Genomic DNA, 72089 nt, shown 5'->3' with positions numbered 1-72089 from the left:
AACTATAGAGGGTTAAAAGTATAGCAGAGGACAGAGATTGGAAGACAGCCAGCAAATAATTGATGACGTAGGCTGTGTGTGCTACTGCGAGATGAAGAGGTTGGACAGGAGAGAAATTTGTGGCGGGCCGCATCAAACCAGTCAGAAGACTGATGACTGAAAAGAAGAGGGAAAAAAAACTTACTGTTTAAGACTCTGTATTCCTATGTCTCTCTTACACCCTGACCGTCTTCGATGCCTCCAGTCACGACACGTTTAAGGCTGCGCGTCTTTCTGTCTCTTTTCCATCTGGGTTGGGTTGGGTTGTTTTTGCGGAAGGAGACCAGTCAACGAGGTCATTGGTCTCATCGGATTAGGGAAGGACGGGAAAGTAAGTCGGCCGGGCCCTTTCAAAGGAACCATCCCGGCATTTACCTGGAGATATTTGGGGAAATCACGGAAAACCTAAATCAGGATGGCCGGACGCGGGATTGAAACGTCGTCCTCCTGAATGCGAGTCCAGTGTCTAACCACTGCCCCACCTCGTTCGGTTTTTCCATCTGGCACTTCCCTCTTATTTCCAAAATTTAAGTTTAAAGAAGCCAATGATAGGTTAGGCATTTTATCACCTCCCTCATGCAAGCACTTCTCTGTCCCATTTGAAATAACATGAGTGGAAAGAAGTTTTCGTTAAAGTTTAAACACGCCGATAATTCCCTCGTTACAGGTTCTGTGTTCTGCCGTCTTCCACACTTAAGGCATGTCTTTGTGAGGCTTGAAGTAACATTCTTTGTCGGCGTGGAGAAGATTCCGTTAACATTTGAAAAAACCAAGCCGATGTTACTGTCCATGGTGGATCTTTCCTTCTCCCCCACCATTATGCCTTAATTCTCAACTACTCATACAATCACTCAACAGCAGACGCACATGGAATAAAGGAAGTTAAAGAAAATAAAACACTTAACTCGACCCATCTCCCTTCTGCCAAGCTTTAATGCGGTTCGCCGAGGTAATATTTAGAACCGCAAACTCTATACGGCGCCACCGGCGTGAAACGGACCGATGGTCACGTTTCAGGCTTACAAAGGGTAAATTATCGTATAACAGACTCCAATAAAATAAAACGAATACAAAGATTCAGGAATGAGAATAAAAATTTATTAGAAAATTAATGTAGAATAAGAGGCAGAAACTTTACGTTCTGAGGCAAGGTTACATCATTTATCAGAAGCAAGAAAAGCGTAAAAATGGATAGTTGGACAGAAGATTTCGAAAATACTTCTCAGTCATTGGACTTCATGTGACTAACAGATCCATCAGATACAACCCAACCTCTCTAAAGCTTCTCAAGGCGACTGTTGGTGATGTGACTGAGAAGTCGAAACGCAAAGGAATGTTGTTGTTGTTGTTGTGGTCTTGAGTCCAGAGACTGGTTTGGTGCAGCTCTCCATGCTACTCTATCCCGTGCAAGCTTCTTCATCTCCAAGTACCTACTGCAACCTACATCCTTCTGAATCTGCTTAATGTATTCATCTCTTGGTCTCCCTCTACGATTTTTACCCTCCACGCTGCCCTCCAATACTAAATTGGTGATCCCTTGATCTCTCAGAACATGTCCTACTAACCTGTCTCTTCTTCTAGTCAAGTTGTACCACAAATTCCTCTTATACCCAGTTGTGTTCAGAACCTCCTCATTAGTTACGTGAACTACCCATCTAATCTTCAGCATTCATCTGTAGCACCACATTTCGAAAACTTCTATTCTCTTCTTGTCTAAAGTATTTATCGTCCATGTTTCACTTCCATACATACGTACATTCCATACAAATACTTTCAGAAAAGACTTCCTGACACTTAAATCTATACTCGATGTTAACAAACTTCTTCAGAAACGCTTTCCTTGCCAATGACAGTCTAAATTTTATATCCTCCCTGCTTCGACGGTCATTAGTTATTTTGCTCCCCAAATAGCAAAACTCCTTTACTACTTTAAGTGTCTCATTTCCTAACCTAATTCCCTGAGCATCACCCGATTTAATTCGACTACATTCCATTATCCTCGTTTAGCTTTTGTTGATGTTCATCTTATATCCTTCTTTCAAGACACTGTCATTCCATTCAACTGCTCTTACAGGTCCTTTGCTGTCTCTGATAGAATTACAATGTCATCGGTAAACCTCAAAGTTTTTATTTCTTTTCCATGGATTTTAATTCCTACGCGAAATTTTTCTTTTGTTTCGTATATTGCTTTGTCAATATACAGATTCCATAACATCGGGGATAGGCTACTATCCTGTCTCACTCCCTTCCCAACCACTGCTTCCCTTTCATGCCCCTTGACTCTTATAACTGCCATCTAGATTCTCTGCAAATTGTAAATAGCCTTTCGCTCCCTGTATTTTACCCCTGCCACCATCAGAATTTGAAAGAGAGTATTCCAGTCAACTTTGTCAAAAGCTTTCTCTGAGTCTACAAATGCTAGAAACGTAGGTTTGCCTTTCCTTGATCTGTCTTGTAAGATAAATCGTAGGGTAAGTATTGCCTCGCGTGTCCCATCATTTCTACGGAATCCAAACTGATCTTCCCCGAGGTCGGCTCCTACCAGTTTTTCCTTTCGTCTGTAAAGAATTCGCGTTAGTATTTTGCAGCTGTGACTTATTAAACTGACAGTTCGGTAATCTCCACACCTGCTCCCTTTGGGTTTGGAATAATTATATTCTTCCTGAAGTCTGAGGGTACTTCACCTGTTTTATACATCTGGTGAGCAAGATGGTAGAGTTTCGTCATGGCTGGCTCTCCCAAGGCTATTAGTAGTTCTAATGGAATGTTTTCGAGCCCCCGGGGCCTTGTTTCTGCTTAGGTCTTTCAGTGGTCTGTCAAACTCTTCCCACAGTATCATTTCTCCCATTTCGTCTTCATCTACGTCCTCTTTCATCTCCATAATATTGCCCTAAAGTTCATCGCCTTGGGTAGACTCTCTATGTACTCCTATCCCTCTGCTTTCCCTTCTTTGCTTAGTACTGGTTTTCCATCGAAGCTCTTGATATTCATACAGGTGATTCTCTTTTCTCCAATGGTCTCTTTAATTTTCCTGTAGGCAGTATCTATTTTACCCCTAGTGATATATGCCTCTACATGCTTACAGTTGTCCTCTAGCCATCCCCGCTTATCCATTTTGCACTTCCTGTCGATCTCATTGTTGAGACGTTTGTATTCCTTTGTGCCTGTTTCATTTACTTCATTTTTGTATTTCATCAATTAAATTCAATATATCTTTTGTTACCCAAGGATTTCTACGTGGAGGATTAACCACAGCTAAATCACCACCAGGCAGACCTCATGTAACAACGGAGAGTGGTTCTAAAAAACCACATGAAATCAGGAAAAGGAATCGCTCGTTAGTTCGTAAGTTCTTCTTGCAGACGAGCTGGCCCAATAACTGCAGGCAGGGAGTTAAGAAGAATGGGGTACAACGGTACTCATGTTACGAGGGTCATGCCAAAAGAAATGCTCACTATTTTTGTAAAAATACAGTTTTCATTCTCCATGTGGGAAGGTTTTACAGTGTGTAGATACATCCTTCCCGCTTGTTTTCAAACATGCTTCAACCCGTTCCCGTGAGTGGCGCCGTCATAGCATGTCTTCAAGGTGGCTGCTCAAGATGGCTGCTACACTTGACGTTCGTCAGAAACAACATGCTGTCATGGAATTCCTGTGCTGTGAAAAGGAGACAGTGGGAAACATCCACAAGGGGATGAAAATGGTGTATGGAGATGCTGCTGTCGATCGCAGTGCAGTTAGTCGGTGGCCAAGCAGGTTACGTGATAAAAGCGGGGACGGCAATATTGAGGATTGTCCTCGCAGCGGCAGGCCTCGTACTGCACGCACTCCAGACAATGTTAAGAGAGTTAACGAATTGGTGACTGCTGACAGACGCATTACAGTGAACGAATCGTCACGCTACATTGGGATAGGGGAAGGAAGTGGTTGCAGAATACTGAAAGTGTTGGCGTTAAAAAAGGTTTGTGCCAGGTGGGTTCCCAGGATGTTGACAGTGGCTCACAAAGAAACAAGAAAAACGGTATGCAGCGAACTTTTGGAACAGTACGAGAATGGTGGATATGTATTTGTTGGAAGAATTGTAACAGGTGATGAAACATGGCTCCATCATTTTTCATCAGAGACGAAGAGGCAATCAATGGGGTGGCATCATGCAAATTCACCCAAGAAAAAAAATTCAAAACCACACCTTTTGCTGGAAAAATTATAGCTACGGTGTTTTTCGATTCGGAAGGACTCTTGCTTGTGGACATCATGCCAAGTGGAACCACCATAAATTCTGATGCATATGTGACGACAATGAAGAAACCTCAAGCTCGACCGAGTCGTGTTCGACTACATCGGCAAAGCAGGATGTTTTGCTGTTGCACGAAAATGCACGGCCACATGTCAGTCAAAAAACCATGGAAGCGATCACAAAACTCGGATGGACAATACTGAAACACCTGCCTTACAGTCCTGACCTGGCTCCATGTGACTATCATCTCTTTGGGAAACTGAAAGACTCTCTTCGTGGAACAAGATTTGAAGATGATGACTCCCTTGTGCACGCTGCCAAACAGTGGCTCCAACAGGTTGGTCCAGAATTTTACCGTGCGGGTATACAAGCGCAGGTGCGAAGATGGCGTAAGGCAATTGAGAGGCATGGAAATTATGTGGGGAAATGAAAATATTGTTCCTAAAGATTTATCTACACACTGTAGAACTTTGAAACATCTAGAATAAAAGATTGATTTTTTTTAAAAAAAAGTGTGCATTTCTTTTGGAGTGACCCTCGTACATATTTCTGTAGTCAGTGTTAAACAATACTTTAGGTGGAGTAAAGAATAACGCCAGTAGACAGCGGTTGACTAGAAACGAGTGATTTGGAGTGAAGAATCACGTTATACCCTGCTATTCTCCGATGGAAGCGTTTAGGTTTGGCAAGTGGCTGCAGAACGTCATCTGCCATGATGTTCAGTGGCAACAACAAAGTACGGAAGAGATGATGTTGCAGTAAGGGTGGTGTTTTTAGTGGTTAGGATGCCGTCCTCTTATTCTGCATAAGAAAACGCTAATTGCTGAAGGATACGAACACATTGTACAGAATTGTGCATTATGCACAGAAGAGGAACAGCTCGGAGACGATGACTCTATCAAGATGACAGTGTGCCTTGACATAAAGCAGCACATTTGTGGCAATGGTTTGTGGACAGTAACATTCCTGAATTGGGCTGGACCGCCCAGAGTTCCGACCTGAAATCAGCGGAACGCCTTTTGGGGTGAGTTAGAATATCGACTTCGCTCCAAGGCCCAGTATCCAACGTCACTACCTACTCTGGGTTCGGCTCTGCAAGAGGTCACTTGCTTTAATCATAAATGTATGTCGAATGGATCCTAAATGTTATTACCTTTACAAAAACAAAAGTATTATGTTCTCAACAATCTTCAAATCGTAGGCTACACCATTAATTTTTGTACATGAAATTAGTCAATTTACTCATGCCACTTTTGTTGCCTATGTCTGCATTTACTATCAGAACACAAATGTATCATCGCATTAACTAATTTAGTACGATTACATTCTGAATTGCTGGTGTATCCACTGCAGTTCCTTCTCTAGATTGTAGCACAGATGACAAAATGGTAGATATCGAAATAGGTGACAAAGGGATAGAAAAACAATTAAAATCGCTCAAAAGAGGAAAGGCCGCTGGACCTAATGGGATACCAGTTCGATTTTACACAGAGTACGGGAAGGAACTTGCCCCGCTTCTTGCAGCGGTGTACCGTAGGTCTTTAGAAGAGCGTAGCGTTCCAAAAGATTGGAAAAGGGCACAGGTCATCCTTGTTTTCAAGAAGGGACGTCGAACAGATGTGCAGAACTATAGACATATATCTCTTACGTCGATCAGTTGTAGAATTTTGGAACACGTATTGTGTTCGAGTCTAATGACTTTTCTGAAGACTAGAAATCTACTCTGTAGGAATCAGCATGGGTTTCGAAAAAGACGATCGTATGAAACCCAGCTCGTGCTATTCGTCCACGAGACTCAGAGGGCCATAGACACGGGGTCCAAGGTAGATGTCGTCTTTCTTGACTTTGATACTGTTCCCCACAGTCGTTTAATGAACAAAGTAAGAGCATATGGACATTCAGACCAATTGTGTGATTGGATTAAAGAGCTCCTAGATAACAGAACGCAGCATGTCATTCTCAATCGAAGGAAGTCTTCCGAAGTGAGAGTGATTTCAGGTGTGCCGCAGGGGTGTCGTAAGACCGTTGCTATTGACAGTATATATAAATGACCTTGTGGATAACATTGGAAAATTGTGCTGAAATGCAGGAGGATCTGCAACGAATTGAATCATGGTGCAGGGAATGGCAATTGAATCTCAATGTAGACAAGTGTAATGTGCTGTGAATACATAGAAAGATAGATCCCTTATCATTTAGCTACAGTATAGCAGGCCAGCAACTGGAAGCAGTTAATTCCATAAATTATCTGGGAGTACGCATTAGGAGTGATTTAAAATGGAATGACCATATAAAATTAATCGTCGGTAAAGCAGATGTCAGACTGAGATTCACTGGAAGAATCCTAAGGAAATGCAGTCCGAAAACAAAGGAAGTAGGTTACAGTACACTTGTTCGCCCACTGCTTAAATACTGCTCACCGGTGTGGGATCCGTACCAGATAGGGTTGATAGAAGAGATAGAGAAGATCCAATGGAGAGCAGCGCGCTTCGTTACAGGATCATTTAGTAATCGCGAAAGCGTTACGGAGATGATAGATAAACTCCAAAGGAAGACTCTGCAAAAGAGACACTCAGTAGCTCGGTACGTACTTCTGTTGAAGTTTAGAGAACATACCTTCACCGAGAAGTCAAGCAGTATATTGCTCCCTCCTACGTATATCTAGCGAAGAGACCATGAGGATAAAATCAGAGAGATTAGAGCCCACACAAAGGCACGCCGACAATCTTTGTTTCCACGAACAATACGAGACTGGACTAGAAGGGAGAACCGATATAGGTACTCAAGGTACCCTCCGCCATACACCGTCAGGTGGCTTGCCGAATATGGATGTAGATGTAGATGTAGATTTTACCCCAATAAATTAAAAACAGTGAATCGTTGGAGAAGTATGAATGAGAACAGGGGCATATTTAAGTTTACAAAAGTAATGACAGGTTTTTATTCGTCCTTTTATAACTACAATCGAGCTGATAAATCTTACAAAAAAAAATACAAACATAAATCAGAAAAGGGATGGTGCTTGATTGGTTAAGCATTCATTGTGAGGAAAACTATACACGTTCTTCCCTGAATTAATCCCTTTGACAACGCAATCAGACTTTGTTTACATGAATCGGCTGTGAGACCAAATACTATTCAAATGGAATCAACTACGACCAAGTAAATCACAAACTATGGTTCAGGGAGAATCATGAAACAACCCTACGCTGGTGCAGCAATACTTCAGCCTTTCACATTGATTCAGGCGGCAGCAGAAAACTGCATGCTGTGGGCGAGGAGCGCAGTGCGACAGCAGAGCTGTTATGTTCTGTAGCATCCATGAAAACTTGCAAACTACAGAACACGGATTGGCGTTCTGATTATTTGAACTCACAGGCACGAGGGCACATACTGGAATTGCCACACGACTGACCCAGAACGAATAAGTTCACCTTTGTGACATCGATACGTCTGAGATGATATGCAATGCCACTGTCATCACAGTTGGAGACTGCCACTGGCTCTTAGTCCACCCCAAGTTGCAGACCACACAAGTCTCATCCACTGGGTAAAGACCTGAAATTCTCCCCCAGTGGACGGGGGAAGGGGGGGGGGGGGGCGTCCGGAAGACGAAGGAGGAGAAGAATCGCAATCCACCAAGCCTCTGTACGTGAGCTAAATCAGCAGAAAATAACCTGCTCCACGTTGTACAAACCAATCAAACTGTCCTCCACTCATTGTATCCCCCCTGTTGACTGTTCTGTTGGCCTGGTAGCCAATCCAGACACAGCACTGGTGTTGCCACACTGGAGGAGTGAGCCGAAACTTCGGATATCGTGAGTGGAGCTAATCAGTAACTCAATACCTCTTCTGTCTGAAAAAAGAGGATTTTAAACTAGGGAGGCATCGTTCTGACTATAAGCATGGTCATGTTTCAGCAAAAAACGTGTACCTAAACAGGTGTTCAGTCCCTCATTCACGGAGAGATCTCATCTTTCCAGGCCAACCATTTCCAATTTCTGAAAGAAGGCCGTTAAGCTTCCCAGTGAGTAGAGCCCATGAAATATACGTTTTTGCCGCTCGCTAAAGGTACCTGGCGTCAGGTGAGTTACAGTCTTCCCTCCACTAAACACGTGCACCAGCCATTCTGTTCATTTGGTCCCAACTTCTAACATGAGATTGCTTGTAGTTTTATGACCGTCTCGCCATTTGCACAAAAACTCAGATTACAGTAAGTCTCTCTTGAAGCACTTCCTCCACCCGCTTTTGCCAACTGTCCACCTCTGCAAAGGACTATTACCTGACCAGGGCGAAATGTTTTGCGAGCTGGCGCCCCCCTGCTCCGACCTCAGGTTGGAAGTTTTTCTAAATTCAATAAACTTTACCAACAGCCGTATACTTAGGGTTATTTTATTTTATTTTGAACGCTACCAGTTTCGGCAATTCATTTTGCCATCTTCAGGCCCCATACGCTTTTTTCGAATCAACAAGCTTTTCGTATAGCGCGAAGGGGTGACACTCACACGCAACAGACAGTACTGGGCATAGAAAATCCCTGACCCAGCCAGGAATTGAACGCAGGGCCTTGTGTTTTATAGTTAGTTCGCTAAGCACAAGATCACGAACTGAAAACAAACTGCTTAATGTCTGCTTGAGTTTTGCAACGCAAGTAACTCATTCTCAATACATGTGAGTTCTACAGCGTCTAGCTCCGAGATGTTAACTATGAAGGCCAAGTAGACTGACACCTGGACATAAATATTATGCAATATTTTCGGGCTAAAGTCTACCTCAGGGCCAGCGACAGTCACGGCAGTGCTTATCTACTACTCTTACGTTGGCAATGCGTAAGTTTTGCGTAGTCAGTGGGATGATTCTTCGACATAACAAATGATAGGCGAGAAGAGAAGCTTTGTATTTCTAGCGCCGAAATTGAAACCACTGTCTTGTCTGCTGTTTCAAGAGAGATATTTTATGGTAATGGCAGCGAATGCTATAAACTGAACCGATTTAAGTGATTTAGTTCTGCACGGTGAAGTTGTCTGTTGATGCATGTCTCATGGGTTAATTGCAAACACACGAAAATGCATCTACTGTGGTCGTGAAATGAATATGTAAGCGATCTGCGCGGGTACACTGTGTAGGTGGATCAATGTTTTTTTTATAGTACATAAATCATGGGAGAAGGTAGGTGGGTCAATGTTTATTAATAATAGAGTCACCTGTTCGATATATTAATACTCATTGATCCATCTACCGTCTCTCAAGATTTAATCAAAAAACGTTGACTCAGTCACCTACCGTTCTCGGGCAGATCGATTGCGTAGCAATAAAGGAGAAAATATTCCATGCTTTTTCGAATATATCACGGTCTTCGACGCTGACCTTCGTTTGCAGATACTAGCACCAGTGGTCTAGGGGTAGCGTCTTTGATTCATGATCAAAACGTCTTCGGTACCGGTTTCGATCCCCGCCAGTGCCTAAATTTTGATAAATAATCAGCATTGGCGGCCGATGACTTCCGGCATAAGAAGTCAGCCTCATTCTGCCAACGGCATTGTCAAAGAGGGCGGAGGAGCGGATAGAGGTTCAGGGCACTCTCTTGTCCTAGGGGTGCGAAATTGCCCCTAAAGGCGGAAGAATCAGCAATGATCAACGACATGAGGATGCAGAAGGCAATGGAAACCACTGCATTAAAGACACGTAACGTGTATCCACAGGACATGTGGCCTGTAATTGAAGAAGTGTCATGATGATCTCTCCATTGGCAAAAGATTCCGGAATAGTCCCCCATTCGGATCTCCGGGAGGGGACTGCCAAGGGGGAGGTTACCATGAGACAAAGATTGAATAATCTACAAAAGGATAACGTTCTACGAGTCGGGGCGTGGAATGTCTGAAGCTTGAACGTGGTAGGGAAACTAGAAAATCTGAAAAGGGAAATGCAAAGGCTCAATCTAGATATAGTAGGGGTCAGTGAAGTAAAGTGGAAGGAAGACAAGGAATTCTGGTCAGATGAGTGTCGGGTAATATCAACAGCAGCAGAAAATGGTATAACAGGTGTAGGATTCGTTATGAATAGGAAGGTAGGGCAGAGGGTGTGTTACTGTGAACAGTTCAGTGACCGGGTTGTTCTAATCAGAATCGACAGCAGACCAACACCGCAACGATCGTTCAGGTATACATCCGACGTCGCAAGCTGAAGATGAACAGATAGAGAAAGTGTATGAGGATATTGAAAGGGTAATGCAGTATGTAAAGGGGGACGAAAATCTAATAGTCATGGGCAACTGGAATGCAGTTGTAGGGGAAGGAGTAGAAGAAAATGTTACAGGAGAATATTGGCTTGGGACTAGGAATGAAAGAGGAGAAAGACTAATTGAGTTCTGCAACAAATTTCAGCTAGTAATAGCCAATACCCTGTTCAAGAATCACAAGAGGAGGAGGTATACTTGGAAAAGGCCGGGAGATATGGGAAGATTTCAATTAGATTACATCATGGTCAGACAGAGATTCCGAAATCAGATACTGGATTGTAAGGCGTACCCAGGAGCAGATATATATATTTATTTATTTATTTATTTAACCTGGCAAGATTAGGGCCATCAGGCCCTCTCTTACATCTAACCAGGCATTCTACTTATTTTACATTCATAAGTTTTAGTAGGCATGTTAAACTACATCTAGTACAAAAAGTGAAATAAACAATTAGAAAGGTACACCTGGAAAAATACATACATATAGAGTTTATATTCGTAGATCATAAGTACTGTTATAATTAGACATTATTGAAGAGACAAATTTTAGATAGGAGTGCTGGCAGCAGGGAGTATGAGGGAGACTCATGGTGAAGGGAGGAGAAGAATAGACATGATGAAACATAATTAAGGAAATATAAAGGAAAAGAAGATTGCCTGGCTAATAGAGATAGATGAAGAGGAAGGCATCTCAGGAGCAAGATAGGAGACGCTAGCTTTGCTATTTGACAGATGAGGGGATTGGCCTGGTACATTAATTTTGTGGAGAACTTTATGAGGATGATAGTAGGAAATGCATCAACTTCTTCTTAAAAGCAGCAGGAGATTGAATTTTGCACAAGGTAAGGGGCAGTTTGTTCCAGAGGCGGACAGCGGCAACTGAGAAGGAGTTTGCAAAAGTTTTTGTTTTGTGAGTGGGCACAGTTAGGATACCAAATAAGAGTGACCTCGTGTTTCGATTATGATGGCATGACAGGTTTTTAATCTCTGAAGCAAGGTACTGGGGTGCTTGCGCGACGAGGAGCCTGTGAAGTAGACATAGAGTGTGGTAGTCACGCAATTTGTCCGGCCGCAGCCACTTTAGCTCGGAGTATGAAGCACTAACATGATCATATCGGCGAATGTTGCAGGTGTAACGCACACAGGCATTCATGGTTAGCTCTAGCCGTCTTTTGTTTTCACTACTCGTGCCTTGTTGAATCACATCACAATAGTGGAGGTTCGGTAGAACGAGTGCTTGCACGAGCTGGCGTTTCAAGTCCTCTGGAAATATGTTCCGAAACTTTTTGAGAGCATAGAGACAAGCAGACGTCTTTCGGCACACTGCGACTGTATTCTCCGCCCAGTTGAGATGCTCATCCAAAGTTACACCCAAGTTCTTCACTGTTTTCTGATATGGTATTGGAGTACCGTCGAGCAGAATAGGAGGTAGCCGTTCGCGGAAATCTGAACTTATTAATTTCTGGTGGGCTATTAAGATTACTTGCGCCTTTTTTGCATTTAGTTTAAGCCCCAGGCTTTTCGCCCATGTCACTACCGAAGACAGATCATCATTCATCTGAGCGATTGCAGTGTTTACGTCTTCAGGTCTGACGCTTAGGTAGAGCTGGAGGTCGTCGGCATAGAAATGATATTTACAGGAGGACAGAACCGACGAAATATCGTTGACATATAAAGAAAACAAAAGTGGTCCTAAGACTGATCCTTGTGGCACTCCCGAGGAAACATGTTTCCAGGAAGATTTTTCATTTACGCAGACAACACATTGTTGTCTGTCTTTTAAGTAGCTTTCAAACCATCTCATTGCACTATCAGAGAAATTAAGCTGTTGCATTTTTCTGAGCAATATGTCAAAGTTAACAGTGTCAAAAGCTTTGCTGAAGTCCAGTAGCGTCAATATTGTTGCCTTTCGATTGTCGATGACACATTTCAGGTCATCTGTTACTTTAATTAGAGCAGTGTTTGTGCTGTGATGTTTACGGAAACCGGATTGAAATTTGTCATATAGGCTGAATTCATGCAAGTGTTCAGTGATTTGGTCATGAACAATATATTCGAGTGCTTTGGAAACAGCAGGCAGTATGCTAATTGGTCGGTAATCACTAGGCAGTTGCGGGTTTTCGATCTTAGGGATGAGTCGAATTATGCTGCTTTTCCATGCAGTGGGGTATATTCCGTTCACGAGGGAAAAATTAAATATGTCCGTTAAGACAGGTACTAAGATATCGGCAACATTCTTAATCATGGTTATACCGATACTGTCGTTGCCTATCGCATCAGAAGAGATTCTCATTATTGCTTTTCTTGCCGTATTTGTTGTTACACGTTTTAGATAATGAAATGAAATGAAATGGCGTGTGACGAGGGCCTCCCGTCGGATAGACCGCTCGCCTGGTGCAAGTCTTTCGATTTGACGCCACTTCGGCGACGGAAGCTATCGTTGTTAGTTATCCTGTTTGGGGATTCTTGTGGACGGTAATTATCAGCCGTGCTGGTATTCAGAGGTGCAGAGAAGAATTCATTTAATTCGTTAGCTGACACATGAAAAGTAGTTTCCGATTTTGCCTTTCCGACCCCCAAGCTATGGAGATTCTTCCATAGAGTCGTGGGCGTCAGATCGCTGCATACAAGGGAGCGAGCGTGCCTGATTTTAGCATTGCGAATGCATTGTTTCACTCTGTTCCGTAGCTTTCTGTATTCTTCGAAACGCTCGGGTTTCGGATCTGCCTTGAAACGCCTGTGGACAGCATCCCTATTAGTCATCATTTGACGTAATTCAGCTGTCAGCCAAGGAGCAGGAGATTTTCTTACACGGATTGTGCGCACAGGTGCATGTTTATCATAGAGGGCAGTGAGTTTATCACCAAGTTCATTAATTTTGCCGTCGATTGTAGGTTCTCTGATTATTTGATGCCATGAGATTTCTGAGCAATCGGCTGTTAGAGCGTCAAGGTCAATGCGTTTCATGTTTCTACAAGTTATGTAACGCGATTTGATCCTTGGGGGCTGCACAGAGTAGGCCAGGAATATTACATCATGTGCTGAGAGGCCAGGGGCCGATGTTTGACTAACATCTCTTACTTTGTCAGTCTGTTTCGTTGCGATTACGTCTATAAGAGTATGACTTTGCGCCGTATGGTGTGTAGGTTGTAATGGAAGAATGTTCATGCTATTGCAACTAAACAATCTTCTTAGGTTTATTGCGGAGGGAGTGTCTCTTAGCAGGTCTACGTTGAAGTCACCCATTACGAAGACATGTTCGTATTGACACTGGAGTGAATGTAATTCCGACTGGAAGGAACTCATTGAGTTTATTTTTGGCGGCTTGTACACGACGCCAGTCAAGAATTTCCGACTTGGTATATCTATTTCAATGAACATGAATTCAGCCTCTTTTTCTTCAGCAGGATTTGACGTACATAAGACTTTCGCTTTGAGATCTGTTCGTATATACGCGCCGACCCCGCCACCTCGCTTTTTTGATCTGTCTGCCCTAAGAAATGTGTACCCTGGGAGATGAATAGATGCAGAGGATATGTGTGGTTTCAACCACGTTTCGGATAAGAGGATTACGTGGCAGTTTAGTTGGTTGAAGAGGAGGCTAAGTTCTTCGTAATGTGCAGGTAAAGACTGGATGTTGCAGTGAGCTACTAAAAGCTCTGACGCGTTCCGCTGAGCAGCCTGGAGTAGGGTGGCAGACTGGTTTGTCCCTTTGTTAGGCACTACCTGCCGCGAGGGGCACTGGCCGGTGCTTCCGCCAAGTGACATAACACAGGGGTGTCCGAGATTTTGCGCGCCCTGTTTTTGACTCCGCGAGTGCCGAAAGAAAGGCGACTGCAAGAGATTTCCTGAGGTTGCGAGAGTATAGAAAATGGATTAGTGGTATTCGGTGCAAGGAGAATATGACCAATAATAGTGACGGCTGTGTGTCACTGTGTATCCTATGTCGTAAGAGGAGAAATGTAATTAGCGTATTTGAAACAGGTTACGGTGGAAATAAGGGAAAGGGGAGTGATTTAAGAGGCCGATGCTGCCAGCAGAGAGAAGTAAGCTTAATAATTATTAGATTATCGTAGGAAGCTAGAATTAAATTGAAATTTACTAAAGTGATACTGGTAGTGATTATCGTAGGAAGCTACAATTAGATTGAAACTTGCTAAAGTGATACTGATGGTGATTTTTGTTATGAACAATTTAAACCGAAGAGATGGGTGATTAATGAACTAAAGGAGAGACTAATAATGGCAATAGAACTATTACAGAATGGAAGAGAATAAACTGAGAAAATGAAAAAAGTATTAGTAGTAACTAAAATTAAGTAATGGTTAGAGCTACAGACACAAAAAATAGTGAAAAGTTAATACAGTTACAAAAACAATTAGTTGAAGGTACAAATATGGGTATAATTGAAAAGTTAATACAGTTACAAGACTATATCTGAGTATAGGGCTGTTACAATTTGCAAATGGTGTTAAGTTTGCACTTTTGGCTCGAGTAGCTTCACTTAATACTATTCAGTTCTGTCATGTTTGTGACTGTCTTCTTTCCAGCTGCTGTCTTAATGATTACTCTGCCATCCTGAGTCCACACATTCTGAAGACCGAAATGGGATATGGCACTGTTTAAAATCTTTAGCCGTTCGTGTGTCAGATCTTCCCTTATTGTAAGCCCTGACCTTGCTAACTTCTTCTTCTGGGTAAAGATCTCTGCCCTTTTCCGGTACGAGAGAAATTTAATTATTATTGGACGTGGTTTGGTAGCACCTGGTAGTTTTCGTTCCACCCGATGGCTCCTGTCAATGTCTGCCTTGGTCACTTCAACACCTAATTTTTCACGCGCAACCTCTATAAGCAGGTTGTCTGTGTCTTCTTCCTTATTTTCTGCTACTCCAAACAGTCGTAGACTATTTCGCCTTTGGTACTGTTCTAGCTCGTCTGTTGCGGCAGATAGTTTCACTTCTAACTCTCGTGTCTTTTTCTCGTATTCAGACACCGACTTTTTTAGTGCTGTAATTTCGGCAGTATTTGCCTCAACAGTTTCACGCATTTTGGCCAATACTGCTGCCGTTACAGTATCTGATATAGTGCCTGCTATCAGATCGAGATTGTTTTCATCGCGAAGCGCAGCGTTTACCTCAGAGCGGACCAGCTCCGCTATACCGGGAGCCGCGGTCGCACCTACCGCCAAGAGCAGACCCGCCGCACCTGCGGCTTCCCCGCTACTGGACGCGCTGCTGTTCACTCTTCTGTTTACCATTTTCTCGAAGATATTGGCGGAGCACAGAAAAAAATAGCACTACTGCACAGAACACTGTTGTTTACACGATTTCCACTTGTACTAGACAGCACCACCTGCGAGAACACCTTCGAAATCACCTAAATTTCGCGAGCCGAACTTAACACGTGTTATACTGCAGCCGCCATGATACTCATATTCATAGACTCAGATCACAATATAGTAGTGATGAAGAGTAGGCTGAAGTTCAAGACATTAGTCTGGAAGAATCAATACGCAAAGAAGTGGGATACGGAAGTACTAAGGAATGACGAGATACGTTTGAAGTTCTCTAACGCTATAGATACAGCAATAAGGAATAGCGCAGTAGGCAGTACAGTTGAAGAGGAATGGACATCTCTAAAAAGGGCCATCACAGAAGTTGGGAAGGAAAACATAGGTACAAAGAAGGTAGCTGCGAAGAAACCATGGGTAACAGAAGAAATACTTCAGTTGATTGATGAAAGGAGGAAGTACAAACATGTTCCGGGAAAATCAGGAATACAGAAGTACAAGTCGCTGAGGAATGAAATAAATAGGAAGTGCAGGGAAGCTAAGACGAAATGGCTGCAGGAAAAATGTGAAGACATCGAAAAAGATATGATTGTCGGAAGGACAGACTCAGCATACAGGAAAGTCAAAACAACCTTTGGTGACATTAAAAGCAACGGTGGTAACATTAAGAGTGCAACGGGAATTCCACTGTTAAATGCAGAGGAGAGAGCAGATAGGTGGAAAGAATACATTGAAAGCCTCTATGAGGGTGAAGATTTGTCTGATGTGATAGAAGAAGAAACAGGAGTCGATTTAGAAAAGATAGGGGATCCAGTATTAGAATCGGAATTTAAAAGAGCTTTGGAGGACTTACGGTCAAATAAGGCAGAAGGGATGGATAACATTCCATCAGAATTTCTAAAATCATTGGGGGAAGTGGCAACAAAACGACTATTCACGTTGGTGTGTAGAATATATGAGTCTGGCGATATACCATCTGACTTTCGGAAAAGCATCATCCACACAATTCCGAAGACGGCAAGAGCTGACAAGTGCGAGAATTATCGCACAATCAGCTTAACAGCTCACGCATCGAAGTTGCTTACAAGAATAATATACAGAAGAATGGAAAAGAAAATTGAGAATGCGCTAGGTGACGATCAGTTTGGCTTTAGGAAAAGTAAGGGACGAAGAGGCAATTCTGACGTTACGGCTAATAATGGAAGCAAGGCTAAAGAAAAATCAAGACAGTTTCATAGGATTTGTCGACCTTGAAAAAGCGTTCGACAGTATAAAATGTTGCAAGCTGTTCGAGATTCTGAAAAAAGTAGGGGTAAGCTATAGGGAGAGACGGGTCATATACAATATGTACAACAACCAAGATGGAATAATAAGAGTGGACGATCAAGAACGAAGTGTTCGTATTAAGAAGGGTGTAAGACAAGGCTGTAGCCTTTCGCCCCTACTCTTCAATCTGTACGTCGAGGAAGCAATGATGGAAATAAAAGAAAGGTTCAGGAGTGGAATTAAAATACAAGGTGAAACGATATCAATGATACGATTCGCTGATGACATTGCTATCCTGAGTGAAAGTGAAGAAGAATTAAATGATATGCTGAACGGAATGAACAGTCTAATGAGTAAACAGAATGGTTTGAGAGTAAACCGGAGAAAGACCAAGGTAATGAGAAGTAGTAGAAATGAGAACAGCGAGAAACTTAACATCGGGATTGATGGTCACGAAGTCAATGAAATTAAGGAATTCTGCTACCTAGGCAGTAAAATAACCAATGACGGACGGAGCAAGGAGGACATTAAAAGCAGACTCGCTATGGCAAAAAAAGGCATTTCTGGCTAAGAGAAGTCTACTAATATCAAATACCGGCCTTAATATGAGGAAGAAATTTCTGAGGATGTACGTCTGGAGTACAGCATTGTATGGTAGTGAAACATGGACTGTGGGAAAACCGGAACAGAAGAAAATCGAAGCATTTGAGATGTGGTGCTATAGATGAATATTGAAAATTAGGTGGACTGATAAGGTAAGGAATGAGGAGGTTCTACGCAGAATCGGAGAGGAAAGGAATATGTGGAAAACACTGATAAGGAGACGGGACAGGAAGATAGGACATCTGTTAAGACATGAGGGAATGACTTCCATGGTACTAGAGGGAGCTGTAGAGGGCAAAAACTGTAGAGGAAGACAGAGATTGGGATACATCAAGCGAATAATGGAGGACGTAGGTTGCAAGTGCTACTCTGAGATGCAGAGGTTAGCACAGGAAAGGAATTCGTGGCGGGCCGCATCAAACCAGTCAGTAGACTGATGACCAAAAAAAAGCACAGTTTAAAAATCTGCGTTTCAAACAAGGATTTAATTTTATAATCCTCATTTATAGCAACATTTGCTGCAGTGGCTACACCGGTTCCCGTGAGATCACCGAAGTTAAGCGCTGTCGTGCGTGGTAGGCACTCGGATGGGTGACCATCGAGGCCGCCATGCGCTGTTGCCATTTTTCGGGGTGCACTCAGCTTCGTGATGCCAATTGAGGAGCTACTCGACCGAATAGTAGTGGCTTCGATCAAGAATACCATCATAATGGCCGGGAGAGTAGTGTGCTGACTGCATGCCCCTCCTATCCGCATCCTCCACTGAGGATGACACGGCGATCGGATGGTCCCGGTAGGCCACTCGTGGCCTGACGACGTAGTGCTTTTCATTTACAGCAATATTCCACCCTCCTTTCGAGTGTATTACTTCGAAATACGTCTGCCTGCTACTGTCTTATTGGCTAGATAACACTAACAACTGACATACCTTGTTTTGTTTCCATCATACCTCAGCGCAAGTGCTGACAACATTCCTGCACGATAAATGTAAGTACGCCACTGATCCTATTCTAGAGTTTGACCTATTATCATGCCGTTCATGACCACGCACATCTACACTGTACATTGACATAGTATTATCGTGGTCAGTATCGAGTTTTGAAGGTCCTCTTTGTAACAATATTTGTGCTGTGAATTTGTAATTCGTTGCACGTCTTGTTCCTTGCTGTACCCAGACAGCCGCCTTAGCGTTGCTCTCGCGCTAGCTCTTGGACAGGGGGCGTGGTCGGCGGCGTTTGTGGCGCTGCTGGCAACGCTCTGAGCCTGGATGTGGAAGTGCGAGACGACAGCAGGGAGTATTGGACTGACCAGCGCACGGGTCGGAAGTCTTGGACTGAAAAGGCAGGCGAGCCGGAGAGGACAGTCTGTGGACTTATTCTGTATCGTCCATACCGTTCGGTTCCGTGGCTTAGCCTCGGTAATGACGTCATTTTCATTTCGGTAGTCGAAGCTGCAATTCTGTACGCTACTGAGGCCTGTTAACGACTAGTCCGCCCGCCGATTGTTCGTCTACTGAACCGAGAGACGGTGAGGTGTCGGTAAGGCCGTTCATTCAGTTTGGTGTGCTTTGATTGTGGAGCTAATTTGCTATTTCACAAAACTGGGTGGTTTTTCGTCTTGGATTTAACGATTAGTTTTTATTGAAGTATCACTGGGATGTATTGGGGCGGAAAGTGATTTAGAAAAAGTTATTATGCCCGCATGGGAACACATGTTCACAGTGGTCAGGAAATTATAAACATTTTTTTGCATTTCAGTCGATAATCATGAAAGTTGACATAGTGTGTGTGATATTGATAAGAAGAAGGCAAGAGCGAAGAAAGTGGCTCGAGGACATAAGGTGCTATGTGACTTCTAGGAAACCTTAAAAACATCTTCTGTGTAATTTGAAACATATCTTGCATTCGTTCACAATACTAATAAATAACTTTTTTTTCACTATGGGACTTAACTTCTAAGGTCATCAGTCCCCTATAACTTAGAACTACTTAAACCTAACTAACGTAAGGACATCACACACATCCATGCCCGAGGCAGGATTCTAACCTGCGACCGTAGCGGTCGCGCGGTTCCAGACTGTAAATAAATAACTTGTTACGCTGCTTACTGTACGACTCGTTATGGAAGATTAACATATATTCACTTATTACCAGTAAGAACATTATGACCAGAAGGCGTTAATGTGAAATTTTACGTAGTTTGTCTGATACAGCTACGCACAAATGTAATTACAAACATAAAACGTCATTTGCATATGTGGCTTAAATAATAAATACAAAAAGTTGAGACACTGGCACAACTATAAAAAAAATTGAACTAGAAGGAAACAGGATTAGTATGGCCTAATCAGGTACAAGCTGCTGGCTCCACCAATTAGTAGATTTGTGGGTATTAGGTGATGAATTTAGTAAACTACAATAGAAGGATGTAGACAGTGCGACATGTTGACGTTTAGGTTAGTCTGCGAAGGATGCTTGGATAGTGAATGTGGTTAAGGCGACCACTCGGGATAAGTGGGGAATTAATAGTAACAGTGATGAGTGCAATCCAGTGCAGAGAGAGAGAAACAACTTCAATAAATTTAAATTAAGAATGTATTTGTTCGTTTATTTAAACACAAAATTAAAATGTTACACCAATTATTAAACCTTTAATACCAATTTTATACCAATCAAAAATTGTGTAATAGTGTCAGAAGTACAAAAACTTGATATTTAAGTAAATAAATAAATGACTTTGCAAAATGCTTCACTTTTAAGAATGTAGCCTTTCTATCTCTCTTTGACGTAAGATACGTTGTGAGTGTGTAAAAGAAGTTGTCAATCTAATGAATAAACGAGAAGGCTGAACAAGTATCTAAATGAAAATACTCAAAGCAGGTGTATGATGTAACATTCATATAACTGACATGACCATTAAACAATTGTTTCGCTCGGTTGTAATACATTGACTGAAACCATGGAAAGTGTGTGAAAAACATTTGTATAGCTGATGGGGCTGCAGAGTTTAGTTTCATTCAGCTGAATAACCCGATTGCATGAAAGAACAGTTGACTGGCTAATCAAATCTTAAGTCCAGCTTGTGTTTGCGTCACTGAGGGTGACAAGGAGAAGAGGAACACCGTTACTGTTGATCTACAGTGGCAGATCCAGCAGCCTCACACACTCGACATGACCCCTCTATACCACACATATCAGAGATGTTGTAAGTAGGCTGTTTAGGTTTTTTATTGGTAACGCCACCTCTGTATGACAATCACTGGCTGTGCTGTGGGCAGTCTGTGTCTGCTTTGCATTGTTGTAATACTCGCCATTGTAGTGTTAGGCAGCTGGCTGTGAACAGCGCGTAGCGTTGCGCAGTTGGAGGTGAGCCGCCAGCAGTGGTGGATGTGGGGAGAGAGATGGCGGAGTTTTGTAATTTTTCATGAACTGATATATTTATATATGATGATATCAAGGTAAATACATTGTTTGTTCTCTATTAATATCTTTCATTTGCTAACTATCCCTATCAGTAGTTAGTGCCTTTAGTAGTTTGAATCTTTTATTTAGCTGGGAGTAGTGGCGCTCGCTGTATTGCAGTAGCTTGAGCAGCGAAGATTTTTGTGAGGTAAGTGATTTGTGAAAGGTATAGTTTAATGTTAGTCAGCGCCATTCTTTTGTAGGGAATTTTGAAAGTCAGATTGCGTTGCGCTAAAAATATTGTATGTCGGGTTAAGGACAGTCGTGTATAATTGTTAAAAAGGGGACGTTTCATATGTCGACCCTTAGCCTAGGATACCTCACTGGAATCTTCTGATTTTTCTTGTAGTTTGTGTATTTAGTGTAGCTTTTGTTTATTGCTAGCGCGTAATTGTAGAGAGAATCTCCTTTGTAGTTGTAGTTTTCATTGTTGTAGAGTAAAACAGTTGTGGCATGCATGTAGATTTGCACCAAGTATTTCGCAGCTGCAATTAACTAGACATTATTTCCATTGCTACGTTATTTTATTTTGCTCTTCAAATTGTGTTTTTCTGTGTTGTCGTGTGAAATACTGTGACAATAATGGCGTGTGAAAAACGTAATACTAGGCTCCAAAGTAAACTGAGAAATGACAGTGAAGACGAAGGCAGTGTGTTAGCGCCGCAGAGTAATGAATTAACTGATGTTCAAAGTGGTAATTTGGTAATCGTGCATAGGGAAATGGAGCGGGCGGCAAACAATGGCACGGACAGTGAAACAATTAGTGAAGAGGGAAGCATTATCGATCGATCGGTCGGCAACAGCTCGCCTCAGGAATCCGAAATGACAGGACACAATTTCGCGAATACTGTAGATTCAGGTTTTGGGTCATCACCGTTTTTTCAAATAAGTCAAGACACATTTTCTGCTTGTCAAAATGTGAATGTTGTCGGTGCAAATGCACTGCCGAAAAGCGTAGAGAAACAGATTCCAGACACTAATACATTATTATTGCAATTAATGCAACAAATGGAACAAAATCAGAGACAAACACAGCAAAAGCTTCAAAAGTTAGACACAATGGAACAAAATCAGAGACAAACACAGCAAAAGCTTCAAAAGTTAGACACCACACTTGAACAAACACGTGAAGATTTAACTACTGAGTTGCATAAAATCGAATCGAAATGTCAAAAAGTCTGTAACGACGTAAAAACACAAATTTGTGAGCATTTTCAACCTATTTTTTCGCGGCATGAAAATGCATTACAGAATCACGAAGCAGCCATAAAAGAACTGCAAATTATTGTTCATGAAAATCATGAGACCTTGCAAGCTAAAATTGACTCAGTTGCATCTACCGATTCGGTTACGCAACTTGCAAAAACTCAGGAAAACTTAAAGGACACAGTAGAAAGACACATGGAGGAAATTAGTTCATTATCAGAGAAAGTAGTTGAACTTTCGGATCAGCTAAATAATTTATCGACGAAGGTAGATGATAATCTGAATGACACAAAACCGGTAGTCTTTAATAACACAGAAGAGAGCGAACAAATTAGGAAACTGAAACAAAATCTGAATCAAATTGATACGCAACACCAAAGAGAAATCCGGGAAGTACAAGATCAGCTAACACAGGTAATACAAGAATTACGTATTTCAGAGGACACTCGCGCTCCAACACGGGAAGAGGGACTTAGAAACACGGAAAAGCTGCAAAATAATAACACAGGGCATTTCGGAAGTAATGAAAGAAATTGGGAATGTGCACCGAATTTTGAGATGGAACCGCCGAAGCGACGTAACAATGACCGACATGCGACTCGCCGACATGATGATTTTGACTATAAGCTGTTCATTACTACACGTAAATTCAAAACGTTTAAGAATTCTGCCAACGACATTCATCCACAAGCATGGCTCCATCAATTCTCTCATTGTTTTCCTCCCAACTGGTCTTTGGAACACAGATTAGAATTTATGTGTGGCTACTTAGAGAATGAACCAGCTGTAAGAATGCGATCGGTAATTCACGATTGCCACAGTGAAGGAGAGTTTTACCATGCCTTCCTCTCAGCATATTGGTCTCAAGCCACACAAGACCGTGTAAAACATAGCATCATAATGATGAAACGTTTCGAACAATCTGAATTTTCCAGTCTTATGAAATATTTTGAAGACATGTTGCATAAGAATCAGTATCTTTCAAACCCATACAGCCCCTCAGAACTCATCCGCAATTGCTTAATCAAACTGCCTGAACATTTACGACATATTATTTTGGCAGGACGTTGCAAAGACGACATTGAAGCATTTCAGGGACTCTTACAAGAATTAGAAATTGACACTGACAATCGCGGAACGCGAAACCAGGAACACAGCAATTACAGGTCACATCCGTCGCAATTCCGCGATGAAAGAAGTAATAACTTTACACGACAAGGCTATTCTCACAACACAAATCGTGACCAAAACAGACACCACCCGTATGACAACCGTTGGCAGAGTAGTAATAACTACAGGGAAAGATCACCTCTCCGTGGTAATGACTATCGCAGAGACAATAAGATAAACAGACAATACGGGAACCAAAATAAATACTATCAAGGGAGACAGAATAACTTTAGACGCAACGGACCAGCGCGCAGTTACGATTCAGGGAGAAATTCTCCACCATGTGACCGACAAGAAAGAAACTATGGAATCTACCGACATGACGACAGACGGTATGATCGTAACGACAGACCTGAATTGCATCAGAACTGGCGGGATTCAAACAGAGCAGGGCCCTCTCGTCACGGTGAATTTGTAGAAGTTAGGCCTCCAAATCCCAATAACGACGCGCGCCAACAAAGAGACAATAGGCAATGACTCATACCGCAGGCAGCCACAAAACGCACGTATGAAACTAACGACGCAGCTGCCGTAGCTAGTAATTACGTAAAAATGGAAGACATTAGGGACATTTTACTCCAAGAACACGACGTAAAACATAACAACATTGCATATCCTGTGATTCACATTACAGTGAATGACGTAAAATTTACGGCAGTACTTGACTCTGGCAGTCCCATCTCAGTCATCAGTGAAACAGCCTTTAGCAAATGCAACAAATCGAACGATTGCCCCACACTTCCGTTACGTAAGATTAAATTACAAGGTGCAATCTTTGGAAAAAGTGTAGATGTACGCCAACAAACCAATTTAGAATTCTTTTGTCAAAGCCACAGCTTCTCTATGAACTTTCTCATTGTTCCATTATTGTCGACGGAAATTATATTGGGAGTAGACTTTTTGAATGAATACAAAGCAATCTTAAACTTTCACGATGCTGAAATAAGTTTAGAGAAAGAAGGTAAGTCAATAGCTTTGAAATTTGAAGATTGGCTCTCAAACCATGACGAGGAAATTAATCGGCTTTACCTTCTGTTAGACAACAGTTCGGACTTTTCTACGGAACTAGACACTAACAATCACTCTGCAAGTACTGACAGGGATGATATCGACGGCGCATTTGACACTAATAAGTTAATTCAGAATAAAATTCAAACAATTGAGAATTGTAATGACAATGATAGGCAAGACCTTTTTGAGATTTTACAAGCACATTCCACAGTTTTTACTCACAAAACGGGAACAATCAAGGGATTTCAATACCAATTTCGTGTTCGTGAGCATACTAAATTTTGTGTTAGACCATATGTAATTCCAGCACATTATAGGGACCGTGTTAGAACAGAAATACAATCTATGCTTAATGAGGGCATTATTGAGCCTGCAGTAAGCTCATACAACAATCCATTACATGTTGTTGAGAAGAAAAATGGATCGATCAGGCTTGTCTTAGATTCGAGACAAATCAATACGATCATTATTCCTGAAACAGACAGGCCGCAAACGTTAGAAGAACTTCTTCAAAATTTTAATGGTGTAAAAGTGTTGTCTTCCATTGATCTCAGATGCAGCTTTTATCAGATCGAACTTCATCCAGAATGTAGAAAATACACAGCTTTCCTTTGTTTCGGCGTTTGTTATCAGTTTCGGAAACTTCCCTTTGGTTTGAACATTTCTTCGGCAGCATTCATTCGCGGGCTAAATTCCATATTACCTGAGTTCTTAAAACGTCACATCACCTTATATGTAGACGATATTCTGATAGCAGAAGCCTCATGGGAACAACACAATCGCATCCTCAACAGCGTGTTACATGTTTTTGCAGAATCTGGAATTACAGTTAACTTGGAAAAGTCTGAATTCGGTAGGTCAAAGGTGAGGTTTTTGGGACATATTATTTCTTCTGAAGGCATTCAGCCGGATCCTGAAAAGTTAGAAGCAATCAGAGCCATTCCAGTGCCATGCACAAAAAGACAAGTCCGCAGTTTTCTAGGTCTCGTAAATTTTTACCGTCGTTTTCTGAATATGCAAATTCTAGCTACACCAAAACTTTGTTCTCTCACTGGAAAAAATACTGTTTGGAACTGGGACGAACAAGCACAGTTGGAATTCAATTCTTTGAAAGAAGCGTTACTTCACGCGCCAATCTTAGCTCATCCAGATCTGTCACAAGATTTCTGCCTTAGCACGGATTCTTCTAAAGTCGGTCTTGGTGCCCATTTATTTCAAGAAGCCATAGAAAATGACACTACCATTCAGAAAACCATTGCTTTTGCTAGCCGAGTGCTAACAAAATCTGAAAAAAATTATTCCGTTACTGAATTAGAAGCTTTAGCTATCGTTTGGGCATTTAACAAATTCCGTTTCTTTCTTTCTGGTAAGCACGTAAAAGTATACAGTGATCATCGTGCATTACAATTTCTTATGTCTTCAAAATTAAATCATGACAGGTTAAAACGTTGGGCATTGTTTCTGCAAGAATTCCGCTTCACAATAGTCTACATTCCCGGCGAGGAGAACATTGTTGCGGACGCACTGTCACGCGCACCGGCTGGGCTTGAGAAAAGTACCACAGAAGGCAACCTCGAGAAAAATTTCAGTATTCTTTACATTCAGAAAGTCGCCTTTGAAAACTTCATCACCACATCTTTAAAGGACATTGCTCATGAGCAAGATAAAGATCCGATTTGGAAAGACATCAAGAGCAAATGGCACGAAAAGACACACACACAGATTCGGCATTATTACCTGGTTAGAAACAACATACTGTTCAAACGCTGCACTGTTGATGACAAGCTATGGGTACTTTGCATTCCTGACGATTTTGTTAATAAGCTCATTTGGTACATTCATTTCAGCTACGCACATTTTGGTCCACGAAAATGTTATCATATTCTTCGAACGACTTGCTATTTTAACAATATGGAAAAAAGAATTCGAAGAGTCTTGTCTATTTGTAAACTTTGTCAAAAGGCGAAACCATCTACTGTCTCACATCGTGCTCCGTTGTTTCCTATTATTCCTGCTAAATTAAAAGAATTTGCTGCTGTTGATCTCTTGGGACCGCTTGTCAGAACATCCAATGGATTTTCGTACGTTCTAGTCGCTGTTGAACTTACTTCAAAATTTGTTTCTTTCACTCCGTTACGTAAAGCCACTGGACGGTCTGTATCCAACGCCTTTGTTAAAAATTTCTTACGTGAAGTTGGACACGTTAGTAAAGTCATTTCAGATAACGGACCGCAATTCAGATCTGCTGTTTGGTCACGCATGCTTCGCAACCATAAAATCAAACCTGTTTTTATTTCATTGTACTCACCACATTGCAACCCGTCTGAACGGATTATGAAAGAAATCAATAAGCTTTGCAGACTTTATTGTCACAGAAAGCATCAGCATTGGGACAGATATTTACACTTATTTCAAAATGTGCTGAATGAAATGCCTCATGATTCCACTGCTTTACCACCTACTCTTGTACTGAAGAATGTGGAACCTCCGAACAGAATCAGAGAGCTTGTACCTTTCCCGAATACACGTAAACTTCGACACAAAGACATAATTGATTTGGCTCTTAAAAATATAAAATCTGCAGCAGACAAACGGAGAAAACTAAACGGTAAAGCAAATGCAAAGAAATTATGTATTGGTCAGAAAGTTCTCATTAAAGCTCATTCATTGTCACATAAGAAGAAACACTTGAGTCACAAATTCTTTCTAGTTTACAATGGACCTTACAGAATCCGACGTATACCACATGATAATTGCGTTGAAGTTGAAACTCTGCGTACTAGGAAGAGTAAAGGTTTACACCACATTTCTCATGTAAAACCATTTATTGACAGATAATCTGCCTTTTAACTTTGTCTTTGCCATAAAACTTTTCGCTTCACATTACTTAAATGCTTTGTCAGACTTAAGAAACTGTTAACATACAACAATGTTTGAAGTACAATATCCAGTCTAGAACCTGGGGAACATTTTAAACAGAAATTACGAATGCATTGTTATAGTGAACAGACGACACAGTATTGTATTTGTACATTCTTGCTTGTTTGTTGCACGACTACGTAACGACTATAAGGCTCACATACTTAGAACATTTACCAGTACTGCTAATGAGATTTTAATGCAACATTTTGGTTTACTTGAAAATACATTCTGGGTTTAATGTACTTTCTGTGAGATACCAGACGACAGAGTGATTAGTTTATGTGACAGATACACGATTTTATCACGACGCTACTAATGAGTGACAATTTACAATGTTGCTTTTGCGGTGTATCTGTTTTATATCTGCACAGTTTTCTGAATTCTTATGGAAATCAAAACATGTTTTAGTAGTAACTTTTGTAGTATAGCTACAATGAGACAGGGTTCTCCGTAGCACAACAATACGTTACAGCACAGTACGTTCTTCACTACAACAATAAGCGTAATAACTAAGATATCTATACGCAAAGCATTTCACTTTTGTTTATCATGAGGTAAGTACATTGGCTTCTGCAGAACTTAGCTTTTGGAGGAAAATAACTACGACACTTTCACAGAGATTATCTTACAACAATATGCACATTTAGCGCTACAGGACACGCATTTCAGTGATTAATTTTATACTTAAAACATTTATTTTTAAAGATTTTTGAATTACAAAGAAAGTTTTCCGTGATATATTTCATTCCATTGGTGTAATCTGTAACACCTGAGGGTATAATTACATTAATCCTCAGGGGGGTACACGCCTACTTTGTGTACCATGTGTGTGGCAACCACAAGGAACCCTAGCTAATATGGTATTTGCTTATACAACTTTACACATCGGTACCATATTTCTCTAACACACAAATTACACAGCTATCTGATCATTTAACTGAGAGATAAACATTTTTTTACTACGTCAGTGACAGATGTTTACGTAATTACACAGCTGGATAACTTCACACTTATGAAACTGTATTTTGTCTGTGCATTGTAAACTGTTCATATTTTTTCGGAACCATTGTGATACTATGAGAGCTTTGAATGATGTATTTGGTATGGATTCATGATTTTTAAAGTACTTTTGAGGCAGATGACACTTTTGACATGAGCAGAGAATTTTTTTAATTATTGGAGGAAGCTACGACGATTTTGAGATTTGACTGAGGCGTTATGAGGTTATTTTTACGACGACGACGTGTATTATGCTGCTGAGGTATGCTTATGATTAATAGGCTGAGGCTATACGAGTTATTTGAATATGCTTCATATTTATAATGACGAAATATTGACGAGTGTCGATGGATACGTATATGTGTAATAAGGTAAGGAGTAATGAATAGTGGGTAGGGACTCTTGACTTGTGAAACAGGATGTTGGAAACCAAAGTGACCACCTGCACGTAATGCGTCGCGGGCACCCAGCTGTGTCAGACGCCTGGAGAAAAAGCCATTATTGCGAGCCCTTTTCAGCGGCACAGGTAGAAAAAAAAAGGAAGGGAAGGCCATTGTCCGCGCTACTGACATCTCCTTGTTGAAAGCATACTGTGGAGCTCGTAATTTATGATATTTACTGAAATGCCTAATGAAACGATGAGAAACATTTCACAGCTATTGCCTTGCTAGTTAAGAAAAATGCCATATGGCTTGCTTTATGTATTTATTTACACATTTTGTTTAATATCAAGTTTCTAGCTGCACTGCAGCATTGGTTAAAATAAAATTTAATATATGTACTAATATAAATATTTTATGCCTACAGATCCAGTAAATAATTTTATGATCTATCCAAAACAAATGAGGGAGCACAAAAAAAAAAAACATTTCCCTTCACAGGAATTGCATAAATAATTTTTTACGATTTGGTAACTTATCTACTAGCGTAAGTTTTTGTGATGCATCACTCTAATGTTAAGATGTGACATAGGTATTAGACATGGCCATTTTAGTGTAATATTTTTTCTGCTTGCGCTATGTCATGTTTAGGTATAAGTTGCTGCTGTTTGCCAGGCATAGTGTTATTGAATTTGACTTTTGCTAATTTATACTGTAGCTTGCTTTGCAATTTTCCATTTTTTTCATTGCTGTTTATAATAATTGTTTTACGTGCTGCTGCATTGCCTCGTCCCTTAGTTTAGCATCTGAGCTCAGTAGATTTAAGTTAGCTTAAGAGGGGGTAGCCTCTAAGAGAATGAGTTGCGATGATTTGGAAGAAATGCATTGAGAAAACAGGTTTAGGTAGGATTTTCTTGGAAATAAATGTTGAGGTAAGAAATGTATGAACATATAAATACAGAAAGCATGCTTAGATAGAATTTTTTTTGGTGGAAACAAAGGATGAAATAAGAGGAAAGATATATGAAGTTTTGGGTTGGACTGCAGTACCACATGTTACACTGAAAACGAACCCTGTCCTTTCCCTTTTGTGTTATCCCACTATATGTTTGTGTACCCTTGTGTATTTGTTTTCTTCCTGTCTCTGTGTACTGTTTCATAGAATTTTTTTCTCTTCTAATACTAAGCTATATTCACTATGAGGAGGAATACTGTTATCCTCAAATATAAGTTGCATTAATAATATGTTATTTTCTTTGTAAAGTTGTTTACAATTCTGTTCTGTTTCAATGTTCATGTGTGAAATTAATGTTTCGAAAACTATTCTCATTATTTTATGTATGTACTCATGTCATAATTCCTGTAACACTGATGTATATGTCTATATCTATTCTTTTGTAAAGCCTGTACTACAAATGTTATCTGTATTGTTATGTTCTTTAATGATGTATTTTGTACCTTTGTTATTGTATTCTTCTGTTATAAAATTGTAATTGTCACCAGTTCATGATATTATTAACTTGTAAGTTACATTTCACTGCACACCTTTCCATTGGTCATAGTATATGGACAATATGTGAGAAGTAGGGACTGTTAGTGTTTGCACATATGTTAATAATTCAGCAAGGGACTGGATAACAGCATTGTTGGTTCTAAGGACAGTTCCGAAAACTTTGTGAGTGCACAAGTGGTGGTTTATGGACTTGCTATATTCTCCGCAAGACTCTTCGAGGGTGATTGTGCACCTGCACAGTCGCAACAGATGGCTGCTGGCCGTCTCTACAAGGACTCCAGTGGGTCTGCACCTCTGGTGGCCCACCAATACCATTATCTCTACAAGGACTACAGTGGGTCTGCATCTATAATGACCTACCAACGCCATTATTTCTACAAGGACTGCAGTGGGTCTGCACCTCTGGTGGCCCACCAATACCACAATCTCTACCAGGACTCCAGTGGGTCTGCTCTGTGATGACCTACCTACCAATACTCTTCAAAACTTCGAATGACTCTGCTGTGGGTTTGCTCCATTGTGGCCCATTACCTGTCTGCATGTCGAGTCAGCACTGTCTTTCCATTGGAAGGACAACACTACTTCTTCAAGACTGCATGGAAATCCACTACTTCCGTGTGCATTTTCTTTTACTAATGAGACTTTGTAAAAAAAAAAAAAAAAAAAAAAAAAAACCTGTGATTACCGTAATGAACAATGTGGACTGTCTTTATGGACTGTGAGAAATTTTAGCTTTTGACCAACATAATATTAATAAGTGTGTGCATTTTATATCTTTGTTACTGTAATTGTGAAAAATTTTTGTCAAATCTGTATTGGCCAGTGCCCAACACCATTTGTAAAAATTTTTGTGGGGAGCATGGGGGCTATGTAAGTAGGCTGTTTAGGTTTTTTATTGGTAACGCCACCTCTGTATGACAATCACTGGCTGTGCTGTGGGCAGTCTGTGTCTGCTTTGCATTGTTGTAATACTCGCCATTGTAGTGTTAGGCAGCTGGCTGTGAACAGCGCGTAGCGTTGCGCAGTTGGAGGTGAGCCGCCAGCAGTGGTGGATGTGGGGAGAGAGATGGCGGAGTTTTGTAATTTTTCATGAACTGATATATTTATATATGATGATATCAAGGTAAATACATTGTTTGTTCTCTATTAATATCTTTCATTTGCTAACTATCCCTATCAGTAGTTAGTGCCTTTAGTAGTTTGAATCTTTTATTTAGCTGGGAGTAGTGGCGCTCGCTGTATTGCAGTAGCTTGAGCAGCGAAGATTTTTGTGAGGTAAGTGATTTGTGAAAGGTATAGTTTAATGTTAGTCAGCGCCATTCTTTTGTAGGGAATTTTGAAAGTCAGATTGCGTTGCGCTAAAAATATTGTATGTCGGGTTAAGGACAGTCGTGTATAATTGTTAAAAAGGGGACGTTTCATAATGTATCCTCGTCCAAGTTCTGGACGTCAGTGTCCAATCCGCCCTGCAGAATCAGCCTCACAATGTCCTCCTGCCCCTCCCTGTCGTTATGTGGAGGGCTGTCGAGCTGTTGCTACGTTTCTATGTCACTTCCACAACGGTTTTTAGCTACAAGCAACGAAATGCACCCCATGCTACTAGAGGAAGTGACGTAATACAGTCTTACATCACCAGGCCTGTCTACCTAAGCCACATCTGCTTCTAAATCTATATGTGTACGTAGAAACCGATGTGCTACTACTTTTGCCATGGACCTGTCTGCCGGCTGCCACTGGAGTCTGCTGAAGACCCTGCCTCAGCCTCTGGTTGGAGTGGGGCATCCCCATCTGGAACCTCCCTGACGTGGCCGGTGCTGCTGCTGGTGCTGCTGTCTTCTCCCCTCCCACTACCACTAGAGACTGCTGAAGACACCGGTTGTGGCGGTATCACCTCAGCCTCTGGCTGGGTTAGGTCACCCCCATCTGGAACCTCCGTGGCACAACTGGAGCTGCGGCTACTGCTCCCTCCCTGCACAGCCGCCTCTGCAGATGCTTTCTTTGGCTGTCCACCCTTCAGAAGTTTTCTCAAACGGTCTGCAAAACCACGTATGGCGAATGGTTTTACCAGCTTCTTCTGGGGTGACTGTTTTTCATCCACTGTTCTGGACACTAGTTTTGAAAGTAAGTAACAAACCTGTAAAACAACATCTGACTTTAGAATATTATTGCAGCAAAACAGTGGTAGTGTAATAGGAGCTGTAACTGTTATAAGCTGCTTGTGGTTGTTCACAAGGAGTATCTTAAAATAAGCCTCTATTTTTATAGCTGAAAGATAAATGTTTACCACTAATACACTGGAGGCATGCAAGGGTAGATAAACAACAGGTCTATAGTATAACTCAAAAATAACCTATTTTTTTGTTTTGCAAAATAGTGTATATTTAGAAAATTAATTTTCTTGTTAATATGTAAAAACAGTGAATATCAATAAGTAATGTAAAACCAAGGAATTGTGGCTTACAACTACCAGGTCTTCCCATATTATCAACATTTTAAAAATTCTGTTGTACACGTAAAACTGCTGCAATCTAAATAAATTTTTATGCATACTTAGTGTTGTGACTTGGCAAGACAGCCAAGTCACTATGCGAGGATGCCGAAAGGCACGCGTTTAGCTCACGCAGACTGGCGTGAGGTCTGGAACAGTTAAGGGAATTAATAGTAGCAAATAAAGTACGTAGTTGATGTAATACTTAACTTTAATCCATAATTGGAGAACATCGCTCTTGTTGATACATCACTAACAATCTCAATATAAACTGGTAATGGCGCCTTGCTAGGTCGTAGCAAATGACGTAGCTGAAGGCTATGCTAACTATCGTCTCGGCAAATGAGAGCGTATTTGTCAGTGTACCATCGCTAGCAAAGTCGGCTGTACACCTGGGGCGAGTGCTAGGAAGTCTCTCTAGACCTGCCGTGTGGCGGCGCTCGGTCTGCAATCACTGACATTGGCGACACGCGGGTCCGACGTATACTAGCGGACCGCGGCCGATTTAAAGGCTACCACCTAGCAAGTGTGGTGTCTGGCGGTGACACCACACTTAGAATATGGAATTGTATGTTATAACACCATAGTTCAGCAATTCTCTGTTTTCCCCTTGCAGTACCTCATTTTTGCTATGTGAGGAACGAACCTATTAGCGTCTCTCTAATTTGGAAGTGAGCTGAGGTGGAGTGAGTACTCTCCTGCTTCGGCTCCTACTATTAGAGCAATGGTAGTCAGTGTGGTCCCTACGACCCACTAGCTGGCTTTCCACTTTCGTTGTGGACAGTAGCTAGTAGTTATTTTAAAAACATTTTCGTTAGATTTTCATAAAACTTTGCCATAAAATATTTGCAAAGCAATTATTATTATATGCTTTAACTAGCTGTAAATCTACCTTATAAATCCTATAAAGTACAGTTACTTCCCTACTTTACAAATCACCAATACTATGTAATCAGTTGGCGGTTACAAAATTTTACTACTGACAAAGATAAAAAAGTTGGCAGCAGGTGGAAAAGGTTGACTACCCATGTGTTAGGGTGTCCTCATGTACTAACAGATAAGTTGGGCTAGAGGGTAAGTGAATGTCCCAGATGGGACCGTGTTGTGGCTTAAGGAGTCCTAGGTGCTTAAGTCGAGGCCTGGATAACGCGCTTACCACAGCTTGAGAATGTGCCCTCTGCTGCAAAACAGCAATACTAGAACCAGCTAAACAAAATAATGGCCAAGGTGTGGGCCAAGTACGGTCTTTTCAAAGAGATGGAAATATGTACACCAAATTAAGAAGACTTATTAACAATTCTGGGGCAACCAACTGGGTGGTTTCACAGTAGGGCTTGGCAAGAAAGTGATTGTCCAAGAAGGGGTAGAAGTATCCTGGAATGGGAGAATGACTTGGATGAAAGGTGGGAAGTGGAGTGGTCTAGGGCGTATTTTGGTTGCAATGTAATGGGGAATAGAGAACTCTCTACGCCTCAGGAAAACAGTGTTGTTACGGAAAATGCTTATGCCTGGATACTATGAATTACAGAAAGACAATCACAATATTAACGCAATAAGCACACTGTATCTGCAGTGCTCAACATAGATCAAAATTTTGACCAGTGGGCATGCCAACACGTCCAGGCAGTTACATATAGATGTTGAACTGGCACAAGGACTGGAACCAATTGTTGAAAATTTTATGTTGATACGTGGAGGGTGTTTCCGTACCGGTGTTTTCATAAGCAGTACAACTGACACTAGTGGTCAGAGAAAATCTTATAAAGTGGTTACAAGAAAAGTACAGAACCAACCGGCCGCTGTGTCCGGGCGGTTCTAGGCGCTTCAGTCCGGAACCGCGCTGCTGCTACTGACGCAGGTTCGAATCCTGTCTCGGGCATGGATGTGTGTGATGTCCTTAGGTTAGTAACGTTTAAGTAGTTCTAAGTCTAGGGGACTGATGACCTCAGATGTTAAGTCCCATAGTGCTTAGAGCCATTTGAACTATTTGAAAGTATAGAAGCAATCATCAGTGATCGTATGCCTTGGAACGATGAGCAATGTCTGCCACATGACACCATGAATGCTGACTAGTACAAAATGATTACATTTGCTTCAGAATATGTGACTGAAGAAACATTAGCTAACCCGTTCTCATGCGGAATAGTGCACCATGGCGTTTTGCACTTTCCACTCGGTTGGACGAACTGATTCAGAGACATTAGCTCCAACGACAAGAATTTAACAAGTGTATAGGAGAAGCAGTCAAGATGAAAGGTAAAAGACCCATAAATCAGTGAACTCATATTGGTACTGGTCCACTACTGAACAGTATTCCAGAAATCGCCTTCAAATGGATGTTGCCACTAGTGAGCAGATCAAGATGTTAGATTCAGTATAAGATCTAAGGTCCATGTCGAGGTGCATTAGGTGTTTATTTGTCTGTTATGGAGGTCAGTTTTGTGTGATATGAGCTAGTACATGCTACCTAGTACATGCAGGTAGATTCTTTCGTGGAGGACACGCACTTCGTTGGTGCACTTGGAGACGACAGGCATTGAGTGATTGGAGTTTTGTAAAAGAAAATATGTATCACTATGCGTACTATTGAACGGCCTTCATCCTGTTACTCGTTTGAGCTGAGGTGAATATAAATACCGCGATTACCTTCCATATTGTCTTGCAACCACTGATCCTTTGTTTACGCCACTTCTAGGCAAGTATGACGGCTGTCTTGCGAAATTAATCCTTGTTTGTGGTGCTACTATTAGTAGTATATGTATTCATCCTTTTTGCTGATCTTCAGGAGAATTTAAATCCGTAATCTGGTCCAATTACAGCTCGATAGCGTCCACATCCTATGTACATGTAATGAAATTTACGTAAGAGTTAATCGATTATTCAATTCGTGTGCAGACCCATGCAGCCAGACTGGTTTCTTCCTTGATTTCTTAATTTCATATTAGTTTATTCGAGCGACTGGCAGTAGTTTAAAGGGATTATCAGTTTTATTTGCTGTTCACATTCTGCTTAAGCAACACATGGTTATGTATTTGATTGCACATTGAGAGGCCAATACGATATGACCAACTGCTTAATAACACACTAGCCCAGCTTTTGAACGCAGTACATAAGAAGTTTTCTAAAAGACCTTGGTAGTGTTCCAGAGATATGTGCCTCCAGAAATGGACACAAAGGTCACTTAATTCCCGTATGTTACGAACCGGTGTTTTGGGGGCGCAGTGCTGGCGCCTGATAGCCTCCAAAATGCGTTCAACCAGGTTCAGTAAAAGCGACTTTATTGTCGGAGACATCAATGTGAGATAACAATCACGCCCCTCAAATCACTGTAGAACTATTCTGCTTTTGTGACACATACAGTTATCCTGTTGGAAGATTCCAGCGTTACTGGGGAAGTCATCAAGTGTGAACGCATGCACGAGATCCATCATGAGGCTTGGACGTCAAACACCTTACGGCGTGAATCTTCGTGGTAGATTAGAATTGTGTGCCATACCGCGACTCGAATTCGGGACCTTTCGATTTCGTGGACAAGTGCTCTACCAACTGTGCTACCCAGGCCGAATCACGAGCCGCCCTCACAGCTTTACTTCCATCAGTACCTCGCCTCCTACCTCCCAACGGTAGGAGAGGAGATACTGACGGAAGTGAAGCTCTGAGGACGGCTCGTAAGTCTTGTTTGGGTAGTACAGTTGGTAGAGAACTTGCCTACGAAATGGAAAGGTCCCGAGTTCGAGTCTCGGTACCGCAGTCAGTTTTAATCTATGAGGAAGTTTCATATCATCGCACACTCCACTACAGAGTGAATAATTTCTGGATCTTACTATCTGCTCGTGGTTCCGCCGTCCTTGAACCATTCTCCATAAGCGCTCACAACAGTAGCACGTGAATGGCCAACACGCTTCGCCTTTTCCGAGGTACTCCTTCCCATGTGCTGGGCCGTAACTGTATACCATTTATCAAAGCTGCTTATCTACATCTACATCTACATCCCTGGAGTTTATCTATCATCTCCGTAACGCTTTCGCGATTACTAAATGATCCTGTAACCAAGCGCGCTGCTCTCCGTTGGATCTTCTCTATCTCTTCTATCAACCCTATCTGGTACGGATACCACACTGTCGAGCAGTATTCAAGCAGTGGGCGAACAAGCGTACTGTAACCTACTTCCTTTGTTTTCGGATTGCATTTCCTTAAGATTCTTCCAATGAATCACAGTCTGGCATCTGCTTTACCAACGATCAACTTTATATGATCATTCCATTTTAAATCACTCCTAGCGCGTACTCCCAGATAATTTATGGAATTAACTGCTTCCAGTTGCTGACCTGCTATTTTGTAGCTAAATGTTAAGGGATCTATCTTTCTACGTATTCGCAGCACATTATACTTGTCTACATTGAGATTCAATTGCCATTCCCTGCACCATGCGTCAATTCGCTGCAGATCCTCCTGCATTTCAGTACAATTTTCCATTGTTACAACCTCTCGATACACCACAGCATCATCTGCAAAAAGCCTCAGTGAATTTCCGATGTCATCCACAAGGTCATTTATGTACATTGTGAATAGCAACGGTCCTACGACGCTCCCCTGCGGCACACCTGAAATCACTCTTACTTCGGAAGACTTCTCTCCATTGAGAATGACATGCTGCGTTCTGTTATCTAGGAACTCTTCAATCCAATCACACAATTGGTCTGATAGTCCATATGCTCTTACTTTGTTCATGAAACGACTGTGGGGAACAGTATCGAACGCCTTGCGGAAGTCAAGAAACACGGCATCTACCTGGGAACCCGTGTCTATGGCCCTTTGAGTCTCGTGGACGAATAGCGCGAGCTGGGTTTCACACGACCGTCTTTTTCGAAACCCATGCTAATTCCTACAAAATAGATTTCTAGTCTCCAGAAATGTCATTATACTCAAACATAATACGTGTTCCGAAATTCTACAACTGATCGACGTTAGAGATATAGGTCTATAGTTCTGCACATCTGTTCGACTTCCCTTCTTGAAAACGGGGATGACCTATGCCCTTTTCCAATCCTTTGGAACGCTACGCTCTTCTAGAGACCTACGGTACACCGCTGCAAGAAGGGGGGCAAGTTCCTTCGCGTATTCTGTGTAAAATCGAACTGGTATCGCCGGCCGGAGTGGCTGTGCGGTTCTAGGCGCTACAGTCTGGAGCCGAGCGACCGCTGCGGTCTCAGGTTCGAATCCTGCCTCGGGCATGGCTGTGTGTGATGTCCTTAGGTTGGTTAGGTTTAATTAGTTCTAAGTTCTAGGCGACTGATGACCTCAGAAGTTAAGTCGCATAGTGCTCAGAGCCATTTTTTGGAACTGGTATCCCATCAGGTCCAGCGGCCTTTCCACTTTTAAGCGATTTTAATTGTTTCTCTATCCCTCTGTCGTCTATTTCGATATCTACCATTTTGTCACGTGTGCGACAATCTAGAGAAGGAACTACAGTGCAGTCTTCCTCTGTGAAACAGCTTTGGAAAAAGACATTTAGTATTTCGGCCTTTACTCTGTCATCCTCTGTTTCAGTACCATTTTGGTCACAGAGTGTCTGGACAGTTTGTTTTGATCCACCTACCGCTTTGACATAAGACCAAAATTTCTTAGGATTTTCTGCCAAGTCAGTACATAGAACTATACTTTCGAATTCATTGAACGCCTCTCGCATAGACCTCCTCACACTACATTTTGCTTCGCGTAATTTTTGTTTGTCTGCAAGGCTTTGGCTATGTTTATGTTTGCTGTGAAGTTCCCTTTGCTTCCGTAGCAGTTTTATAACTCGGTTGTTGTACCACGGTGGCTCTTTTCCATCTCTTACGATCTTGCTTGGCACATACTCATCTAACGCATATTGTACGATGGTTCTGAACTTTGTCCACTCATCCTCAACACTATCTGTACTTGAGACAAAACTTTTGTGTTGAGCCGTCAGGTACTCTGTAATCTGCTTTTTGTCACTTTTGCTAAACAGAAAAATCTTCCTACCTTTTCTAATATTTCTATTTACGGCTGAAATCATCGATGCAGTAACCGCATTATGATCGCTGATTCCCTGTTAACTGTTTCAAATATTTCGGGTCTGTTTGTCAGTGAATCTTACTACCTGCGGTCCGTATCGTCACCAGAATGATTCCCCACTCATCTCTGCTTCAAATATATACTTGCCTTACTGTATCACTTGCCCATAGTGCTAGCAAGTGGCTATCACTGTGGTGGTGGGCAGTGGTTGCAGTCTTCTGGCTCGCCGGTGTATAGCTTCAGCTGTTCATCACATGTATTAAATGTAAGAACATATGATGGACATTTATTAATTTTGCTGTTTTATAATGTAACTTGTTTACCAAGGCCATTGGTGATCAGTTTGCATTTTCCTGTCTTGCGCTCTGTTGTAACTGAGGCTGAAATACATTACGCCGCCGTCCCCACCCCCTCCCCCACCGTCCCCACTCACTAAATTATTACTCCGAATCAATTTCATGTCTTAAGTTTCAACTTCTAAGGCGAGTTTCACCTGAATCTGTATCTAACAGTCGCATAGATGAGCTAAAGAGAGATTACATGCGCTAGTTACTGTGATTTCTATGGACAGACTAACCATATTTATCCAGTTCTGGACCTCGTGCATCAAGGCTGGCTCTTAAAACCATAGTGATGCAGTAGGAATTTCTGGGCATTCTGTGATGTTTTAGAGTCAGATTTAATTTGAACTAAGAAAGGTATCACCCACTGGCAACGACAGCACATGTTTTCAGAGGAATGACTTTAATTATGTTGGAACAGTCATTCTTGTCGAATCAGGTTTTGTGGGTGAGTTTGTACATAACACTGTACTCTTACAGGGCGGTCAAAATTATTAACATATCATTACTGTTAACACTATATTATTATTTCTATTATTATTGTTATGTAAATGACTTCGTACAAGCAAACGGCACTGCTATAGGAGGGTCAAGATTATTAACATTACCATTACTGCCATCATTATATTGTAATTATTATTATTATTATTGCTGTTCAAACAAATTTCGAGCTTGCAGCCGGTCCTCGTTCAATATTTCGCACGATATTTCAACCGGGCACCTGCCAGTCATCTTCAGGTGAGCCGTCGCACACTGGCGAAAATGTTTTTTTTTTTTTTCTTTATTGATTTTGAATTCCCCCCGAAGGGGGCGGGCTGGCAGCAGCTTAGTACGCTGCTCTACAGCCTACAGACATTTTTTTAAAAAACGGAAGAAGAAAAGAAACAAGAAAAACAGGCGACAAAACGGTGACTTAAAGTGTAAAATGGCGGAAAAATGCGGAAAGTTAAAACAGAAAGCAAAAGGGGTTGGCAATGTTAATAAAAGACACGGAAGCAGACAAGTAATGTAGTACACACACAATTAAAAAACATTGCGACAGTCTGGGTTCTGTTCGCAAGAGATAGAAGTACACCCAGCGACAGTATGATGGCTGTTCGCAACACTTCCCAAAAAAAACACAACACGGAACACTCACTGTAAAACACTGCACGAAAAATGGCGGCACAAAGATGACACTCACGAGCCAAAGGCAGATGGGGGGGGGGACCTGGAGGAGGGGGAAGGACAAGGAGGGAGGAAGGAAAAAACCGAAAAGGGGGGGGGGACCAAGGAGGGAGAGGACTCATAAAGGGGGAGAGGGGCAGGGAATACGGTAGAGGGAATGAGAAGAGGCTGAGGAGGGAAATGCAAAAGGACTCGGGGGGAGAAGGGGGCAGAGAGAGGGGAGGTGGGGAAAAAAGAGGATGGAAAGGGGGTAGAGGGAGCCCGGTAAAGGGCAGAGGAAAGGAGGGGGAGTGAGGATCAGAGTTGATAGGAGGGATAAATGGAGGGAGAGAGGGCATCATCTGGGAGGGGGAGTTGATGGAAGCCACCTTGGGAAAGGAGATGAAGGGTGTAGTGATGGAGGGTAGGGGGGACACAACAGTGAAGACGTGGCAGGGGGTGGGGATGGGAGAGGAGAGGAGCAACCAGGGGGTGACGGGGTTCAAGGCGGCGGGAGGTGTAGAGGATGCGGATATGTTCGAGGAATAGGAGCAGATGGGGGGAAAGGAATGAGATCACAGAGGATCCGCGTGGGGGAAGGGAGGCATATATGGAAGGCGAGGCGGAGTGCATGACGCTCAAGGATCTGGAGGGACTTATAGAATTTGGGGGGGGGGTGCAGATATCCAGGAAGGACTGGCATAACAGAGGATGGGACGGATTAAGGACTTGTAGGTATGGAGGATGGTAGAGGGGTGCAACCCCCATGTCTGGCCAGAGAGGAGTTTGAGGAGTCGGAGGCAGTTGTAGGCTTTGGATTGGATGGAGCGGAGATGAGGGATCCAGGTGAGGTGACGGTCAATGGTGAGGCCAAGGTACGTGAGGGTGAGGGTGAGGGTGAGGCAGACAGGACGGGCGCAGACAGTAAGGGAGAAATCCAGGAGCCGGAAGGAGCGAGTGGTACGACCTACGATGATTGCCTGGGTCTTGGAAGGATTGATTTTCAGGAGCCTCTGGTTACACCATGCAGCAAAAAGGTCAAGTTGATTCTGGAGAAGGCGTTGGGACCATTGGAGGGTGGGAGCAAGGACGAGGAATGCGGTGTCATCAGCATATTGCAAGGGGTGTACTGGAGGGGGGGGGGATTTGGGCAGATCTGCCGTGTACAGGAGGTAGAGGAGAGGGGAGAGGGGAGAGGACGGAGCCCTGGGGCACACCTGCAGAGGGGTTGCGGATGTGTCGTTGTAATTGCCAGTGGTGGGTAAGTGTATCCCGGTCATGAGTGCGGAGAAAAGAGCGGTAGAGGTGGCGGGACTTTCGAAGGAGAAGGATGGCCTGTGGAGGCAGGGCAGGGTGGTGAGGGTGGATGGCTTTGGTGGGGATATGGGTGGCGACGGCGTCAGACGAGGTCTGGTGCAGGAAGGCAGCAGTGCGAGAGATGTCATCAGGAGATTGGAGGGTAAGGTCGTGGCCGTCAACCTGGGTGTGAATTGAGTCCCGGTAGGCATCCCAATTGGCACGGGAGTAATCATGGACAAGTTTAGGAGGGACGTTGGGGCGAGGAGCGTTGCGGGGATGGCGACCATTAGAGATAGTGAGGAGAACAGGAGCATGGTCACTGCCAATGAGGTCAAGGACATCTGTGGTGATGCGCCCAAGGAGGTTGGGAGAGGCAAGGACCGCATCGGGAGTGGTGTTGGAGTCGGGTCAGATGTGCTGAGGCAGGGGAACCAGGTCTCCCTGAAGGGTGATGAGAAACTGATGCCACCGCTGGAGGTCGGCAGGATCACGGCTGTGTTTATTGAGGTCGGCGCGAAAACGTCCTCCGTTCCGCAATATATAGCGTACTGTAACTATTCTGCGCATGCGTCGAAAACTTGATAGATGAACCACACTGTCCGCTGGCAGCGCCCTCGCTGGTGGAATAGCGGAACTCAGTCGCCCTCTGCGTTACTGTTTGCCGCGGCCGTCAACGCATTCTGTCGTCTTCGATTTGAGCAAATCGTGGAGATGATGGGATTCCATGCACTGTCCAGCTGGTAGCCGCTGTCACGGATTAACAGATTTTCCGCCAGTCGTATTTCTACGGATTATTTAATAATGGAGTCTCAGAAAGACGTTGCTGTGGACAAAATCATTGTTTTCTCATACTCCATTGAATGACCAGTAGAAATACAATGTTCAGCAATAGCGAACTTGCTTGGCTGCAAAAGGCGGGTGTAACGTTGATGTTTAGTGCAGCGTTCTTCCACGGTGCGTGTGGTTTGACCTATGTAAGCCATATCACATTGGCACGGTATCTTGTAAATTCCGGCCTTTCGTAGTAACAGATTGTCCTTAACTGATCCCACAAGGTCCGGAATCTTCGATGGTGGGCGGAAAACCACTTTTACCTAAAATTTTCGGAGGATTCTTGCTATTTTAAACGAAAAGTTGCCAACGAAAGGAAGAAAAGCTAAAGATTGTTCCGGCATGTTCTCCTCTTTATCCACTTCCTGCTTCTTAGTTTTACCTGTTAGTGCCCTGTTATTCTGCCGGATGGAATACCCATTTTCGCTGAACACTGTCTTTAGAAGTGCGAGTTATTGAGGTAAGCTATCTAGATCTGCGACAGTATGAGCTCTATGAACAAGTGCTTTAAGCAAACTCATGGTTTGCGGTGGGTGATGGCAACTCGATGCTTGCAGGTACAAAGCAGTATGAGTGGGTTTCCGGTAAACTGAATGCCCTAGAGAACCATCATTCTTCCTTCGAACCAGGACATCCAAGAAAGGCAAACAACCATCTTTCTCTACTTCCATGGTGAACCGGATGTTGCTATGAATGGAGTTGAGGTGATGTAGAAACCATTAATTTATCTTCTCCACGAGGCCACACTATGAAAGTGTCATCCACATACCGCCAAAAAACTGTTGGTTTCAGGGCAGCTGATTCAAGCGCTCTCTCTTCAGAATCCTCCATAAAAAGGTTGACCACCAAAGGAGACAGGGGACTGCCCATGGCGACACCGTCAGTCTGTTCAAAATATTCTTGATTAAACATAAAATAAGTTGAAGAAAGAGCGTGCCTGAACAAAGCAGTGCTATCAACAGGAAACATGTTACCAATCAGTGTCAAAGAATCTGCAAGAGGAACTTTTGTAAAAAGTGAGACCACATCAAAACTTACTAGAAGGTCTACACTGCTAAGACGGTGTGGCAAAGAGCAACGCAGAGGGCGACTGAGTTCCGCTTTTCCACCAGTGAGGGCGCTGCCGGCGGGTAGTGTGGTTCATCTATCAAGTTTTCGACGCATGCGCAGAATAGTTACAGTACGCTATTTATTACGGAACGGAGGACGTTTTCGCCAGTCTGCGACGGCTCACCTGAAGATGACTGGCAGGTGCCCAGTTGAAATACCGTGCGAAGTATTGAACGACGACCGGCTGCAAACCCGAAATCACACCGGGAAAATTTTAAAATTCACATTATTATTACTGTTGTTATGAGATAATTATAATCTATTTAAGCTCTCTGCAGATGATTTGGCAGATTTATCTGGTGTTGCAGCAGTCTCTGCAATCGGTAGTGTAAGTGGGCACAGAACACTTCGTTTTGTTTTTGATATATTAATGTAAACCAATCGAAGGTGAAACCAAGAAACTGAAATTTGGCCATTCAGTGACATTATAATAAATTCAAGGGTCAAAAGCCTTTAATATTATAGTTAAACCCAAACAAAATACTGTAAATTTTCGATAGTCATGAACCAATGAAATATCACATAAAGATATCAATACTGCAAAAGCACATCAGAACACCACCGTGATCAGATTACTAATAGCGGTCAAAAACAGTGCTTGGGCCTTGCTGCGTCACCTCCATTATAGATAAAGTAACAGCCAACATAAATGATCTCGAACTTACCATCCCGTGGCCTTCTTCCGCGGCTTTTCGATACATCACCCTGAGCAGCTCTCTTGGCAAATTTGCAGAGATCAAGGATGCGGTAAACTGTAGACAGGAGACTATGTCAGAAAAGTTGTTCCCTTGCGGTCTTACTAGTGATAAACAAAAAACATTATGCAACAGTTTACAGAATAACAAATTATTCAGATATTTCATAGGGCTACATTTTTTCTTTGCTGCAATTAAAATACATTTCGAATACAAATCTCGTCACAAAGCACCTCCGAACTTACACACGGTATGTGTGGTGCGTTTGTATTTAAAAATCGCAAATTTCTGGACAGTAGAGTGAACAGTACGGCATACTATGTTGGACTACTGCAACGCTGATTCACCGAGAATGATGCAGCATGTCCACATGTTGACATTGTCAGGTATGTACACCGATCCATTCCTCTGTGCTTCAGTCACTTCATTCAAACACCACATTTGCAGTTCGATAATGAATAATGAAAGAACTTACAATAACACAGCTACTCCTGTTTAGGAAAATATATCTCTGTAAGCAAGAATTAATACACACCGTTTCGAACAAATGTATGGTTTTTGCGGAATAATAACTCATTTTTGACTTTTGTGAATCTGCTGGTCATAATAATTGACTGTTACATCACGTTGTTTGTACAGTGGCTTTTACTACTTTAATTGTAGGTTAGTTTTTTTACGTACTTACAGTAGCTTGAATGAATTATTAGTTTTACTTGTTGATCACATTTTCCTTCAACATAATCACCAAAATTCACCACCTGACCACATTTTTTTGAAGGTGATGATATGATACGCATTAAACAAATTTTCTCTTTAATGCTAGGGAAAAGTAAGAATAATGATTATTATATAGCTCCCTGCAGCTCTTCTCTGTGTTGCGAAGAGTCGGAAAATTTTAACCTGGATGCTGAAATTTAGTCATGTGGGCTATCCTTTAAAATAGATTTTCCTTGATACACTGCTAAGGGATGCAATTGCGATCTTTGAAATGACTGGGGGAAAGTGTGGATTACCATACTTGGGTTATAATGCCTTATCACCAACTGATCTGCTTAACTCAGTGTGTGTGTGTATGTGTGTGTGTGTGTGTGTGTGTGTGTGTGTGTGTGTGTCTGGGTCTGTGTCGCTGTTTAATGCTCTGTATTACACTGAAGAGCCAAAGAAAATGGGTATTTAAATACAGAGGTATTTAACAGGCAGAATACAGCAAAGCCGTCGGCAACACCCATGTAAGACAACAAGTGTCTGGCACAGTTGTTAGATCAGTTACTGCTGCTACAATGCCAGGTTACCAATATTTAAGTGAGTTTGAACATGACCTTACAGTCGGCGCACGAGGCATGTGACACAGTATCTCGGAGGTAGCGATGAAGTGGGGATTTTCCCCACGACCATTTCACGAGTGTACCGTGAATATCAGAAGTCCGGTAAAACATCAAATCTCCGACATCGCTGCGGCCGGAAAAAGACCCTGCAAGAATGGGACCAACGACGACTAAAGAGAATTGTTCAACGTGACAGAAGTGCAATTCTTCCGCAAATTGCTGCAGATTTCAATGCTGGACCATCAACAAGTATCTGCGTACAAACCATTCAACGAAACATCATGGATATGGGCTTTCGGAGCTAAAGGCCCCTCTTTTACCCTTGCCGATTGCACGCCACAAAGCTTTACGCCTCGCCTGGGCCCATTAACACCGACATTGGACTGTTGATGACTGGAAATGTGTTGCCTGGTCGGATGAGTCTCGTTTCAAATTGTATCGAGCGGATGGAGGTGTATGGGCATGGAGACAACCTCATGAATCAATTGACCCTGCAGGTTAGCAGGGGACTGTTCAAGCTGGTGGAGGCTCTGTAATGCTGTGGTGGTGTGCAGTTGGAGTGATATGGGACCCCTGATACGTCTAGATACGACTCTGACAGGTGACACGTACGTAAGCCTCCTGTCTGCTGATTTGCATCCATTCATGTCCATTTTATATTCCGACTTACTTGGGCAGTTCCAGCAGGACAATTCGACACCCCGCATATCCAGAATTGCTGCAGAGTGGCTCCAGGAACACTTGTCGGACTTTAAACACTTCAGCTGGCCACCAAACTCCCCAGACATGAACACTATTGAGCATATCTGGGTTGCCTTGGGACGTGCTGTTCAGAAGAGATCTCCACCCTCTCGTACTCTTATGGATTTATGGACAGCCCTGCAGCATTCATGGTGTCAGTTCCCTCCAGCATAACTTCAGACATTAGTCGAGTCCATGCCACGTCGTGTTGCGGCAATTCTGCGTGCTCATGGGGGCCCTACGCAATATTAGGCAGGTTTCTCAGTTTCCTTGGCTCTTCAGTGTGTGTACATATATATAGTCGGTAAACACCTTGTAAGGGATGTGGCCTAGTGATAGGTCTAGAGTCGCTTTTAGCGAGAGACCGAGGAACTTTCGGCAGCTGGGTAGGTTTATATCGGAGGTGGAGGCCGTGTGCATTGCCGATAGCACTCGAGTTATAAGCGGGCAAAACATTCGGCGGCCACCAGAGATCGCGTCGTCAATGAGTTAATCACGTTTTCATGATCTACGGTGTTACACGTGACAGGTTAGCGCGGAACTGTCCGTTGCCGAGGAGCATCTCTGGTAGTTGACACGGGGGAAGGGAGCCTCGACCGTTTCCGATGTTTTATAGAAAGACTGTGGCTACCCCATCTTCAGGGGCTCCGTTTGTGCGTGCGAGTTTTAATGGTGAACCAGTGTGTGTGCTTTTTGATTTGGGCAGTTCTTTGAGTCTGATTCACGAACATTGGTATTTGGCACACATTGCCGTATGCAGGTTTCCCCTGCTTGATAGCGTGAGAGAGAGGTGTAGAATAGTTTGAGATTCTGTTGCTGGGGGAAGGTACGGTTAAGGTCCGGATTGGAAATTTCACATGGAAGATTAAGACGGAGGTAGTTCGGAATTTATCAGTTTCTGCCACTATGAGCGCGAACTCATCCGGCATGTTGGTCTGATTCGTGATTGGGGAAGAGCCAAGCTCTCTTTTGGCATCGATAGGGCGCGCCATTATAAATTTTGTAAGCACCGGTAGGAAGGGGTACTGAGAATCTGTCCAGAGTGGTTATGATTGAGGGAGTTAAGGATGCTTATGATTTTAGTCATCTATATCCTGAAGAGGTACAGGGTTACGCTAGCTGTGTAATGAGTTTGGCGATGTACTGACTGATCGCTTGGGTGTAATGAAAGGGGAGGAATACAAGACTGAGCTTACTGACAACATACCGGTACGGCACCCACTGTATCGTCTCTTTCCACCTCGTAGTAAGCAGCTCAGGCTGTACATAGACGAAATGATAAAAGAGGGGGTTACTGGGACGTTTAGCTCAGGCTATGCATCCCCCATATTTCTGGTACCCATAGAACAGAACGGGGTACGCCGAGTAGTGGATTATAGAAATGGCTCTGAGCACTATGGGATTTGATTGGCGACTCCATGAAGTGCTGTCTGCACAACGGCCTTCCTTTTAATTTTAACTATGGGACTTAACATCTGAGGTCATCAGTCCGGCCGGCCGAAGTGGCCGCGCGGTTCTGGCGCTGCAGTCTGGAGCCGCGAGACCGCTACGGTCGCAGGTTCGAATCCTGCCTCGGGCATGGATGTGTGTGATGTCCTTAGGTTAGTTAGGTTTAACTAGTTCTAAGTTCTAGGGGACTAATGACCTCAGCAGTTGAGTCCCATAGTGCTCAGAGCCATTTGAACCATTCATCAGTCCCCGCGAACTTAGAACTACTTAAACCAAACTTACCCAAGGGCATCACACACATCCATGCCCGATCCAAGATTCGAACCTGCGACCGTAGCGCCTATAACCCTCGGCCACTGCGGCCGGCTGAATTATAGAGCCATGAATGAGAATGTACGAGTACACTACTGGCCATTAAAATTGCTATACTACGAAGATGACGTGCTACAGACGCAAAATTTAACCGTCAGGAAGAAGATGCTGTGATATGCAAATGATTAGCTTTTCAGAGCATTCACACAAGGTTGGCGCCGGTGGCGACACCTACAACGTGCTGACATGAGGAAAGTTTCCAATCGATTTCTCATACACAAACAGCAGTTGATCGGCGTTGCCTGGTGAAACGTTGTTGTAATGCCTCGTGTAAGGAGGAGCAATGCGTACCATCACATTTCCGACTTTGATAAAGGTCGGATTGTAGCCTATCACGAGTGCGGTTTATCGTATCACGACATTCCTACTCGCCTTGGTTGATATCCAATGACTGTTAGCAGAGTATGGAATCGGTGGGTTCAGGAGGGTAATCCGGAACGCCGTGCTGGATCCCAACGGCCTCGTATCACTAGCAGTCGAGATGACAGGCATCTTATCCGCATGGCTGTAACGGATCGTGTAGCCACGTCTCGATCCCTGAGTCAACAGATGGGGACGTTTGCAAGACAACAACCATCTGCACGAACAGTTCGACGACGTTTGCAGCAGCATGGACTATCAGCTCTGAGACCATGGCTGCGCTTACCCTTGACGCTGCATCACAGACAGGAGCGCGTGCGATGGTGTACTCAACGACGAACCTGGATGTACGAATGGCAAAACGTCATTTTTTCGGATGAATCCAGGTTCTGTTTACAGGATCATGATGGTCGCATCCGTGTTTGGCGACATCGCGGTGAACCCACATTGGAAGCTTGTATTAGTCATCGCCACACTGGCGTATCACCCGGCGTGATGGTATGGGGTGCCACTGGTTACACGTCTCGGTCACCTCTTGTTCGCATTGACGGCACTTTGAACAGTGGACGTTGCATTTCAGATGTGTTACGACCCATGACTCTACCCTTCATTCGATCCCTGCGAAACCCTACATTTCAGCAGGATAATGCACGACCACATGTTCGACTGTTGCCGTGGTCAGCACATTCTCCAGATCTCTGACCAATTGAAAACGTCTGGTCAACGGTGGCCGAGCAACTGGCTCGTAACAATAAGCCAGTCACTACTGTTGATGAACTGTGGTATCGTGTTGAAGCTGCATGGGCAGCTGTACCTGTACACGCCATCCAAGCTCTTTTTGATTCAATGCCCAGGCGTATCAAGGCCGTTATTAGTGTCCGAGATTGGGACAGTTCTGGGAACTGATTTCTCAGGATCTATGCACCCAAACTGCGTGAAAATGTAATCACATGTCAGTTGTAGTATAATATATTAGTCCAGTGAATACCGGTTTATCATCTGCATTTCTTGTTGGTTTAGCAATTTTAATGGCCAGTAGTGTATCATGCTCATGGATTTGGTTCCTCTGGTTTCTAAGCACATTCACGAAAGCCCAATAACTGGTCATCTGGGTGTTTTCAAGACCAGAATGATGAGTAGGGAGCATTTTATTTGGAAGTCTATGGATAAAGAGATAAGGGCCCCGGTGGCAAGTTGTAAGATGTGCGCCATTAGCAAACCGGCACTGAATACACGCCAGTGGTTCCTGGCACCTGGTGTACTGAATCGGCCTTCGGAGAGGATGCATGTAGACTGTGTGGAACCTTCCCACGGACGCGAGATGGATCCGCTACACGCTTGTATGCGTGGACGCATTTTGCGTTTTTGTTGAACAATTCTGACGCGTAGTTGACATCCCAGGTTACTATCAGATGCCTTCAGTAGATATTTGGGGACTTTGAGCCATGTAGATTATTAGCTATGGATAATGCTCCTATCTTTACTTCAGCAGCCTTCCGCAGTTCCTATTTTGAGGCTGGAAATATTCACACTACTGCAACAGCATACTACCCTAATCCCTCATTTCCTGAGAGAGTAATCCGAACTTTGCGTGCGGCCTTTATCACATTCCATACCCAGTGGGACAGGTCACTACCCTGGCTAGGGTATGCTTTTAATACAGCCATACATGAGGCTCCCAAGGAAATTCCGACGACCCTGATGTCCGCGTTCAAGCCCAATTCTCCCTTATCCAGATTTTGGGCGTTGTATGATCTACTGCCAGAGAAAGTTGATGCTGCGCAAGTACGGGCGAACTGGAAGCGTGTCGACAGAAATCTTAAGGTAGCACATGAGAGGTTTTTTGGGTTCAAAATTTTTTGGACGTGAGTCGAGGGCTCATGTAGAGTAATGGGAAAACTCTTACCCACATTTGCCGGCCCTCTCCAGATCTTTTGGTTCGTAACACCGGTCACCTTCCTCGTTAAAAACCCACAGTCCATGCATATTTCTCAAACTAAACCTTTTCAAGAGGGTAGTGCCCCCAGTAATAGATAGGTAGTTGAATGCCATACTCATTGCGAAACTTTTTAATAAATTGTTTCATCTTATATCCTTGCTTGTAAAATGACTTTGAAGTGTCTTGATGGCAGTATGGCGCTGCCATGGGAACGTGACTAACGACAGCGTACGAGTTTCAGCGTTCTGCACCGCCGCCTGGACGTGTGGTCTAATGAGGGAGGGGGGGGGGGGGAGGATGTGATGGTTCGATTCCAGAGCCAGCGGCGGCCATTTTTAATTCCCGATAGTTTTGCCTCCGGCGCCCGGAGTGACTGAGAGGACGTTTCGGGATAGGTTGCGTCCGTGCTGCTGCCGGCGTGCGGACAGAACCTTCCGGAGGCGGACGATGAAATTTCTCGCTGCGAGAAGCTGGCTGATGAAGCGTGGCCACACTCTTTGCCCTGGTGATCCGCTGGACTGGTCAGTGAACTCGGTCAGTCGGCCGGAGGTTCCAAGCCGTTATTGGATCGAGTGAGCACGAAGAGTTTTATGAATGGCCCCTCTGGAACTGATGCATACCGCCATTAATCGAATTGCGGACTCCATGGGACGTTACCCAACTATGTAAAAGACAGGTGATGTTGGTTGAGATGGCCGCTTGCAACTGTTAGTCTATGTTGTTTCACGTGGCCGTTACAGCTTGAGAAAGTGCATTTACTGCTCACATGATTGAATGAGAATCATGAAATAAGGTTGTATACATGGAAGAAACCTGGAGATACTGGAAGTTTTCAGATAGATTTTATAATGGTAAGACAGAGATTTAGGAACCAGGTTTTAAATTGTAAGACATTTCCGGGGGCAGATGTGGACTCTGACCACAATCTATTGGTTATGAACTGTAGATTAAAACTGAAGAAATTGCAAAAAAGTGGGAATTTAAGGAGATGGGACCTGGATAAACTGACAGAACCAGAGGTGGTAGAGAGTTTCAGGGAGAGTATTAAGGAAAGATTGACAAGAATGGGAGAAAGAAATACGGTAGAAGAAGAATGGGTAGCTTTGAGAGATCAAATAGTGAACGCAGCAGAGGATCAAGTAGGTAAAAAGACGAGGGCTAACAGAAATCCTTGGGTAACAGAAGAGATATTGAATTTAATTGATGAAAGGAGAAAATATAAAAATGCAGTAAATGAAGCAGGCAAAAAGGAATACAAACGTCTCAAAACTGAGATCGACAGGAAGTGCAAATTGGTTAAGCAGGGATGGCTAGAGGACAAATGTAAGGATGTAGAGGCGTATATAACTAGGGGTAAGATAGATACTGCCTACAGAGAAGTTAAAGAGACATTTGGAGGAAAGAGAACCACTTGCATGAATTTCAAGAGCTCAGATGGAAACCCAGTTCTAAGCAAAGAAGGGAAAGCAGAAATGTGGAAGGAGTATATAGAGGGTCTATACAAGGGCGATGTACTAGAGGACAATATTATAATGGAAGACGATATAGATGAATCTGAAATGGGAGATATGATTCTGCGTGAAGAGTTTGACAGAACACTGAAAGACCTAAGTCGATACAAGGCCGTGAGAGTAGACAGCAATCCATTAGAACTACTGATAGCCTTGGGAGAGCCAGACCTGACAAAACTCTACCATCTGGTGAGCAAGATGTAAGAGACAGGCGAAATACCCTCAGACTTCAGGAAGAATATAATAATTCCAATCCCAAAGAAAGCGGATGTTGACAGGTGTGAAAATTACCGAACTATCAGTTTAATAACTCACGGTTGCAAAATGCTAACGCGAATTCTTTACAGACGAATGGAAAAACTGGTAGAAGCCGACCTCGGGGAACATCAGTTTGGATTCTGTAGAAATATTGGAACACGTGAGGCAATACTGACCCTACGGCTTATCTTAGAAGCTAGATTAAGGAAAGGCAAACCTACGTTTCTAGCATTTGTAGACTTAGAGACAGCTTTTGACAATGTTGACTGGAATACCCTCTTTCAAATTCTGAAGATGGCAGAGGTAATATACAGGGAGCGAAAGGCTATTTACAATGTGTACAGATACCAGATGGCAGTTATAAGAGTCGAGGGGTATGAAAGGAAATCAGTGTTTGGGAATGGAGTGAGACAGGGTTGTAGCCTATCCCCGATGTTATTCAATCTGTATATTTAGCAAGCAGTAAAGGAAACAAAAGAAAAATTCGGAGTACGAATTTAGGAATTAAAATCCATGGAGAAGAGATAAAATTTTGAGGTTCGCCGATGACACCGTAATTCTGTCTGAGACAGCAAAGGACCTGGAAGAGCAGCTGAACGGAATGGACAGTGTCTTGAAAGGAGGATGTAAGATGAACATCAACAAAAGCAAAACGAGGATATTGGAATGTAGTCAAATTAAACCAGGTGATGCTGAGGGAATTAGATTAGGAAATGAGACGCTTAAAGTAGTAAAGGAGTTTTGCTATTTGGGGAGCAAAATAACTGATGATGGTCGAAGTAGAGAGGATATGAAATGTAGACTGACAATGGCAAGGAAAGCGTTTCTGAAGAAGAGAAATTTGTTAACATCGAGTATAGATTTGTCAGGAAGTCGTTTCTGAAAGTATTTGTATGGAGTGTAGCCACGTATCGTAGCGAAACATGGACGATAAATAGCTTGGACAAGAAGAGAATAGTAGCTTTCGAAATGTGGTGCTTCAGAAGAATGCTGAAGATTAGATGTAGATCACATAACTAATGAGGAGGTATTGAATAGAATTGGGGAGAAGAGGAGTTTGTGGCACAACTTGACAAGAAGAAGGGATCGGTTGGTAGGACATATTCTGAGGCATCAAGGGATCCCAATTTAGTATTGGAGGGCAGCGTGGAGGGTAAAAACGGTAGAGGGAGACCGAGAGATGAATACTCTAAGCAGATTCAGAAGGATGTAGGTTGCAGTAGGTACTGGGAGATCAAGAAGCTTGCACAGGATAGAGTTCACATTTTGGAAGGAAGACTGTGTATGGGTGATGTTAAAGGTGTAGTAATGGACTTGTCTATTGTGTAAAGATTACCTGTGGTCATTTTAATATTGTTTATTCTGAAATGCGGGATGGTGGACCCAGTGCGTAAATTTAAATATTTCTTGTTAATTGTTAGTGAGATCTGTGAAATTTCTGCCTTCAATGCCAATTAATGGTATTTGATTATTATGTAAAGATTGTCTGTGAGTTCTTTTAAAATTGTTTGTTATAAGTGCAGGTAGGTGAACACAGTACATAATTTGAAAATTGTTTTGATTGATTCCAAGTACGTTTATGTCATGCTGGTTTTTAGCTGCTGTTTTAGTACTAGTTTTTTTCTTGAAGGTAAAAGGGGAATGAAAGTTTAAATTCAAATTTTCCCTGCTCATTGATCTTAAAGTTTGTATCACAAGAGAAAGGGCATAGTCTGATAAAACTGTTTTATCGATTCTCTTGTAAAGCTAAATGGGGGCTCACCTCTTAGGTTTCCTGTTTAATTATTTGTGCCCAATAAAAGCATGAACTTCGTTCACTGGAATGTAGTTATGTACGCTTGTAAACCCCAGGATCACCACTCCGCGGCTCGTGGTCTTCCGGTAGCGTTCTCGCTTCCCACGCACGGGGTCCCGGGTTCGATTCCCAGTGGGGTCAGGGATTTTCTCTGCCTCGATATGACTGGGTGTTGTGTGTCTTTCATCATCATTTCATCCTCATTCACTCGCAAGTCGCCGAAGTGGCGTTAAAGAACTTGTGGAGCGGCGGCCAAACCCCCCCGCGCGGGGTCTTCCGGCCACCAATGCCATACGCCCATTATTATTGTAATGTTGATGCATTAATTTGTTCTGAAAGCGGTGCTGATATTCAAGACAATGAAAGCGGGTTAAAAGCTGTGAGCTATCTGGGGAAGTTAACCTTGCATTACTGAGCAACTGTTTCACCAGGTATCCAATCTAGCTTACCAAATTCCCAACCAGACTATCATTAATTATAATTTTTTAGTAGTCATCTCACGATATATATATATATATATATATATATATATATATATATATATATATATATATAAAGACAGTTTAAATAAAAAGAAATAAATCGGTTTATGTTTGGACATTTATTTTAACATTGATCATTGTTCCATTAAAATTTCAGCATATTAAACTTGATTCATAACTAAACTGGTGTCTTATTTAGGATTGTGAAAATGTGAGTGTAATCTTACGGAACACATCAAATATGGATCCAAGATTGGGAGAGTGCATACAACACTGCATTCATAAAATAACACGCGAAGAACGTTGAAACATATGCAAGAGGAAATTAACCACAACCAACCGATTCAATTTTCACCCAAAGAAGTTACGTTCGTAGTGCAATCCTGTCTGTAATGAAATTACCACACACTGGTATACTAAATTCATACTAAATCTCTGTGAAATCTTCCCGAAAAGAATAGCTGACGGCTACTTTGATGATTACACTACATGCTTCACGTGGTCAACTTGGCTTACACAAAGAGTGTAACTCCACAATAATTTTGATAATTAAAATAAATTACATCGAAACACAAATTACAAAAGAAAAACCTCGAACTGGTTACTATCGTCTTACTATTAACCTGATGGGTCAAACAATTGTATAAGCACGTGGTACTGGTCTCACAAAGTACACCCCATGTGGGTTGAACATAAAGAAAAGTTGCTATATTGAAAAATATTGTCAAGACGAGACGTTATAATCTCACGTGCATTAGCATTTAAGATTGATGATCTTGGTTAGAGTTACGGATCATCCACACGTGGTTCCACTTTACTCACAAAGTAGTGACAAAGCAAGTACTGGAAGATATTCTGAACTTCACACTCGAATTACACTGCGTTGCAATTTAAGATAACATTAGATATTTTAGATCTAAACCTGAAATAAAGGTGATTTGATTTTCAGTTCGGCTGAACTTGAGAAATCTATTGCCCTACGGACTTAGCAGAGATGCGCTTAGCTGGAGATCTTACCACTTCAGACGCTCGCCGCGGACAGACTCGCCTGGGACCCTACCGAGGGTGCTTCACAGATACTAAATGGAAGTGACCAGAGAGGCAGCTTCCTATACCAACATGACAAGGGACGGACAGGACCATACAAAGAAGAGAAACCTCTTTGCTTTTAGAAAGCGTAGCTGCCTGTTCCAACATTGGTCCTACTGTTCTCTAGCAGACAGGCTTGTCTGCTACCATCAAGCACGCAACTAGAAATACATTTGCTCATTCATCCTCTCACACAGAAGGGAAGGGGGATGACAGTATCTTATCATATACAGTATATAAAAGAAAGCGGATGTAGATTCCATATGAGACTGTGTGACATGAATTACATATAAACTGTGTTTTAAAGTGTAGTAGTGTGACAGATCGTTCTTGATTATGTGTAAAAGTAACATGTTCCACTGCTCAGTCTCCTCCCAGATAGTCAGAAACACCACAGTAAATTTAGAAGTGGAATGTATGCTGTAAATGACAACAGTTTTAAAAAATTAACATGAAAGGAATCCAACAGAGACCTTTCATTATTACCACTCTATTGCTACGTCGTAACTTTACGACTGGAAGAAATACTGAGATAACTTATAACTACATGTCATGTTATGTTTGGTACAGATTGATTTACCTCCACCTCTCCATAGAAATTCCCGCCTTTCCATGAGGGATTGTTCACTTGGTAGACGTGGTAGAACAGGTCCGAGTATCCCCTCCGCCGGAGCAAGGCCTGCAGCTTCCGAGGATCGTGCGGCGCCTCTGGGAAGACACCCGGATTGCTGAGTGCAGCACCTGCTTCCTCCAGGACATCCATGGCAGAGAAGCACCAGGCCTCCGCGGCATACCTGAGAGGCGTCCACCTGAGCAGGCCATCCTCTGCAGACAGTGTATCCGCCCTCGCGTGTCTGCACAGCAACGGCAGCAGATCCAGCGAGCGCTGTGCACTGCTGCTTACGGCCACGTGCAGCACGTTGCGCCCGCACGCATCTGCCTGCTTGAGGTCGGCACCCCTGGCCAGCAGCGCCTCCACCTTGTCTTCGTCCCCATCCAGCACTGCCTCCAACAGTGGCTGGTCCCTCGCCGCCATCCGGTTGAAGGCCTCCAGAAAGAACTCCAGTGTCTGTCTCCGGTAGAGCTCACGGTACACCACCAAACGACTCTGTTCCCTATACTCGCTGAAGCACCACTTGGCAAGAAAGTACTCGGCGAACGTCCTGTGCAGGAATGTGGGTTTCCCGTCGACGAACTTGTATACGATTCCAGCTTTCACGAAGTAGCCGCTGTCGAACTGTGGCACTGGCAGTGTGTCGGTACTGTACAACAGAACTGACGCTGCGAGCAGCCCCAGCTGTTCCTCGTGCCTCTTCTGCGCCTCTTCGACCTCCCTCTTCTTCCCAGGTGCAGAAAAGTTGTCGCCCCATTTCTCCTCGTAAAGCCTCCTGAATTTATTCTGGAAGAAAGCTTCGTACAGAGTCATAATGTCGTTCGTCTCAAGTATTTCCTGTGACAGGTTCACAAACATTTCAGCAAAGAGAGGAATCCTCAGAAGATTCCTTAAGCTCTCGCTCAGACCACTGTTGGGTGGGATGTTCCCCCTCGAGGGGTGTTGTGCGAAGAAATCTTCTAGCTCTGATTTGCTGAAAGGCTCCAACGAGTGTGCCAACACACCCATACGCGTCTCCAGGGGCTTCAACGCTGCTGGCCTCGTTGTCACCAGGAGCTTCCCCTGGCGTGGAGCCAGCAGAGGCAACACCTCGAGACACTTGTTTTCATAGTCCGGGCACACCTCGTCGAAGCCGTCCACGAGACAGACGACTCGCGGGACTGCAGCAGGCAGTGGCAAAGCAGTGCGTACTCCAGTCTGCCCAGCTCCTTCTCGTTAACGACTGTCCTCTTCAAGATGTCTTCAGCAGCACTCGCACCACCGCCACTGCGATCGAAAACGGTGTAAAAGTCCAACAGATTAACTCTCAATAGCCAGCAGGCAGAGTCCCTTTTTTTTATTTCCTGCGCCACATGTGAGAGCATCGTCGACTTGCCCACTCCGGGTCTCCCCTCCACAATTACTATATTACTTGCAGTGTCCAATGCTTCCAGCTGCTCTTTCACCCGCTTTATTGTATACTCTCGAATGCTCTCAGGCTGCCCGGAGAAGGAAACAATCTCCCACGCATCGTGAGAAACCTGCAACACGTATACATTCAAACGGTCCCAACTTCTACACTCCTCCCGAATAGTCTCCAGGTTGTCTGTCAACACAAACAGGGGCCAGTCTATTTCAGGTGGATTAGGGAGCCAACGTTTTATGTCTGCAAAACTCGTGACAGAATGTCTGCTGATTTTACGTGACAGTAGCTCATAGGACGCACTGTCGATGACACACACATCCCAGTGCCCCAGAGTCGAGAAGAACTCGTCCGTCACCAGCCGCCGGTCCACCAGCTTCCTCGGCACGTAGTACGAGGGTGGCGTTTCCAGCTCCCGGCCCATCCTCAGAGGCTGCGTCAGCCGTGCCAGAGCCAGCAACAGTGCAGGTTCGCCGTCCACAAGTGACTTGAGAGCGTCGACACCGGCTACCAGATCCCGCAGGCGTAATTCGTAGCGGTCCCCATTTAGCCTGACTTTGACGTCCAAAAACTCGTTCCAACTGTCGTCACAGATGTCAGATGATTTGCAAGTGTCGACGAAGCCATTACTTTCCCTCGATGACACAACGACGAGACGGCGTTCAGTCTTCTCCCCGGTCACCAGCTCAGACAAAATGTCGTCGTCTCTATCGTCGTCTGCAATCACCTGTAAATGATTGAAACAGGTCAGTTATGTTCAAATATTTTCAAATCTTTTTTCTTTTCTTAAAACTATTGCATACAAGATTATTTCAGAACCTACGAAAAGCAATCCACATAAATTTTCGCATATTGAAACACGCACTTCTGGTTACAACACAAAAAACCTTGAAATTTCTCTTTTGCATTCACACCAATCATGTTCACACACTTTTACTCAATCAACTATCATCATATGATTCATACCCACACGGTATCCCCGTAAGATTTTATGTTGACTATGCTACAAATATAGCGCCATTATTATCCATCATCTGTCAGAGATAATTGGAACAGCGGAAAAGTTCCACGGGACTAGATGAAGGCCCAGGTCATAGCAATCTATAAAAAGGGTAGAAAATCAGATGCACATAATTTGCGACCAATTTCACTGACATCGATTTGTTGTAGAATCATGGAACATATTTCTTGTTCAGACATAAGACCTTTCTAGACTCTGAGAAGCTCATCTGCAGAAACCAGCACGGTTTTAGGAAACAGCGGCCATGCGACACACAGCTGGCCCTCTTTGTGCATGATGTACAACAGGCTCTAGATACCAGGTCCCAGGTTGATGCCATATTTCTCGACTTTCGAAAGGCGTTCGACTCAGTTCCGCACTGTCGCTTGCTACAAAAAGTGCGCGCTTACGGTCTATCCGATGACATATGCGGTTGGATAGAAAGTTTTCTAACAGACAGAGAGCAGTATATCGTCCTGAACGGGGTGACTTCAACAGAAACAAGCGTAACTTCAGGTGTGTCCCAGGGCAGAGTAATAGGTCCTCTGCTTTTTACGATTTACATAAACGATCTGGTTGATGGTATTGACGGCGGCCTGAGACTGTATGCCGATGATGCTGTAGTCTACAGGAAAGTAGTATCACACGATAGTTGTGAACAAATCAATGAGGATTTGCAGAAAATAAATGCGTGGTGTAATGACTGGCAGTTATCTCTCAATATTAGTAAGTGTAACACACTGCGTATAACAATGCGAAAATCACCATTAATGTACGAGTACAAAATAATTGCCAAGTCTTTGGAAGCGGTAACGTCCGTCAAGTATCTGGGTGTGACTATTCGAAATGGTCGCAAATTGAATGATCAGATAGCACAAGTAACGGGTAAGGCGAACTCTACATTGTAGTTTATTGGTAGAATCCTGAACCGATGCAGTCCTTCAACAAAGGAAGTAGCTTACAATAAGTTCGTTCGTCAAGTCTTGGAGTATTGTTCGTCTGTATGGGACCCTTACCAGTTGGGTCACATTCAAGAGATTGAAAGGTCCAAAGAAGAGCAGCAAGATTCGTGACTGGTACATTTAGCCATCGCGAGAGCGTTACAAATCTTATAGGAAGTTTGAAGTGGGACACACTTGCATATAGACGGCGGGCTAAACGGAAGGGGCTGCTGACTAAGTTCCGAAATCCGATCTTTACCGAGGATGTAGAGTATATATGTTATTACCACCAACTTTCAAATCGCGCAATGATCACCATTCAGAGATAAGGGAAATAAGAGCCCGTACTGAGACGTTCAGACATTCGTTGTTCCCTCGCGTGATTCGCGAGTGGAAGAGAGGGGGGGGGGGGGGGGAATATGATTTTGGCGCGAATTGTGCCCTCCGCCACACACCGCTTGGTGGCTAGCGGAGTAGATGTAGATGTAGATTTTGAACTTATCCTTCCCATTTCAGAAATTAAGGCTAAGCTTGGCGAGATGAAGTGGCAGTATGAAGCACTACTTATTTCCAGTGAAATAATAGTTTCTGTGGGGCACAGCTTTCATCGGCTAATTCCACCAAACTTCTGATGAAAGAGCACTGCGCCACTTGGTATTAGCTGCATTTTAGAAATAGATCATTGAAGGAACTGAATTATCTGAATAGAAGTGGGAGGTGAAAATATCTCGACCTCTACACTTTTTTCAAACTACACTCTTTACGCAAATACATTAGAACTTGGGTTTCTTTCTACTTATACTCATATTTCCTAGGGAAAGTATGATAACAGATTCATATTTCCAATACCGAACAATTCCTACAGTTTGATATGCTTCTCTATAACATTCTATTAATCTTTAATTTCAGTAATGTTGTAGAGAATTTTAATATTTTTCTAGTAATAGTGCTATATCGTCAGTCTGTGTAATCTATTTGTTTCAAACATTATTGACATGTACAGTCTAGGGCGCTCCAGGGTATATTGTAACGAGAAACGATTGTTACGAAAAAATGTCGATCCGTCGCACCGTTTCCGATTTGATTAGCATTTGATTTAGGCGATCCGGTTGTTTCCATGCGTAAACTCCAGCAGCCTGCGAGAGACGGTGTTGTCAAAAGTGTTCTTCGTTTGGTTTCCTCAAACCGAGAAAGAGATCTTTACTACGTCCAGTGTACAATCTTTGTATCGCTCTCTTGATCGATGAGACGAAACTAAACGAAAAATAATTGTGTCTGCACCGTCTATGTAAAGCTGCTTAAATTTGTGCGCACAATGACCTGATTGGCTAACATCAGTGCTAATTAAATCGGAAACGGCGCAAGATATCGAATTTTTTCTTAACAATTATTTCCCAGCACAGCCTACGCTGCAGCATCCTTACAAGCTTTTCAGACGATTTGTGCCCACTCTGTGTAATGAAGTCGTATTCTGTGAATCACTGAATTACACAAAAAATTTGATACATTGTGCCAGTGCTAACTACAATGATCCTTTCAACGTACAGTAACTAATAATAATAAACTGAAAAGCTGCCGGTATACGTACTACGTAACATAACTGCCTCGTGGACCAAACACGACAATAACCTTATACTCTGAGATGAAGAGACTGGCACAGAAAAAACGTCAGGCAGATTGTAGGCCAAATGCACGGTGCCTAGAATATGTTGGTTCTTTTTTTATTTCTCAGAAATTAAAAAAAATGAGCTAGGGAGTAAGTTTTGACCTTTGCAGGTTTTTTAATATGCGTATTACCCAATGGGCCGTAAATATCATTTCAGAATTGTGATGCAGCAAGGCACATGCCTCAAAATTTGTGCATTTGTTTCAGAAACGCTATCGAAGCAAAATTAACTTTACAATTGAGTCTGAGCAAAACAATCTAAAACTTAAACAAATTAAAAATAGACCAGTCCCTCAAGGTACGAGGAACAAATATTATGGTAGTGTGCTTAGGTTTTGTGTACAAACCAGTGGTTTTGTGCTGGCACATTCAAACAGCAAGAAAACAAATACATATTGTCAAAGAAACAAGGGCAAGAGCAAGTATCAAAATTTCATTATAAATTGAAAAGAACGTGTTTTGCACTAAAAGTTCTATAATCTATGGGAAAATAGAGAGAGTTTCTCTGTTTGTTGGCGAAAACATTTAAGAGACTAGCCTAGAAAATATTATTTATGAAATTGAATCCCACAAATCTGAACAGTCTGTAGATTTACAGATGATGACTGTAATAAAATGTGAATCTCAAAATTCACGAAACATAGAAAGTACAACATGATCATCAAATCAGATGTTTCTTATGGGTCTGAAATACGCATTTTCAACAGTGCAAGAACCGTTAAATAAATCCAGAGAATACTATAAAAGTTATGAAGCCCTAAAAAACTCACAGTAAAAATAAAAATTCTAATAGTAAAATGAATTACAGCAGTGAAGGCAAACCTCTAAAAAGCAGAGATAACACAATCGGAAACATAAGATTTTGAGGCAGGAAATTCATAACTGGGCAGTTGACCCGGAAGAAAAACCCGAAACGACTTGAAACGCTTGAACTAGAAAAGTAAATTTAAGATGGGGACAAACAAAGGTTAAAAGAAAATTTAATAGCTATTAATATGAATAACAATCATTAGAAATTGTCTAGCTGTTATGTTTATTATTCTGACTTTATCGCATGCTTCTTGGACTTGAGGTAATTTCAGCTCCAGATGAGCTTGCCTTGGAAACATTCTGATTAATTTCACGGTACAGAAGTTTTCTCTAAGTGACTGGATGGACCTGACGAAGGTTTGTTTAAGGAACTGTAATGGCACAACACTACAAGAACTGACGAAGCCTATGTAGCTGTCTTTTCACCTAAACACTATACAAACTGTAACAGGTGTTACTTATATTTTTATATGTGGTACCCTATATATGTGGTACCTTAATATGTATAGACATCCGTGTGTTGGTTGTTTTTTGAATGCGTCGAACTGTCGCCCTGCAAATACATCACAATTTTCTCCCTGATATTTTCTGCACTATGTGGACTATGGCTAAGTAGAATTACCTGTCGGCATAGACAAACCGTTGTGCGTCCACATGTTCACCATAATTCAACACCTTAACAGCTGCCCACTGGAAAAGAAGCATTAGAGGCTTGCTCTTGCCAAATGTACTTGGAAGTACTAACCATCCCAAAAACATATGACTTGTAGTATTTACGGTTAGTAGTCTGCAAATCACGTCAGGAATAGCAATATCTGCTTTTATACCTGTTACACATATATATACAGGGTGGTCCATTGATAGTGACCGGGCAACTAGCTTGAAGGGGGAAACCAGATGGCGCTATGGTTGGCCCGCTAGATGGCGCTGCCATAAGTCAAACGGATATCAACTGCGTTTTTTTTAAAAATAGGAACCCCCATTTTTATTACATATTCGTGTAGTACGTAAAGAAATATGAATGTTTTAGTTGGACCACTTTTTTCGCTTTGTGATAGATGGCGCTGTAATAGTCACAAACGTATAAGTACGTGGTATCACGTAACATTCTGCCAGTGCGGACGGTATTTGCTTCGTGATACATTACCCCTGTTAAAATGGACCGTTTACCAATTGCGGAAAAGGTCGATATCATGTTGATGTATGGCTATAGTGATAAAAATGCCCAACGGGCGTGTGTTATGTATGCTCCTCGGTATCGTGGACGACACCATTCAAGTGTCCGGACGGTTCGCCGAATAGTTACGTTATTTAATGGAACAGGAAGTGTTCAGCCACATGTGAAACGTCAACCAAGACCTGCAACAAATGATGATGCCCAAGTAGGTGTTTTAGCTGATGTCGCGGCTAATCCGCACATCAGTAGCAGACAAATTGCGCGAGAATCGGGAATCTCAAAAACGTCGATGTTGAGAATGCTACATCAACATCGATTGCACCCGTACCGTATTTCTATGCACCAGGAATTGCACAAGAGAAATTACGGGACGATGACAAATTTTTTGCACGTGTTCTATTTAGCGACGAAGCTTCATTCACCTAACAGCGGTAACGTAAACCGAGATAATATGCACGATTGGGCAACGGAAAATCCACGATGTCTGCGACAAGTAGAACATCAGCAACCTTTGCGGGTTTATGTATGATGTGGCATTAAGGGAGGAAAGATAATTGGCCCCCATTTTATCGATGCCAATCTAAATGGTACAATGAATGCTGATTTCCTACGTAATGTTCTACCGATGGTACTACAAGATGTTTCACTACATGACAGAAAGGCGATGTACTCGCAACATGATGGATGTCCGGCACATAGCTCGCGTGCGGTTGAAGCGGTACTGAATAGCATATTTCATGACAGGTGGATTGGTCGTCGAAGCACCATACCGTGGCCCGCACGTTCACCGGATGTGAAGTCCCCGGATTTCCTTCTGAGGGGGAAGTTGAACGATACTTGCTCTCGTGATCCACCGACAACGCCTGACAATATGCGTCAGCGCATTGTCAATGCATGTGCGAACATTACGGAAGGTAAACTACTAGCTGTTGAGAGGAATGTCGTTACACGTATTGCCAAATGCATTGAGGTTGACGGACATTATTTTGAGCATTTATTGCATTAATGTGGTATTTACAGGTAATCAGAAATGATAAGTTCACAAAGGTACATGTACCACATTGGAACAACCGAAATAAAATGTTCAAACATACCTACGTTCTGTATTTTAATTTAAAAAACCTACCTGTTATCAACTGTTCATCTAAAATTGTGAGCCATGTGTTTGTGACTATTACAGCGCCATCTATCACAAAGCGAAAAAAGTGGTCCAACTAAAACATTCGTATTTCTTTACGTACTATGCGAATGTGTAATAAAAAAAGGGGGTTCCTATTTTTAAAAAACGCAGTTGATATCCGTTTGACCTGTAGCAGCGCCATCTAGCGGGCCAACCATAGCGCCGTCTGGTTTCCCCCATCAAACTAGACAAGTTTCGTTGCTTGTAGTTTTTTCGTTTGACGCTTATTTAGTGAGATATTTGGTCCAGTGACGATCAATGGACCACCCTATATACTGTATATGGTTGTACTACGAAGTTGGTCTAAAAAAGCATTTCTTTGTTACCATTCGATTCTGCTTTCAGTTGCTTTGATGATGGCCAATGGTGGCTGATAGTAATTAGTGATATAAAATATTTTCTACTATTGCACCAAAGAAAAGATTAAGTGTGTAATGAAAAAAAGTAATGTCCTTTGTACTGTAATTATTCTAAAACATACCAGCCACCGGCAAAACGGTCCCCAACAGCAGAGAATCTGGTGTCGCAGCATAATGAACTGTTCAAGTGTCACCATCATATGGGGTTCTTGACGTAGCGCTTGGTGGATCTTCGTAGCAGAGAGAGCCGCCTTTCCCCTTTCTGGAGGCCTCACCCACGCTGGGTTATGGCATTCCATGTAGTCCCGAACATCCGCCACACTGCAGTACTTGAGTCTGGTGGTTAGCATTCTGCACTCGGTCACCTTCTTCCGGACGTATTCGTTGACCAGAGCCTGCCACTTCCTCCAGCCACTCGTCAAGCACACCCCCTTAGGCGTGTTCATCCATTCCCTGAGGCTCTTGCACAAACCGTCGTAGATGCATTCACACATATCACCAGCGCCCAGCAATTCTTCCAGCTCCCTGTAAACCTCGCCCATGATCTCATCATAATTCCTCTGCTTACACAGCAGGTAGAAATGATTCACAAAGCCGGTGTTCTTACGCACTGCCTCCGGCACATGTTCATTGTTTGGGTTGAGCCTGTACAGCTCGCCACCTGTCTGTATCAGCTCCAGCCCTTGGACGCTGCTCGTCTGGCGCTCAAACATGTTTACGCTGTTAACGCCTAGATGGGCATTCGTTAGCAAGACGAATGTGAGTCTGTCCGTCTTCAGTGAGTCCCTAATTTTTCCGTAGGAGGTGCAATACTTGCCGAGCCCAAAGTCAGAGTTGGGGCCCTCGGACAGCCACTCTCCAACGCGGAGGGTCACGGACCTGCGGCCGATCCTGTGCTTGAGCTGGACGAACAGGGTGTGTGCCTCGTTGTCTCCCTCGGGTCGCCACACCAGCACCAGGTCGTCGAACTTGCCTGCGTCGCCATTGTTGGCAGACAACTGGAAGAGCAGCCCACGCCTCAGGCAGCGTAGAAAGACCAGGGCCAGCATGCGCTCCTCGTACCGGTCCCCCTCTCCTGTAGAGCGTGCCCCCTTCTTGTATTCCAGGGCAGCAGACCTACAACAAGTAAGATGGTGACCATGATGACGCTGTTAGGATAATCGTGGGTGAGGGTGCATGCAGCCTTAGAAGGACACAGGGTACTTTTGAATTCAGGAAAAATCAAAATATTTTTTACTACTTTATTAAATTCTATTGTCCTTCCTGATTACATTGATATATACTTCAGTGGGTTCGAATAAAAATGACCGCTGAATACTAAATTTTAGTCACATTCGTTTGCTTTCATTACGAGGTGCATTCAAGTTCTAAGGCCTCCGATTTTTTTTCTAATTAACTACTCACCCGAAATCAATGAAACTGGCGTTACTTCTCGACGTAATCGCCCTGCAGACGTACACATTTTTCACAACGCTGACGCCGTGATTCCATGGCAGCGGCGAAGGCTTCTTTAGGAGTCTGTTTTGACCACTGGAAAATCGCTGAGGCAATAGCAGCACGGTTGGTGAATGTGCAGCCACGGAGAGTGTCTTTCATTGTTGGAAAAAGCCAAAAGTCACTAGGAGCCAGGTCAGGTGAGTAGAGAGCATGAGGAATCACTTCTAAGTTGTTATCACGAAGAAACTGTTGCGTAACGTTAGCTCGATGTGCGGGTGCGTTGTCTTGGTGAAACAGCACACGCGCAGCCCTTCCCGGACGTTTTTGTTGCAGTGCAGGAAGGAATTTGTTCTTCAAAACATTTTCGTAGGATGCACCTGTTACAGTAGCGCCCTTTGGAACGCAATGGGTAAGGATTACGCCCTCGCTGTCCCAGAACATGGACACCATCATTTTTTCAGCACTGGCGGTTACCCGAAATCTTTTTGGTGGCGGTGAATCTGTGTGCTTCCATTGAGCTGACTGGCGCTTTGTTTCTGGATTGTAAAATGGCATCCACGTCTCATCCATTGTCACAACCGACGAAAAGAAAGTCCCATTCGTGCTGTCGTTGCGCGTCGACATTGCTTAGCAACATGCCACACGGGCAGCCATGTGGTCGTCCGTCAGCATTCGTGGCACCCACCTGGATGACACTTTTCGCATTTTCAGGTCGTCATGCAGGATTGTGTGCACAGAACCCACAGAAATGCCAACTCTGGAGGCGATCTGTTCAACAGTCATTTGGCGATCCCCCAAAACAATTCTCTCCACTTTCTCGATCATGTCGTCAGTCCGGCTTGTGCGAGCCCGAGGGTGTTTCGGTTTGTTGTCACACGATGTTCTGCCTTCATTAAACTGTCGCACCCACGAACGCACTTTCGACACATCCATAACTCCATCACTACATGTCTCCTTCAACTGTTGATGAATTTCAATTGGTTTCACACCACGCAAATTCAGAAAACGAATGATTGCACGCTGTCCGCCCCCGGTAGCTCAATGGTCAGCGCGACAGACTGTCAATCCAAAGGGCCCAGGTTCGATTCCCGGCTGAGTCGGAGATTTTTCTCTGCTCAGGGACTGGGTGTTGTGTTGTCCTAACCATCATCATTTCATCCCCATCGACGCGCAAGCCGCCGAAATTGCGTCAAATCGAAAGACTTGCACCAAGCGAACGGTCTACCCGACGGGAGGCCCTCGTCACACGACATTTCATTTCATTGCACGCTGTTCAAGTAAGGAAAACGTCGCCATTTTAAGTATTTAAAACAGTTCGCATTCTCGCCGCTGGCGGTAAAATTCCATCTGCCGTACAGTGCTGCCATCTCTGGGACGTATTGACAATGAACGCGGCCTCATTTTAAAACAATGCGCATGTTTCTATCTCTTTCCAGTCCAGAGAAAAAAAATCGGAGCCTTAGAACTTGAATGCACCTCGTATTTAAGCTATGGAAGTCTATTACCTCGTGATGACTGGGTGTTGTGTGACGTCCTTAGGTTAGTTAGGTTTAAGTAGTTCTAAGTTCTAGGGGACTGATGACCATAGATGTTAAGTCCCATAGTGCTCAGAGCCATTTGAACCATTTTTTGAAGACTATTAGCATTTCGCAAAACAATTGGAAAATTTTGCTTCCAGTGGATATGTTTGGCATACACATGGTATACGTTGGTAACACTGCTGGTTTCCATTATCTGTTAATGGTAATCTTGAAACTTCCTGGCAGATTAAAACTGTGTGCCGGACCGAGACTCGAACTCGGGACCTTTCCCTTTCGCGGGCAAGTGCACTATTGCTCTAAGTAGAGCACTTGACCGCGTAAGGCAAAGTTCCCGAGTTCGAGTCTCGGTCCGGCACACAGTTTTAATCTGCCAGGAAGTTTCATATCAGCGCTCACTCCGCTGCAGAGTGGAAATCTCATTCTGGAAACATCCCCCAGGCTGTGGCTAAGCCATGTCTCCGCAATATCCTTTCTTTCAGGAGTGCTAGTTCTGCAAGGTTCGCAGGAGAGCTTCTGTAAAGTTTGGAAGGTAGGAGACGAGGTACTGGCAGAAGTAAGGCTTTGAGGACGGGGCGTGAGTCGTGATTGGGTAGCTCAGTTGATAGAGCACTTGCCCGCGAAAGGCAAAGGTCCCGAGTTCGAGTCTCGGTCCGGCACACAGTTTTAATCTGCCAAGAAGTTCCATATCAGCGCACACTCCGCTGCAGAGTGAAAATCTCTTAATGGTAATCTTTGCTTCGGTTTATTTTCCCTTCGATGAAGAGTTTTGTTTACGTCCTACTGAAAGATTGTCGCCTATGTGCTACAGATATTTCTGATTCTATATGATTATTAGTGTGCGATTAATACTAACAATGGCACACATCAAGAAATTCCACAAAAAATTTAGAGGTACCCAGTTTCTTGATTTAATGGTTTCAATTCTTCTCATTTATTTACTTTCATCAATTCACTGAATTATATACGGTACAATAAAATTTTATACAATTAATAAAGTTCAAACAGTGCATTAGAGGATTTAATTCTAAACTTACGCTAAAATGTTCTTCCTGCGGGTTAATCTTCAGAAAATTTCCGTTTGTAGAGCCCACAACTCATATCCAGCCAAGGTATCTATATATCGTAAATATAGCTCTATCTTAAACCATCTTTAAGTGGATCAAATAAGTGGGGAAATAACTCATCTTCATGACAGACTTCGACGTCTGTTTCGAACTGCAGGCTTCAATTCGTTGCAGACCATATCGGCGTACTGTGACCATTTAACGTCGACTACTTTTCTGGGTAATGTTTCTGATCTGGCACTTTTACTCGTACGTCCAAAAACACTGTGAGGATCGCGTTTCTTATAGAATGTTGGCTGTTGAATATCCTTAAGGGGAGATATTCGCTGTTTTTCCATTACCCACTTTAGCATTTGCTCTTTGGTTCAACGTTATGAAGCCTTGTTTCATCTCTATTGATGATTCATGTCAAAAACATTCCACTTTTATTAGCGTGATGGTCCAGCAGTTGGTGACAGATTCTTTCACGACCACACTTGTACTCCTCATTGAGTTATTGTGGGACCCATGTAGCGCAGACTTAACGAAGATTGTTCTGCTTGTGAATGGTATTGCTTGCAGAACCATGACTAACTGACATTTGGTTTGACACTTTATGAAAATTTTATCGTCAGTTATTGAAAGGTCACGAATTATGCTACATTTTGAAAACGGTGGTGGATGTAACTGGATGTCCTATTCTTTCATAGAATTCATGGTTGTTGGGCCGATTTTAAAATGTTCAATAAATTAATAAACACTTCGCCATAGTAAAAGACTGACTCTGGATTCGGGTGCATGCCTTTAATGGATTACTCATTAAGCTGCGAGAAGGTAAAAATACACATAAAGTCTGAGAGGTCCTCACACCACCAGGTGGAAACAGTATATTGCGTATCGGAGAATTTCCATACAGTACGCTGTGGATCAAGCAGATATGCATGGGCACCGTCGCGCCCTGCACTAACGTGAATGTGCCTCTATGTTGTCCCTTATATCCGGATTCTCAGGAATTATGCTTCGAAAGGCACAGTCGACACTTTTATACAAACTCTTCATTAGCCGTGTACTGACGTGGGATTATTGCCAATAATGAGCTGTATAGCACATTAAGGTGCAGACTACGTGATACTACATTCATGCTCATAAATTAAGGATAATGCTGATACATGGTGAAACAACATTCTCGTGGGCGGTTTGTGGGTTTAAATCACCTCGGGGTATGACCATGCGGTGCATTTGACCTACGGTCGTCGCACAGTGGCGCTGCCAGCAGTCCACGTACGCAGAGGTGTGTTGATGCATGTCAGAGTACGGTGCAGCGAGTAAGTGTGCAGACGTTTTCAGACGTGCTAATGGTGACTGTGTGTTGAAAATGACTCAAAGAACACAAAGTGATGACGTTATGAAGGGTAGAATACTAGGGCTACTGGAGGCTGGACAAACACAGCAGGTCGTAGCACGGGCCCTCCGTGTGCCAAGAGGTATGATCTCAAGATTATGGCAACGATTCCAGCAGACAGGAAACGTGTCCAGGTGCTACAGTACGGGACATCCACTGTGTACAATATCACAAGAAGACCGATATCTCACCATCAGTGCCGGCAGAGGGCCACGAAGTACTGCAGGTAGCCTTGCTCAGGACCTTCCGCAGCCACTGGAACAGTTGTCTCCAGACACGCGGTCTACAGACGTCTGAACCGACATGGTTTATTCGCCCAGAGACCTGCAAGGTGCATTCCACTGACCCCTGGTCACGGGAGAGCCCGTAAAGCCTGGTGTCAAGATCACAGTACATGGTCATTGGAAAAGTGGTCCCAGGTTATGTTCACGGACGAATCCAGGTATAGTCTGAACGGTGAGTCTCCTCGGGTTTTCATCTGGCATGAACCAGGAACCAGATACCAACCCCTTAATGTCCTTGGAAGGCACCTGTATGGAGGTGGTGGTCTGACAGTGTGGGGTGGGATTATGATTGGTGGACGTACACCCCTGCATGTCTTTGATAGAGGAACTGTAACAGGTCAGGTGTATCGGGATATCATTTTGCAGCAGTATGTCCGCCTTTTCAGGGGTGCAGTGGGTCCCACCTTCCTCCTGATGGATGATAACGCACGGCCCCATCGAGCAGCCATCGTAGAGGAGTACCTTGAAACAGAAGATGTCAGGTGAATGGAGTGGCCTGCCTGTTCTCCAGACCTAAACCCCATCGAGCACGTCTGGGATGCTCTAGGTCGACGTATCGTTGCTCGTCTTCAAACCCCTAGGACACTTCAGGAGCTCCGACAGGCACTGGTGCGAGACTGGGAGGCTATACTCCAACAGCTGCTCGACCACCTGATCCAGAGTATGCCGACCCGTTGTGCGGCCTATGTACGTGTGCATGGCGATCATATCCCATATTGAGGTCGGGGTACATGCGCAGGAAACAGTGGCGTTTTGTAGCACATGTGTTTCGGGACGGTTTTCTCAACTTATCACCAATACCGTGGACTTACAGATATGTGTGGTGTGTGTTCCCTATGTGTCTTTGCTATTAGCGCCAGTTTTGTGTAGTGCCACGTTGTGTGGCACCACATTCTGCAATTATTCTTAATTTATGAGCATGAGTGTAGTCTGAAAGGGGATCGAGATGTTACTGAACCACGCCCAGTCCGGCAGCCTCGAAGTTGTCCATCAAGGAACTCACGCGCCTGATTAGCAAAGGTGCTGCAGCTCGATCCTGCTATAGCCACTGTACCCTTATTTTGTAGCTGACCGAGTCTAAATAAGATTTCCCATTGACGTATCCTTCGAAAAATATGGTCCTAACAGGTATCGTGGTGACATCACAGCCCATATAATGTCGTGAGGCGGGTTTCTTTACAATACTTGTGCGTAATGAGAAAATCGCATTCCTCCTCTGTGAACTACAGTACATGGTATATTCATTAGAAAATGACACTGTTCGGAGAGAGACGGCGTTTGGAAATTGACTGAGCGATGGTGGCCCAACTTTTCTTACGTCCACTACTCAGCAAGTCTTTAACATCATTGAAAAAAAAAAGCACAGGATTCCTTTACAACATAGTGATTTGCTGAGGCAGAGACGTAAGGACTAATTTGAATTTTGCGCCATTTCGTCATATGATGGTTGGCAGCCTTGGTTTCTTCATGTTTGTTATCTGCGATCCTTCCCATTAGTAGCCTGATAGCTTCTGTGTGGTGAGCATTGTTGTTTCATGTTTAGTTTTGTCATGGAGCATATGAAAAAAAAAAAATGTTCATATGTGTGTGAAATCTTATGGGACTTAACTGCTAAGGTCATCAGTCCCTA

At 43.2% G+C, this 72089-nt stretch overlaps 1 protein-coding gene across 1 annotated transcript; it reads right to left on the bottom strand.

Annotated features, from left to right (window-relative positions):
* Positions 1 to 32033: 32033 nt before the first annotated feature.
* LOC126456556 (uncharacterized) lies at positions 32034 to 58043 on the bottom strand. Its single transcript, XM_050092303.1, has 5 exons — positions 57899 to 58043; positions 57629 to 57802; positions 56185 to 57377; positions 44254 to 44340; positions 32034 to 32468 (listed from the first exon to the last, which is right to left on the bottom strand). Exons 1-5 carry the CDS (start codon positions 58041 to 58043, stop codon positions 32034 to 32036), a joined length of 2034 nt encoding a protein of 677 aa, XP_049948260.1.
* Between the last annotated feature and the right edge of the window lie 14046 nt (positions 58044 to 72089).

This window comes from Schistocerca serialis, chromosome 2 (genome assembly GCF_023864345.2).
Source record: "Schistocerca serialis cubense isolate TAMUIC-IGC-003099 chromosome 2, iqSchSeri2.2, whole genome shotgun sequence".
In the NCBI taxonomy this organism is placed as follows: domain Eukaryota; kingdom Metazoa; phylum Arthropoda; class Insecta; order Orthoptera; family Acrididae; genus Schistocerca; species Schistocerca serialis.
This window is presented reverse-complemented; position numbering and strand designations above follow the sequence as displayed.

Coding starts and splice junctions, on each gene's coding strand:
- LOC126456556 (XM_050092303.1), bottom strand. CDS start 58,043: ATGGGCCGGGAGCTGGAAACGCCACCCTCGTACTACGTGCCGAGGAAG. Junction 57,378..57,628: donor GGAAGCATTGGACACTGCAA/GTAATATAGTAA, acceptor TGCCTGCTGCAG/TCCCGCGAGTCGTCTGTCTC. Junction 44,341..56,184: donor ATTTCTATGGAGAGGTGGAG/GTAAATCAATCT, acceptor TCCTGTCTACAG/TTTACCGCATCCTTGATCTC.